Source organism: Vanessa atalanta, chromosome 18 (assembly GCF_905147765.1).
Source record: "Vanessa atalanta chromosome 18, ilVanAtal1.2, whole genome shotgun sequence".
Lineage (NCBI taxonomy): Eukaryota > Metazoa > Arthropoda > Insecta > Lepidoptera > Nymphalidae > Vanessa > Vanessa atalanta.
Window position 1 is genome coordinate 2,547,404 of NC_061888.1, and position 70,767 is coordinate 2,618,170.

General features: G+C 33.4%; 10 protein-coding genes across 10 annotated transcripts in view; 3 read left to right on the plus strand and 7 right to left on the minus strand.

Moving 5' to 3' along the window:
- The first annotated feature begins 13,574 nt into the window (after positions 1-13,574).
- Positions 13,575-14,576, plus strand: LOC125071104. The gene has a single exon (XM_047681195.1). The coding sequence runs from the start codon at positions 13,575-13,577 to the stop codon at positions 14,574-14,576; it is 1,002 nt and encodes a 333-aa protein (XP_047537151.1).
- A 7,778-nt stretch (positions 14,577-22,354) lies between these two features.
- LOC125071031 (insecticyanin-A-like) lies at positions 22,355-27,153 on the minus strand. Its single transcript, XM_047681085.1, has 4 exons — positions 27,046-27,153; positions 26,144-26,351; positions 25,461-25,559; positions 22,355-22,572 (listed from the first exon to the last, which is right to left on the minus strand). Exons 1-4 carry the CDS (start codon positions 27,151-27,153, stop codon positions 22,355-22,357), a joined length of 633 nt encoding a protein of 210 aa, XP_047537041.1.
- A 1,552-nt stretch (positions 27,154-28,705) lies between these two features.
- LOC125071105 (lopap-like) lies at positions 28,706-32,694 on the plus strand. Its single transcript, XM_047681196.1, has 4 exons — positions 28,706-28,836; positions 29,833-30,040; positions 31,611-31,709; positions 32,504-32,694. Exons 1-4 carry the CDS (start codon positions 28,711-28,713, stop codon positions 32,692-32,694), a joined length of 624 nt encoding a protein of 207 aa, XP_047537152.1. The 5' UTR covers positions 28,706-28,710.
- A 524-nt stretch (positions 32,695-33,218) lies between these two features.
- LOC125070759 (insecticyanin-A-like) lies at positions 33,219-35,521 on the minus strand. Its single transcript, XM_047680715.1, has 4 exons — positions 35,305-35,521; positions 34,737-34,968; positions 33,900-34,001; positions 33,219-33,541 (listed from the first exon to the last, which is right to left on the minus strand). The coding sequence occupies exons 1-4, from the start codon at positions 35,416-35,418 to the stop codon at positions 33,351-33,353; spliced, it is 639 nt and encodes a 212-aa protein (XP_047536671.1). The 5' UTR covers positions 35,419-35,521; the 3' UTR covers positions 33,219-33,350.
- A 1,676-nt stretch (positions 35,522-37,197) lies between these two features.
- Positions 37,198-40,719, plus strand: LOC125070758 (insecticyanin-A-like). Its single transcript, XM_047680714.1, has 4 exons — positions 37,198-37,421; positions 38,171-38,396; positions 38,998-39,102; positions 40,480-40,719. Exons 1-4 carry the CDS (start codon positions 37,305-37,307, stop codon positions 40,671-40,673), a joined length of 642 nt encoding a protein of 213 aa, XP_047536670.1. The 5' UTR covers positions 37,198-37,304; the 3' UTR covers positions 40,674-40,719.
- A 1,367-nt stretch (positions 40,720-42,086) lies between these two features.
- On the minus strand, positions 42,087-43,838 carry LOC125070762 (bilin-binding protein-like). Its single transcript, XM_047680717.1, has 4 exons — positions 43,689-43,838; positions 43,303-43,519; positions 43,062-43,169; positions 42,087-42,295 (listed from the first exon to the last, which is right to left on the minus strand). Exons 1-4 carry the CDS (start codon positions 43,794-43,796, stop codon positions 42,147-42,149), a joined length of 582 nt encoding a protein of 193 aa, XP_047536673.1. The 5' UTR covers positions 43,797-43,838; the 3' UTR covers positions 42,087-42,146.
- Positions 43,839-45,645: 1,807 nt separating this feature from the next.
- LOC125070763 (bilin-binding protein-like) lies at positions 45,646-47,192 on the minus strand. The gene is made up of 4 exons (XM_047680718.1): positions 47,060-47,192; positions 46,674-46,890; positions 46,480-46,587; positions 45,646-45,810 (listed from the first exon to the last, which is right to left on the minus strand). Exons 1-4 carry the CDS (start codon positions 47,165-47,167, stop codon positions 45,662-45,664), a joined length of 582 nt encoding a protein of 193 aa, XP_047536674.1. The 5' UTR covers positions 47,168-47,192; the 3' UTR covers positions 45,646-45,661.
- An 8,128-nt stretch (positions 47,193-55,320) lies between these two features.
- Positions 55,321-57,615, minus strand: LOC125070764 (bilin-binding protein-like). The gene is made up of 4 exons (XM_047680719.1): positions 57,484-57,615; positions 56,036-56,252; positions 55,831-55,938; positions 55,321-55,515 (listed from the first exon to the last, which is right to left on the minus strand). The coding sequence occupies exons 1-4, from the start codon at positions 57,586-57,588 to the stop codon at positions 55,367-55,369; spliced, it is 579 nt and encodes a 192-aa protein (XP_047536675.1). The 5' UTR covers positions 57,589-57,615; the 3' UTR covers positions 55,321-55,366.
- A 651-nt stretch (positions 57,616-58,266) lies between these two features.
- LOC125070760 (bilin-binding protein-like) lies at positions 58,267-60,436 on the minus strand. The gene is made up of 4 exons (XM_047680716.1): positions 60,300-60,436; positions 59,791-60,007; positions 58,735-58,842; positions 58,267-58,456 (listed from the first exon to the last, which is right to left on the minus strand). The coding sequence occupies exons 1-4, from the start codon at positions 60,405-60,407 to the stop codon at positions 58,308-58,310; spliced, it is 582 nt and encodes a 193-aa protein (XP_047536672.1). The 5' UTR covers positions 60,408-60,436; the 3' UTR covers positions 58,267-58,307.
- A 5,699-nt stretch (positions 60,437-66,135) lies between these two features.
- Positions 66,136-70,767, minus strand: part of LOC125070879 (bilin-binding protein-like) — a 5,617-nt gene continuing 985 nt past the window's right edge. The window contains exons 2-4 of the mRNA XM_047680879.1: positions 69,729-69,945; positions 68,579-68,686; positions 66,136-66,308 (exon numbers count right to left, since the gene is read on the minus strand). Coding sequence (XP_047536835.1) covers positions 66,160-66,308; positions 68,579-68,686; positions 69,729-69,945 — 474 coding nt within the window. The 3' untranslated portion in view covers positions 66,136-66,159. The remainder of the gene's footprint in view (positions 66,309-68,578; positions 68,687-69,728; positions 69,946-70,767) is intronic.

A 70,767-nucleotide genomic window follows, 5' to 3' on the forward strand; every position in this document is an offset into this window, starting at 1 on the left:
CATTGTGCATTTAATATAGATCAATATGGCTTTTTACACCGTGTAATTTAAATAAATATTTTCGAAGATATTACATATTTAAAACGCCGGGACATAGCGGTTTGTATTGTCTAATGACTGAATTTTTTTAACGTTGTAAGACATTCTGTAGTATAATTAGTATCAGCATTGCACCAACCCGTGCGATGCCGCGGTGGGTCACTAGTATTATATACATATTTTGTGAATTACAGAAGAATTTAATGAAGTTAATCGTGGTGAAAACTGAATCAAAATGCATTGTGTGATTTGGTAATAAGGCGCCTTCTTTGGCGATACATTTATTTAAAGATTGTTTAAAAATGACATCATATTTTTTAAATGTTTGTATTGGAACCTTATAAAACATATAACAGTGTACAATCTTTACATTTATTATTTGATTTAAATGTTATAAGTTAGTATATGCTGTAACTATAGCTTCCTTTAACATCGAAAAAAGAGTATATTTTCGTGTATTCTTGTTGGTACGGCTTTGTTAAAAGCCCGTCTGGGTAGGTATCATCCACTCATCCGATATTCTACCGCTATGTATTGTATAGTTGTGTTCCGGTTTGAATGGTGAGTCAGTCAGTGTAACTACAGACACGAGGACAATGACAACTTAGCCTCCATGTTTGGTGGCATTGCCTATCTAAGGAATTATTAATAATTCCAACATCGCTATATATAAAAAAAAATGATTAAATTTTGATTTTCAGTCTTAGTACATTATTCCATTAATTTTCTTTACATTTATGTTACGAATGAGCTTTTAATTACAAATACATGATTAAAACATGAAAAAGATAATTTGTTAACCGTCTTCAATTGATAGTATTCACATTTTAATTAATCATACTTTAGCGCCATTTTAATTCTTGTTCAGTATACTTCAGTATATGTTTTGTCTTCATACACATAAATAAAAACTACATCGGAATTTTGGCGACGATGTCTTTTCACAAAAAGCGTCGTAGGAAATTGTATCCAATTATTGGCCACTATGTCTTGTAAAGTTGTATGACGTTTGACGAGTATCAGACGTAGCTACTACCCACACCAAGATAACAAATATGGCTAGTCTGTTCTATTTTGCGACACTATCTAGGTATATAAATAACTGGCTGTGCCCGCGACTTCGTGCGCGTTGTTTGTATTTGGATATTGTAGCGTGATTTTATTTTTATTCTATATATAATTCTAAAATAAAAGTAGTCTAAGTTACTCCTTATTACATCCGCTATCTGCCAGTGAGCTAGTCCCCTCGAAATCGGTTCAGCCTTTCCAGAGATTAGCCGAAACAAACAGACAGACAGACAAAATTTGTAAAAAATGTTATTTTGGTATATGTACCGTATGCATTTAGTAAAAATGGGTTATTTTAATATTCATACAGACACTCCAATTTTATTATATGTATAGATAATCTAAGCCACCTTTAGAAAGTAAGTGTTACTAAGAATATAATAAAAAACAAACCGAATAACGTAATAACTTTTTATACTTCAATTATGTCACATGCAAGTACCAGGCAAACATGGCGTTCAAAGAGGTTTAAAACAAAGTACACAAACGCACCTTATTAAAATTTCACGTTTCGTCTCGATGCATGCATGGGGCTATTTTTCAGTCCCTTTGTTTAGAGCCGCCATGTTGCGTGAATGCGGGATTTTAAACCGTTAGGGTTGCCATAAAAAAAATAATCCATATTTTCCAAAAAAAATGGGTAGTTACAAAAACCTCGCACCTAATCATTGGGTACAATAATTACCCTTTACTTCTGTGTTTCGGAGAAAAATACGTTCTCAGAATTGTAAGAATACCACTGTTTACGCCTAACAATGTAAATAACGTAAGTCTCTTAGAGTCTAAGGCGTAGATTGCCTCCACTGTTGATAGGGCTGATTAATTTGTAGTTCGAAATTGCGATTCAACAGGGAAGTGCTGCTAGTACAGAAACCATTTTTATTTATATATATATAGTAGAGGCTTTAATGTTAATAATTCTTATATAAATAAGGTTATTAATTGACAAATGGCAATATGTTAAGAAAAAACAAAAAAAAAATGTAATAAAACTCTACTATCCATTCGGCCGTCTGCAGTCATTGCTATGGCAAAATGTCGAACAAGGAAAAATGTCGCAACCCTCAATTATAATCAGCTGCTCGAACACCATGGTATCTGTTTTTTATGGGCATTTGCAAGTTACATTATAATCCCTTATTACGTTGTCTCTAGCAGTCAGCTTCAAGGACCCTATGCAGGATTGGGACGAATAATTACGTACACACTTCCCGATATGTAACTTATATATGTGTCGTTTATTGTAAAAGTGAATTATCTCCATATTAATTAGTATTGAGATAATTAGCCTTTTGCAAATTAATGTATAGGAAAATAAATAAAAGTATTTAGGTAGTTTTTTCTATTTTTAATTGTTCATTACAAAGTAAAGTTTATAATAATTGTAGTAATTTAGAAAACAATACAATAACTAACTTAATAAATGCACTGACTAATGACTTACTTCACTATTATACTGACATTTTTCTATTAGTCGTAAGTAATTTCGTCGTCGGATGAACGCTCATCGGCATTTCGTGTGTTTGAACGAGTTGGCATATCCACGGGAAGGTTTTTATAGTAATGGTGGTAAATTGGTGGAATATACGGCAAAAGATCAAGCATGTCTTTCTTCTTTACGTTGGTCACTGGTCTTCGTGATGTATAAAGTGGGTCTTGTCGAATATTGTACAAGTAGGGCTGTCGTCCTTGTTTATTTTTATGCAAATTCACTTTATAAAAGGGGATGTCGGGATTCAATGTTTCTTTAAATTGAAACTCTAAAGGATTATTTTTTTCAAATCTTAGCCATCTAATATTAAGCCAGTTGAACTTGTAGCCACAAGTTGTTTTTTTTCTATTAGTAATAGCTTTTTCTAGGGCAGCAGTGCTTAAAAATCCAGGATTTTTCATTTCTGTAACAACAAAGTAAGGTTCCTTGCGTTTTGCTGTTTTTATTATTTCGATCCACTGGTTTGGGCCATAAATTTGTCCATAACGGCGGCTAGCACTTTCTATTATTCCAAATTCTCCGTCATTGGGAAGGTATGAATGTCCTGAAACCAAAAACTTGTGGTCTATCGTGTCAATATTAGTATCAGAATCTTGTACAAGTTTTAAAAGAGAAAGGGTTGTCTTGATGTTCCTATTTTGTCCTGTACAAGAATCTGAATACATTATAACGTGCTTATGTAGTGCCGCATGACTTTTTAAATGTTTAGTCAGACATACAGCAATATCTTGAGAACCTCTCCCACCTTCAACTTCATCCCAGACATTCATGTATGCTGTATTATTATTAAAACAATGTATTCCAAAATTGTATAAATAAAGATTTCTTTTATAGTATGCTACTAAGGTACTTAATTTCGGGTAGGCTAAAGCTTTCTGTAGATCAAAAGTAAGAATGTATGCTTCATCAACTTTTTTAGAATCTATCTGAAGGTTTTCTCTAGCTGATTCTGCTTTTCGTTGATGAAGTTCTATTTGAACCTTAAGCTGTTTCTTAATATTTTCATCATCGGTTCCTTGTATTTTCAAATTTAAGTCGTCACAAGTCTTGCATGTGTCTTGTCGCGGTGTTTTAAAATGGAGATTAAACTTGGTGTTAAATATTTTCATATAATATTTTAATTTCTTAGGTTCAATCATTTCAGTCTGACATTTTTCTTTATAAAGATCATACATCTTACGTATAGTTAGTCCAGGATTTAAATATTTTCTGTTGGGATTATTTTTTCGTGTATAATGGCTTTGATAAGCAGGAAAACTTTGAATATGGGCAACGATATCGGAATCATCAAGTTTTCGCGAACTAGTTGTACCACGCTTATCCTTACATTGAGAGACATCATCTTTCGAAATACAGCGATACAACCTCCCATCACTAATTTGAAACGTTTTTAGGAAATATTTCTTACACACTAACTGTGTTTTGTTACTAGACTTTAAAAAATACAGAAAGGTCACATTTTTCCCTGCACGTGATTGATCTTTTGGGCGTTTTCTGTTTACTGTAGTTTTCTGAATCAATGCATATAGATACGAATTTTGCAAAGTAAAATCTTTTAAATTCCAAAATGAGTCAAATATATTTTGCCTTTCATTTACGGTAAATAGTGTAGAACATTTTTTAGGACACCCGCAGTCAACATTTTCGAACTTCTTTTCATTTATTCTTACACCGGTTTTTGTCAAATAATGTTTTCCACTGTTACGTAGCATCTTTCTTTTATTAACTGCCCAATTTTCTATGTTAAGTGACCTTTTCCTAGATCTAGATGGCCCAGGTTCAAGTTGAAGATTTGGTTGGGTTTTTTCTTTATTAAAATTATCATTATTGTCTATATTTGTATCTAAAACAAGTGTGAAATACAAAAGTTTAGTTTAGACATGTCACGCAATACACTAATAAAATCAGAAAACAAAATAATGGAACAGGAAAAAAGAAATTAAAGTCAACAATTTTTTGTGGGTAGAAAAACAATGAATTAAAACTTACCAGATTCGGAATTACTTTCTTCGGAATTGGGCTGATATTCAGACCCAGAATCATCAAAATCATCTGTATTCATCATGATAAGCAACCAAAACAATTTTTTTGAATATTTTTTCGATATAACGTGTTACAGTAGAAGTGAATCAACGTACTTACTTCACTATTAAAGTGACATGTGATTTACTTCACTTTTGTAATGAATATTTTGCCGCCATTGTTCCCTATAAAAACAAGTAGCGCCATCTATTGCACTATGGTAGATACTATGGAGTTGTTTGACTTTTATAGTGACAGGTATTAATAAATGAGATTTAATCCAACAAAAAAATACATTTTTTTTAAATCTGGAGTTACACCACTTTTACAATGAGTGACACATATATATGTAAATTATATGTGATTTTGGTTAATTGAAATAAATTTTCTCGATCAATGAATGTCTTAACATTTATAAAATTCTGTGTTCTGTGCGGTGATTTATTAAGTTCTGATAATGATACTACACCTTGTACTTGTAGTTGAAACAAATACCACATATTTCCCTTTAGTTGGAATAAACTGATTATGTGAAATTATCTTCTGTCCCATTCTTAAAATACTAGTTTATAAGCATTCAATTCGTTCCCTTCGTACTCATAGTTATGTTTAAAATATGTTTTCGGTAAATAGTTAATTTAAAAATAGAAGAACTGTCGTGGGACACCAGGGTGGTGGTGGTGGTAGGAAGTAGATTTCGCTATATATTATAAATTAAATAATAGACACAATGAAAAAAAAATGTATTAATAATCCCGTGTGAATTAAAACAATAACAAAAAAATAATTGCAAATGAAATAAAAGAGAGCGAACATGACACTTTTTTTTACGTGCTGATATCAGCTGGTTTAGTACTATAAGGCGCGTAAAAGAACTTCGTTCCAAAAACTAGAGACAACATATTTAATCGTATACGAACAATGAAAAAGCATAACGTGCAGCGTTATTGTTTGTTAAGATTAAAAAAAAAAAGATATTTTTTTAATATAAGATTTTAAATTAACATGGTTTTTTTTATTACTACCATTATTTAAAACGGGATATTTACCGTGTTTTTTATTTTTATTTGGTGGAACTCGATATTTCGACATTATCTACGAATGTCTTGTTCACGATAATTATTTTTTTTATTTTTTATAAGTTATATTTAATATATATTCTGTTATTTATATTTTGACATAACTCTTCGCAAAAAGACCATAGCGACATGATATATTCCAACTGGTCAAGCGTCACAAAAAAAAGACCTACGCATCCCGACCATTGAATACAAAAACTATTCGTACGCATTGATTTCCCTTTGAATAGCCAACGTCATGTTTCGACTGAAATAAAAAAAAAAAAACATAGGATTTCCGTGTCGCATCCGACATGAACTCTATAAAATTATTAAAAAAATCACAATTAAAATTCAGCAAAGAAATGTAACTACGTACAAAAAATACACGATTTTTTTTTAAATCCACATGTTATGGCGGTAGCATCAGGCTTGCTTTTTCAAAATAAAACGTATAGTGCTAAAATCAATTAAATTCAATACATTATTGACAGCACAAGGCTGTACCATGAACTATCAAAGATTCTTCGCAATGAAGATTCTCCCGAGAACAACCGACAAAAATATTTTATTAACTGCCTTTGTATACATGCATGAAAATCAACCAATACTAACTTCACACTTTGTACACAAATATATAAGCGAAATACAAGATTTTTAACAAAATCTCTGAAGTTCCTTTCCGAGTTTTTTTAGGACTTTGTATAAATTGAACCCATTCGGAAACCGTCTCGTTTAAAATACTATTAATAGTCAATGGCCTTATTTATACATATATTTTAAATAAGATTAAAAAAAAAGTATACTATGCAGAAAGGATTTGGACAGAAAGGTATTGGATTTGTAAAGTTTTGCTAAAACAGAATTCAAATACGGAACAAGAAAGCAAGAAGTATTCAAAAAAGTTTTATTAACGAAATTTTTTAAATCGAAAATCCGCCCGGACTGGGCTCAGTACAGTGCGAACAAGCGTGTTTCCATGACGTCAGCCGTGCATGAAACACCATCGAAAATGTACGAGTAAATGCACAAGCTCCAGTATCAGGCCAAATTGGATCGATTTAATCCTTTTTTCTTGCCCACGTGTTTGCTGAGCGAACGTGAACAGTGGCTGAAAAAAATACAAAACACGTCGCTGTACGCCCTTACTACAGGTAGCATCGGAAACTAAACGCATTTATATTTTATGAACTAATACCAAAATCTAATCCCAATTTTTCGTTCGTATTTTTAGCAATATCAACTTACAGTAATATTTATTTCTGAATCATGCAGACTAAGCGAACGATCATACCTAACGCAGATTTTAAGAAGACTTACTTTCAGCCCTAGTGTGAATGTAGAAATAAACTGCATTTTTCGTACGCACTATGCGTAAGCTGACTGGCTGACCGACGAGAAGTTCTGATATGTGGCTTCTAATTGGCTAGTCAGCGTTCGCAACGTTATAGCGTATTTTCAGTTCAATCTGAACTAAAATGGAAATATGTATGGATTAGCAGTAAACTGCATAACGCTCCTGACAGCCTAAGGCTGACTTTACATCAGGTGTGGATGCGCGCTTAAGACATACAACATATATAACACATTAGTTCAATATAAATATGAAGAGTTTATTTGTGTTATCACGCTATTTTCAGGATCTCCAAGTCCAAATCGATTAATTTTTGTAGGTAGAATTCAAAAGAAACACATTCGCATTAATTTACATGAAAAGTACTATTTTATTGGAGTGAACTTCACTCCAAAAATTATTACACGAAAAAATGTAATTACCACAAACTATTGAGAACGCTGTCTCAATTAGCTACTTCTAACATTTTACGCATCTCTCCACAGCCGTGGAAATGTTGCGGATATTTAAATTAAACACGACACTGATTAAACATAAACCCATTAACATTGCATTACAAATCAAAATTCCTAAACGTCACGAAAGCGAATACGTCTTGTCAACATTCCTTCATATATTGTTGAAATTAACTATTACTATAAAATTTCTTAATGATACATTTAATTTATCGACAAATGCTCGATATTAAATTTCGGAAAAATTCGGTGCCCATCATTAAGCATCGACCTATTGACATAATAATATAAATACTATATATAACGAGCTTATTGTCAATGAAATCAATGGCTCAAATATTTTATGATATTATGAATTTTTGGGATGCACTCCATTAGCAAAACCAAGTTCTGGCAAACCTTGATAATTTGAGTTCTCTCGAATTGGATTGAGTATTTTTTAAGGTTCTGTGATTTAATATTTAAAACATATATATATTTCCCTAATAAGGATTACTATTGTAATAAACTCGCCATGTCATAAAGTCCCAAAATTCCATAAGTTTATTTGATTCAATATATAACATTTCTACGATAACGAGAACAATTTGTAGGAGTAGTGTGTACGAAGCCGAGAGTGCATCTCCTAATGAAAATCTCTTATTGGTACGTTCGCCTTTGTAAAGGTGTACTACGGTATGTACCAGACGGTCATATCTAGACGGATATCATCAATACAATAAACCCGTCCTCTTTTTATTCGTTTTTACGAAAGCTTAATTAAAATTAGCTTCCTTAATAGAAAAACAACTCACTAACTATTTGTAATTGTATACAAGGCGAATATTTTTTCGACTTCGTATAGATATATCGCCCTATGAGGAGGACTCCGCTGAACCACGACCGCAGCACCGCACTGGAGAGCCTACGGATATGTAATTTTGAAACGCAGCTAATCCAATCTGTGCCGAGGAAGGCCATCGCAGGGGTTTTAATGGGTATTTGTTCGGATATCCCATTTTAGTGATGAGCATTTTTTGTGTAGTGGTTGCCGAATTTAGTTTGCTTCCGTCCTATTAATTACTCTTCATGTCCAAATTGTATGCACTTCTTGTTTTTTTCTTTTCTTTTTATGGTATCAAATTCCATTTGTCTATTCTCTCTTACATCCCGTATCAAATCTATCGCTATTTCATTTGCCTTACTTATACCTCATACTTTTATCGTTGACCTTATTCTCTCTGCTCTTTTATGAACTTTAAACGTTACGCCCATTTTTATTTCCATGTTCTCAGCTTAAGTTGATTTTTCTAAAAGAATGCCCATGTTTGTCACACGTGAGACATTAAACTTTCTTTTTTTTGCGCATGTATGTGGACTGACAAATAGGCCACCTGATGGTATGTCGCTTTGCCCATAGACATATTTTAAGCATTCCTTACATTGCCACCGAAATTTTAACCTTTCCTTAAAGCGTCATCAACCTTGGGAACTAAAATGTTATGTCCTTTTTATCTGTAGTTACACCAGCTAACTCACCATTCAAACCTTAACATATTCTACTACATAGTGGTAGAATATCGAATGAGTGGGTGGTTAGGCACCACCACCTTCTGGGTAGGACCCAGAAGGGCTTGCAACAAAGCCCTACCACCAAGAATACACGAATATATACTTTTTCTTCGACGTTAAAGGAAACTAGAGCTACAGTATAATAACTTATTATATTTCAGTCAAATAACAAATTGAAAGACTGTACACTTTAATATGCTTATAAGGTTTTCAAAATAAATATTTAAAAACATGACGTCATGACACACTTTTATACAATCTTTAAAGAATGTTAATATATTTTAAAATTTAGTATTACTGTAAATGGTAGAACTCTGTGTGAACTAGTATTAGATATTTTTACACGTACCTAAGAGTATTGTAAATATTGGACAACATCACATACATTACTCTGATCCCAATGTAAGTAGCTAAAGCACTTATGTTATGGAAAATTAGAAGTAACGACGGTACCACAAACATCCAGACCCAAAACAATATAGAAAACTTATGAACTTTTTCAACATCGACGCGGCCGGGAATCGAACCCGAGAACTCGGATTGGCGAACCCATGAAAACCGGCGTACACACTCCTCGACCACGGAGGTCGTCAAAGGAGACGCCTTATTCCTTCCAAACCAAACAATAGATTTTAATTCAGTTTTCACCACAATTAACGGAAGTCTTCCCAAAGATTTTGATATAAAATAAATTAATATATAAAATTAATTACTTGCGAACTCATAAATAATTAATAGGGTTCTCTATTGAAGTCGTAAAATTTGCTTTCAGAGCGCTAATTTTACTTACCCTGATTAAACCATAAACTATGAATCGAATTAATATTCTATCTTAATAACATCTAGGCAAAAAGCACAGTAGCCATTTTTTAATTTAAAGATTTGGTTAAGTACGTATACGTTTTCTTTGATTTTATAAGAAACTTAAACTCATACCACTAACCTCTATTATTCGTCTATGATTTTATTTAACGACTTCTAAAAAAAAAGTTTATCGATTCGTTTCTATTTTTATATTTGTTACTTCAGAACTCCGCCATTATTAACTGATTTGGATTATTTTGTTTGAAAGGGTATACTTCCCGTTGGGTTTCAATTAAATTTGAAAACAAAAATCAACCCCTAAGGGTGAAATAATACGGTAAGAAATTTTTAATGGCCTCGAATTTTATTACTATTTAATTTTCTCTTCTCCTTTTTTTTAAATTTTATATTATTGGCATAAACATTATTGATTCTTATCGAAATGAAAAATCTGTCAAATATTTGAACAAACGCATGGAATAAAAACATCGAGGAAGACGTATTACTTCACGGCTGGATAGAGCAAGTGATCACTTGCTCGATTCTTATGTTTGAATTTAAATTATTTGGATATTGTAGCGTGATTTTATTTTTATTCTATATATAATTCTAAAATAAAAGAAGCCTATGTTACTCTTTATTACATTCGCTATCTGCCAGTGAAAGTTCCGTCGAAATACGTTCAGCCGTTCCAGAGATCAGCCGGAACAAACAGACAGACAGACCGACAAAAATTGTAAAAAATGTTATTGTCATATATGTACCGTGTATACATACATATGCATTTAGTAAAAATGGGTTATTTTAATATTACAAACAGACACTCCAATTTTGTTATATGTATAGATAACTAAATTGATTATCTCAATACACCATTTCAAAAGAACGTCACAAGAAAGGGCGTTGATCCCCTCATTTTTACTGTTTTTACCTCCTCTTGTATTAAGACAACAATATTTTTGAGAAAACTTCACAGACTTGTAAAAGACGACACGAGTGATGGCTGTATATAGTATATGGTACTAAAATAACTTTACACGTTGTCTGAAACTTCAAAAATCATATTTGCTAAATTCCCAACAACTAAAACTCCTAATAGGATCAGCTAGATCCCATTAGGAGTCCTGCCTGTGATCTAAACTGTTATACGTAATGTTATAACGAGGTATGTACATAATGTAAAATCTGGAAACACTGAAATCAGTTCATCTAATAATTATTATTTTTTTGCTTTTTTTATCATATGAAAACTACTTAACTATTATGACGAAACGACGCGTTTCTTTGACGGTTATTGAATATTTATATTTAGAATTCCGTTGATCCTTCCCCCTTTTTTTACCCAGCAAAGCGGTAGAGTTGCCCGGGTAACATTTATAATAAAATTAGTATATAATTATAAATATTACATTACATTTGAAGAATAAAAATCAAAGTATAGTTCAAGTAGGCTCTTGTGAGCATATTTATGAATAATTTTTTTTACACGATCAAATTATATTAAAACTACCATCTGTTCGGAATGTAAATTTTACAAATGTTAAAAAGTAAAGTACTTGATGTATTAGTGAAATATTAAAAAAAAAAAATTAAATCGAAATAATAAAGAGGATAAGTCGATACAATATATAAAATTATTATTTGTAAACATTATTATAAAATTAACGACTTTGATACATATGACACAAAGATATTCTAAATACGAAATCCTAGAACAAGCGAACTTACTTTGGACTAGTCTTGATACTTTGTTTTACCTCTAACTAGAGGAAGGAATATCAAAATGATTCTTACCATTGTCTCAGAAGTAAACACTGCGACCGTAATTGTATTCTTCACTTCACTAGCTAACATTAAGTAACATTGTAGGTCGTTTTTCGTAGACTACAAAAGGTGCCGACTAGTTAGGACGCATTAATTATCGGACTCTCTTAGAACAAACTAATTATGCTCGGAATATTCGAGAGAGAGCAAATATAATAATGAAAATGTAATTCGTTTTTTCGTTGACTTAAAAATTTAAGTTTTTAAACTTACCATAATTGATTTAAATTCATGTCATTCAAGACAATATTTATTGTTCTAAAAATCTTTTTTTTTATTTATTGATTATCTATATTAATATTATAAATGTGAAAGTAACTCTGTCTGTCTGTTTATTGCTCTTTTATGATCAAACCGTTGAATCATATTTGATGAAATTTGGCATGGAGCTAGCTTACATTAACATACATTAACAGCCTGTAAATTTCCCACTGCTGGGATAAGGCCTAATCTCCCTTTGAGGAGAAGGTTTGGAGCGTATTCCACCACGCTGCTCCAATGCAGACGATAAAAAGATTTTCACTTTTCACATTTTCACGGTGCATATTTTCCTAAAGTGAAATAGATACAGTTATATTAAATACAAAGTAAATATCTAAAAACAGAAAAAGTACAAAGCTTGGTGCTCAATCAAAACCAAATTATGTAATAAATACATCATTAGCAGCCTGTAAATTTTCCCAATGCTGGGTTAAAGGCCTCTTCTCCCTTTGAGGAGAAGGTTTGGAGCATATTCCACCACGCTGCTCCAATGCGGGTTGGCGGAATACACATGTGGCAGAATTTCGTTGAAATTAGACACATGCAGGTTTTCTCACGATGTTTACCTTCACCGCCGAGCACGAGATAAATTAATCACATGAAAATTGGTGCTTGCCTGGGTTGAACCCGAAATCATCGGTTAAGATGCACGCGTTCTAACCACTCAGCCATTATTATGCATTATTGGGCATTATTGAACATTAACTACTAAGTAACGTATGTTAAAACATTTTATGTAATTAGTATGCTCATTTCGTTCACCCATAAATTTCATTAAATGTTTGATTTCCAAGCGTATTAGCTCGGATGCGGGTAGAAAGGTGTGCGCTCTGAGTGCATCTGTACGGATTTGCTTTGTTATATTTACGAACATAATTAAAACCTACTTGTTACTAGCATGTATATTCCGTTGGCGGTCTTAACTTTAACAAGCATGCTTTTTAATGGCTTCATGACGATTCATAATTCTCGACGCGACGCCCGTGCACATTACATTACGCTCCGTAGTTTTATTGATATTAAGTGGTATAAAGTTAACTAAAAGTTTTAATTGTTACATCAGTTTTTTTCCCGAAGAAAGTGCATCCTAATTATGTAAAATATCCTACAAAACTACAAGTCCTTCTTAAGAAATCAAGGTAAACAAATTATAATTAAACCATTAACTGACAAATTTCTGACCTACGCAATAAACAACGCATCGAAGCGCGCTGCGTAATTGTGGCGCTTCAGCACTTCCCCGTTATTGGATCTAACACTAAAGCTATGAATGCAAGTACTGTCAACGCTTGATGTATTATAAAACTAACATTCCTAAGCCGAACCGTGTCTTACAACTTTGAAGCGCTGCACTGTTGGATACTGTGTCAGTCTAACAATTGGCTGTAATGCAAAAGCGCTGTACGCTTTTTGTTGTACGTTTGTATTGCACAGCTTGGTTTATGTTATTCTAATTGGATTACAAGAAATTATTTAATTTTATAGTACTTAGTTATATTATACAAAATAACTTTTTGACCACATTAAAACATCGTGAAATGGCATCTTCTACTAAAACTTGTACAGGTTGTCAGAAAAGCATTAAAGATGGTAGATTTTTACGCTGCATATTATGTTCTCAAATTTTTGATATTACATGTTCAAAAATGTCTGAGAAATCTTTTACGCATATGGAGTCTGACAAAAAGAAACAATGGAAGTGTCAAAAATGTGGGAATAAACCACCGAAAGCGGATAACATAACCCCTATAAAATCATCTCAATCTTCATATGAAGACAACGTATGTAATAATATAACTACGCGAAAAATAAACTCGAAATCTATCAACTCGGAAATTGCAACAGAGGATCTAAGTTTAATGCTTTCACCTTCCTCGACCGACAAATTAATGCCTTTACTTAGAAAAGAAATTCAAAGTGCAGTTGCCGAAGCTGTTCAAAATGCTGTATCTATTTACTTTTCAAAAGAGTTCGATTTAATAAAAAACGAGCTAATTACATTAAAAGAATTAAAATCTACGATTGAATTCATTAGCGCAGACTATGATAAAGTTAAGGTAGATCTGAAAACATGTGAGAGTAGGGTGATAGAATTGTCTCAGGATAACAAGAGACTATCCGATACTATTTTCGACCTATCTAATCGGGTTACATTATTGGAACAACATTCCCGAGAAAATAACATTGAAGTCAACGGTGTTCCCGAAAATAAAACTGAAAATTTAGTTTCAATAGTAAAGCAGCTAGCTTCTACCGTCTCCGCTCCTTTAAAAGACACGGATTTAGTACACTGTGTAAGAGTGAAAAAAATGGATGAAACAAGTAACAAGCCTCGGTCCATAATCGTAAAGCTTACTTCCACCAGAGCCAGAGACGAGGTACTAGCCGCTGTTTCTAAGTTTAATAAATCAAACAAGGAAAATAAATTACATAGCGGTCATCTTGGTTTCGGCACAAAGAAAACACCTATCTACGTTTCTGAACATCTATCTCCTCACAGTAAATATTTATACGCCCGAACAAGACAAACAGCTCGTGAAAAGGGCATTGCATACGTGTGGATTAGAAACGGACGCATATTTATTCGTAAAAATGATACATCTCCAGCTAAACAGATACGTCACATTGAAGCATTAGGAAAAATTTAAATTTTCCAATATGGGATATAAGTCCGTATATCATTATATGTAAATTCAATGTATACTATCAAAATGTCCGCGGTTTAAAAACCAAATTACAGGAATTAAGACTTGCATCTTTGAATAACAATCACGATATTATAGCTGCAACTGAAACTTGGCTGGATGACTCAATAGATGACAATGAAATATTGAATAATAATTATACGATATACAGGAGAGATCGATGCACGACTTCATTAAAAGAAAGAAAGGGTGGCGGCGTCTTATTTGCAGTATCCAATAGTCTGCACTCCAAACGAGTAAAACATCTTGAGAGTGACAATGAAGATTAATGGATTTCTGTTCGTTTAAGTGAAAGTGGTATAACCAAAAATATTTTGTTTTGTGTAGTGTACTTATCTCCACCAGTAGCGTCTAACGTACTGGATAATATCTTCAATAACATAAATGGTGTTATGGATAGCAACTTATGTGACACTATAATTATCGGTGATTTTAATTTGGGTTTCATAGACTGGAAACCTGGTCCTAGACGAGATTATTTACCTGACAATAATACCAAAAATTTAGGATATATTTTAGAAGATTTCATGGCATTAAATAATTTTTTACAATACAATAATGTTAAAAATAGCAATAACAGAACTCTAGACTTAGTTTTCGGAAATTTTCCAGGTATTACGGTTAATAATAGCCCACACATACTAACTAGGGTTGACCCGCACCATCCACCTTTGGAAATTAATTTAAAATTTTTCGAACCTTGTATGTTAACTGAAAAACCTTTTGCTACTCATAATTTTAAAAAAGCTAACTATGAGCTTGTAAATGCGAAACTCAAAGCTATTAATTGGGAATCGGAATTTCGATCAGCTGCCGACAATGTGGATGATATGGTGTCTATTTTTTACAATGTATTAAAATTAATTATCAATAATAATGTACCTAAAACTAAACTTAGAAATCGAAAATATCCTGCTTGGTACTCCTTAGCTTTATTGAAGATTATAGCCGAAAAAGAGAAAACTAGATTAAAATATAAAAAGTATGGTAATCCTAGAGACGCTTTACAACTCCAAATGTTAAATTCCCGTATTACAAGAGTATCAAGTAGTTGTTATACTAGTTATAGGGAAGGTGTTGAGGGAACCGTTACTAAAAATCCGAAAAAATTTTGGTCTTTTATTAAAACTACTCGTGGGAGCTCTTCTAATATTCCAAAAGAAATGAGGAAGTCTGAATGCAAAAATATTGCTAAAACTGGCGAAGAAATATGCAATCTTTTTAAATTAAAATTTGAATCAATTTTTACTCAAGATAAGACTATCAAAAATACCAACATATTTTCTTCACATAATACATATCCCCAATTTTCTCTAAGCTCTGTATACTTTAGTGAACGTTCCATTCATAAAATTTTAAAATCAATTGATCCTTGTAAAGGAGCTGGCCCTGATGGAATACCTTCCATATTCATTAAAAAAACTCACAACAATCTAACTTTGCCACTAAAATTAATTTTTGAAACTTCGTTTAAGACCGGGGTATTTCCGTCAATATGGAAAATAGCTAATGTTATTCCTATTTATAAAAAAGGTGATAAAGACTTAGTCGATAATTACAGACCGATATCCATACTAAATCATTTTGCTAAAGTATTTGAATTCATTATTTGTCAATCATTATCAAAATATAGCTCAAAAGTTATCTCAACAAAACAACACGGTTTCTGTAAAAATAAGTCTACTATTAGCAATCTTGTAAGTTATGTTACAGATATCTCCAATTGCGTTGATAGCGGTATTCAGGTAGACTCCATCTACACAGACTTTACTAACGCTTTTGACAAAGTTGATCACTTAATTTTGTTACGCAAGCTAAAATATTATGGAATTCACGGGGAGCTACTGCGATGGTTAGAATCTTACTTAAAAGACAGACTGCAACAAGTAGTAGTCAAAGGTTATAATTCACAGACTTATACTGCATATTCGGGCGTTCCGCAAGGTTCCCATCTTGGTCCTATACTATTTCTGTTTTTTATAAATGACATTACGGACTACATAAATCACAGTGAGTGTTTAATATTTGCTGATGATCTAAAGCTGTATAGGCCTATTGAAACTGTTAATGATACAGTACTACTGCAGCAAGATTTGAGTGCTGTGCAAACTTGGTGTATTCATAATAAAATGGTACTAAATATTAATAAATGTCAGCATATCAAATTTAGTAAAAAAAAGAAAAACTTCATACCATCAACTTACTACATAGATAATCAATTAATATCCGAAGTTGAAAAGTTACGAGATTTAGGTGTAATTATAGATAAAAGAATTCAATTAAAAGATCACATAGATACAATCGTAAAAAAATGCTTGAAAATGATAGGATTTATTAAAAGAACATGTCATGATTTTAAAAACGTAAATGCCATTCTAACTTTATATTTTTCACTAAGCCGTAGTATTATTGAATATGCTTCACCTGCATGGAATCCAACTTATAAAATTCACATTAATCGCCTTGAAAGAATTCAAAAAGGATTTACAAAGTTTTTGGCATATAAAGATAGAAGCTGTCCATATCGCGCAGACTATAATACACGACTGAAACACTTCAAACTTGCCACATTGGAGAAACGTAGATGCAATCATGACTTAATGTTTCTGCATAAATTAATCCATGGTTCAATAGACTCGCAAAAATTACTTTCACAAATCTATATAAATGTCCCAAGAACGATTCCGCGTCACCCAATACAAAACACCTTCGCTATTCCTAGATTCCGTACAAATGTAGGAAAGTTTTCGCCTATTATCCGATATATGAGTCGTTACAATAATATCACTTCTCATGAGATTGATATATTTAGCCATAACAGCAATAGTTTTAAGAAAAAATTAGACTGTTTGCTCAATTTGTGTCAAGATTTTGTATTTTTTTAGTTTTTGCTTTTATTTCTTTTAATTTGGAGTAATTTATTATTGTATTGGTTTCCTTTTTGTTACTTCATATCTTTCATATTTTTGTTGTTATTTTAAAGATTTATTAATGTAAGAGTGTAATGTTTTGTTATTTGAAGTGTAAAATGTAAACGCCTGTAGTGGTGTATCACACCGTACAAGAATGTATTTCTTACTTTTTCTTAAATATTTTGTGAATATGCCGATGGTGTTTCGAAAATTAATAAATAAATAATAAATAAATGACGCTTGGAATCGTAAGCTAATGGTAATATTATATTATTAACAAAACAAATTTACTTTTAATAAATTTATTACATGAATATAAAACAATAATTAATTAATAACAAAATACTTCAATCAATTTCTGGTTTGCTAATATTATTACAAAAACAGTTTTACAATGATACGCCTGACCGTATATCGCGCTGCTTCCCGCCAAAAAGCGAATGAATTTAAAAGACGTCTGACAGCTTGACGCGTGACTTTCGGAAAGTCACACCAAATTCTCCTTATTATTATATTACACTATAATATTAATTGCTTTATATTTTGAACCAATAATTGTTTATGAAAAAATTTGACTTATGACTCAACTTAGTATTTTATTATCGATGGAATAACGATGAGTTCTAATGAGGACTTTTACAAAACATTGGATGAGAAAAAGCCATTATAGAAATGAGTTTTTTTCATTACAGAGATCGAAGAATTGAATGTTTAGTTTGAAAAATTTTGAAGGAAGACGAAGTTTGACATATAGAGATTTTGTTGTTATTTTAAAATTATCCATTTTTATTTTTACGGTTTTATTGTTACTTTTCTAGTTAATTTAATCAATTGATCAGGACTTATCTACACATACATATAATAAAAATGGAACGTCTGTTTGTGATATTAAAATAACCACTTTATACTAAAAATTTTTACAATTTTTGTCCGTCTGTTTGTTCCAGCTAATCTCTGCTACGGCTGGACACTGAATTTTCGTGTATTTAATTTGTTTATAATTCGTTTAGTGCTCGATGGTGAAAAAAAACCATATAGAAAGGTCCATGTGTCCGATAAAAATAAATAAAACCAGCTACATATGTATCCACTGTACCCCATTGGAGGAGATTTTGAGGAAGGAGCTTCAATCATTCTCCTCCAAAGGAGAAGAAGGCCTGCTTAGAACATTAACAGGTTGTTTCTTTACTTTTAATATCGAGTCGAACCTAACTAACAGCTTATACTCGTAATATACTTACCGATTATTTTCATTTCCCAGAAAGTGTTATTACAGAATACAGACATAAAGAAGAAAGCATCTTAGATCTCATTTTTGACACGGCGGACTTGTATACGCAGATATATGTAGATTTACTTCTGCCAATATCTATAGATAGATTGAGATATGATCATGTGGCCCAAGTGGCTCATTTGTGCTTCTATTTATTTTGATAGTGTTACGAAGTATTAAGATTATTATAATAAGTTGTCCTTTTAAATTATAAAACATAAACATAACATAAGCAGCCCGTAAATGTCCCACTGCTGGGATAAAGGCCTCCTCTCCCTTTGAGGAGAAGGTTTGGAGCATATTCCACCACGCTGCTCCAATGCGGGTTGGCGGAATACACATGTGGCTGAATTTCGTTGAAATTAGACCCATGCAGGTTTCCTCACGATGTTTTCCTTCACCGCCGAGCACGAGATGAATTATAAACACAAATTAAGCACATGAAATTTCAGTGGTACCTGCCTGGGTTTGAACCCGAAATCATCGGTTAAGATGCGTTCTAACCACTGGGCCATCTCGGCTCTTTTTTTTTTAATTATATAACGATTTATCTACTTTGAGCTTAGCAACCATAAATAAAAGAAGTCCACCACACACGTTTAAAAATATTTTTACTTTTTACTGGAAAATCTTAAGATTTACCGTAGTTCGAGCTTTTACAGTAACATATATACGAATATAACAGTACAGGAAAAAGTTCTATAAATACTTAAGAGCTCATCGTAGCTCTTGGATGAAATTTCCGAAAACTGTGCCATAAAATGACAAAGTAATTTAACATGAGTGAATTTGTGTGACTAGTGTAACAAATAGTGGGGGGGAGGAAACTTTATAATTCTCAGTTATGACAAAAGTTCTTGATTTACAAGTACTAGGAGAGCAGAAACTACCTGGAGCTGACCCATTAAAAATGTTTCAATTCTGAAAATATTCCGCGCGGGAGTAGTTCCATCTCCAATTTAATGCATAGTGGCTGTTTAATTTTGTAATGCACTTAAACAACTACAGGCTTGATTCTACTTTTCAAGAAGTTCATATTTTATTTTTTTAATATAAAACTATATTGGCATAGACCTCTCTCATCACGGAGAGGAATTTGTCACAAATGTTGCTGATAATTCCATTGGTAGATGAAACTCTTGGCATTTCTATTGCCATATACAAAAACGTGTGGTTATTGCTATAACAAAAAGTTTAATATGGCACTACAATTTTGTTGTCACCATGTTATCTGCAGTGGTATTCTGTCATCAGGTGCTGAAACGGTTATTATTATTACTGCCGCAAGAACGTCTGTGGGCAGTAGTGATCATAACTTATCATAATCTTCAGATAACAAATTTTACTTTGTGTAAGTTTGTCTGGGTAAGTACGACCCACTCATAAGATATTCTACCGCTAAACATCAGTACTCAGTATTGTTGTGTTCCGGTTTGAAGGGTGAGTGAGCCAGTGTAACAACAGGCACAAGGGACATAACATCTTAGTTCCCAAGGTTGGTGGCGCATTGGCGATGTTAGGAATATTTCTTACCGAGCAATTGTCTATGGGCGGTGGTGATCACTTACCATCAGGTGGCCCATATGCACGCCCGCTAACCTATGCATTAAAAAAAAAATAAAAAATTATTCACCAATCAGTTGTTTTAAGGATGTGCCCATGATCGCTTTATTCTTATTTCGTATAACTGTAACAATCCAAGAAGTTACAAAATATAAAAGTATCTCTCTATAGACGCGGCCAACTATCTCCAACTAAACCTAGTATACGAAGAGTTAATTTGTTAGAACGCTTACCGACTTCACATATCGTCTATCCGCTCGCAAACCGCCAAAGAAAACACCCCCCACATTTTACCTTCGAACATTACTGTAATCAACTCGTCGACGAAACAAATTTAATCTCAACTCCCGCAACAACAAGTCCCGAATAACAAACCTTATTCAATTGTCATAAAGACGGATATTGTTGAATGGGTTTACGGAGTTGCAAAATAAATTTGGTGAACTTCGTTCAGACGGAATCCGAGTCGGTATTCGCGGGTGTAAAAACTGCTATAAAAGTCAACGAGAGTCTAAGTCTGGATCGTGCTAGTAAACTGTTTGGGGCGTTTTGAGTAATCATAATAAATAAACGAAGCCATGGATTGGATCGAAGTAATGATGAACATTTCAAGATCTTTTATCTGTGATCTTCGGTGGGTTTTCTCGCAATCTTGAGGTAAGAGCAAGACGCGCTCGGGTACAAGCAGTGTTCCGGCGATCATGCATGCAGAGTTTTTCTAATGAGTTTCAATTTCACCCTTATTATTTTAATGTTATATTTTTTTTGTATAAAAAATAGTATTTACGGATGAAAAAATTTAAATGTCAAATAGACTATTTACAAAGGTAATATGACTGCGGGTTTTCAAAAATACCGGGCTTTGGTTGATTAGGTTACTTACCCTGGAGCCATAGGCGGGCCGACCGTCAGAGCGTAACGGTAGCATGCGAAAGCGATCCCGTGGCGCCCGCCGAAGAGACAAAGAGGGTACCACTGGTTTTTAGTGGGTATTCCGGTGTACTTCCACGTGGGGGAAACGCGAAACGTATTTTTCCAGCGAGATAAAAAGAAATTACTTACCCTTAACATGTTATAAAACCTTGGAAAAGCAAAGATTGACATTATTTTAACTTCTTTAATCCATTATAATATCTTATGTTTTTTATAAAATAACCATGAGATTCGTTCTTAATGTATATAATTTATATAGAAATATGTAAGTATTACATATATATATATATGGTGATATACAATTCTACGATGATATATATATATATATATATATTACCGTAGAATTGTAAATACCGTTATATTGTAATCTGTTTCCCATAGTGTAAATTGGCGAAATATTGTGAACGGTCATTTAACTCAAAATAAAACGTCAAAAATTTCGATAGTTTATGTTATTTCGATTAGGTTAGGTTAGGATTTTTATAATTTAACTTTAATTAGGTTCGGTAGATTTTAATCTAAAAGTAATGCATTCATTGTAAGCAGTAACAGTATTTACAATTTTACTCATACATTCATCAGAAAAGTTATTTTCATTTTTAATACGCGTGACAAAGATTTAAATTTAGATCGTGTTCTAAAGTAATAATAAAAATTACAATGTATGATTGTAATTTTTATTATTATTGCGTAAAACTGCCATCTATGTTTTTCTACAGAAACTATGAAGACATAAGAAAATATTGTACTAACTTATTGGAACATGATTCTCATTAACGACAATAGATGGCGCTTATTACTAACACTATTAAAAACACTTTTTGAGGACAATCTAAAAATTGTACAATAAATGTATTTATATATTTTTTTATTTCGTATTTTAAAAGTTTAATAAAATCTACATAGAATCTGAAATCTTCCAAGTTCCAGATTAAGGCTGTATATCGTTAGACCTTTTTCATCTTCTTTTAAATAAATACCTACATTTAAAACAAATAGACACAATATAATTAATTTCACTACGTATCTTCTCTATACTACTAATATAACCGTCTTAACAACGTAATAGCAGCGGCCGATGTCATGACGAGCGCTGCAGGATTCAAATGGTTGCCAGAGTTTAGTTTACAAGAGTCTTCTGTGTTATTGAAGATCAAGAATGGCGTGTTTTGAAGGCTGTAGTTCCCAACTATTTGGTCCAACATGGCAGCATCTGTTTTCTTTAAATGTGGAGTGCGTGTTAGCTTCCATAGTTCATCTGAAATACAATACAAATATTCTGTATTTATAATTAGCGACCCGCCCCGGCATCGCACGGGTGCAATGCTGACACTAAATGTACTACAGAATGTCTTTATATGCAAGCGTTTACAGCTTTTTTGTTATTAGACAATACAGACCGCTATGTCCCTGCATTTTAAATCTATAGATAATATTTTCGATATGCATTTAAATTACATGCTGTAAAAATCATATTGATCTACAAAAAATGTGTTAAAAGTAACTTCATTGAAGAAGGATTCATGCTGAATTGTTTAAAATCGCTTAGTAAATAAGCCATTATTTCTCGTAAAAAGCAAAGAATAAAAAATGTTTATTAAGGGCTATCCCTAAGAGATAGACATATACTATTTGTAGACCTTCTTAAGGTGTACAATACTGTACTGCATTATTTTGATATATCTCGTAGGGTTAACCCTAACTTAATTTTAGCGCAAACAAATATTCGTTTACGACTTCATATTAGAAACCTCGAAAATTATCAGTGTTTGTGTACTATATGATGCATGTATATATATACCTTCCTATTGAATCACTCTATCTATTTAAAAAAAAAACCGCATAAAAATCCCTTGTATAATTTTAAAGATTTAAGCATACATAGGGACAGACAGACATCGGGAAGCGCCTTTTTTTTGTACTATGTTATGTTTATGACTTTATCTGACTACTCAGATGGACTTCCATCTGAGTAGTCACCCACGTCATACATTCTCCCACCAAACAGTATTACTACGTATTCTAGTTTAAAGGGTGACTGAGGCTACTACGGACTAATTAGAACTACAGGCACAAGGAACATAAAACCTGAGCTACCAATGTTGCTGGCGCAGTGGCAGATTGGTTAGTTTTTGTTGCGGCGACAATGTCTATGTGCTGAGGCGACTTATCATGAGGAGGCCTATTTCACCTAACCGTGCATCAGAAATAAAATAAGGATAAAGTTAAATACAGAGAATAATTATATAAAATTATATAATAAATGTTACAAAAGGCGGTCCTATAACTTCATGTGCCGTTATCTTCCGTTAAGTAGTAACCTTGAAGTTTAATGAAGTGATAACAATATATGAATACCTTTATCACTGCTGAGTTTGTCTATAACGGTAGACTATTTGAAATTTGGTCATTGAGCATAAAGTAACAGCCTGTATAACCTACTCCTAGGCTTAAGCCTACTCTCCTTTTGCTTGCTTTTGATGAAAGATGTGCAATATTTTCTTCCGACAAATACAAGTTTCCTCCAAACACGAACACGAATTATAAACAAAAATAAAGAACATGGAAATTCAGTGGTGCTTTTAGTTTTGAACCCGCAAACTTCGACTGAAATTAATTTGTTGTCACGCGGCCATTCCTCGTTCATTTATTATTATTACTCTTAACTTCATTTATATAAATTAACTAGCTGTGCCCGTGACTTCGCGCGCGTTTGAATTTAACAAAAAAGTTACTGTTGTAGCCTAAGTTACATCAGCTATCTGCCAGTGAATGTCCCGTCAAAATCGGTTGAGGCGTTCCAAAGATTAGCCGGAATAAACAGAATTGTTGTAAGAAATGTTATTTTAATATTACAAACAGACATTCTCATTTTATTATATGTGTAGATAAATATATAGTATAACAAAAGTAAATACAATTTAACGCAATTTGCGTTAAATATTTTTTATAGTCTCTAAATTGTTTGCTAAGTGATTAGATCGCTTTTTTGTCTGTCTGCGTGTGACCTCTGTTGAAGCGAGACTTGCTTCATTGAACTCTATTGTTTATTTAAGAGGAAGGAGGAAGGAAGAATTCCATTAATGACTTTTAGAGTTCAATGTCATTGAAATGAGGCAACTATTAGTTCCACGCAGTTCTTTTCAATTACCTACTATTTATTTATTGTTTAAAAAAAATGCAGAAACAAGTTGGCTTACTACTGCAGCTAACATGAAAACATAAAAAAATAATTTGTGAAATTCAGAATCTTGGATTATTTGGCGGCAAATAACCAATACGTAGGTAATACAGTGCGCACAAACACAGGTCCACTCTACGGAAATCCATTAACGCAGGCTGGATTTCCCAGATGAGCTCGGAGCTAGGGCCGCAAAATTTGGATAGTCAGCTTATTTAGTAGCTCCACACAACAGTTAACCCACAAGTCAACGTTTAAAAAATCAAAAACGTAATCAAAGCATATCTCAAAGAACTGCGTAATTTAATTCTTTACATTATTATTTTTTTTTGGTTTCTAGGAAGTTAGGGACAGCATCTAGGGGCGGTTAAGAAACAAGACAAATGTTCTTTACGCGCTTTCCAAGACAAGAGGGTTAAAACAATTCCAATACTAAACAACGGACTTATAGATTTTCATAGGAACAAAAATGTGTCCGTATGCAATTCACTGAAGAACTTCGATTATAAAACAAAAGACGGAGCGCATGAAACATTAAACTGGAGCAACAAAAGCTAAAACAAAATTAAAAACGAATGCCAATTCATAAATAAGCCTCCTAAACACACTTTGTATAAATAGAAGCATTACATTATCCTATTGATTTTCTACTATTTAAATAACCTACCGCCGGTTTAGAAAGAAACACCTCCTAGAAAAGGGCTGAATTCTATCATACGAGTAGTCATTAGTTTTATAATATACTTTAAAAAACAAACGTTCCTTAACGATTTTTTGGGATCCTATTGTAAAATCGTATACATTGCGCAAAATTCGTAACTAGCTTATGCTTGTTCCTAGTACTAATAGTATGTTTCATAATTTGTCGCAATGATTACGAAAGTCTCTTATATTTTTACGAACATACGTCACATTTTAAATTATACATTGAAAAGTGAGAGTCAATATTTTAAAACACAACTTACATGTACTGCTGTTGCCGTCGGGATTGTCGTAGCAGGCAAATATCAAAGCATAGTGTTCATAGTTCACATCCAATACTGAATAAGATTCAGATTTCTGATCTGTAATCATTTTTTTTTGGGTTTTCATCAGTGAATGAAAGGGATAAATGTATATAACTTGTGGTGGATAGAAAGAGAGAGGATGAGATAAAACGAAAGGTGTTAAATTATTTGTACCAAAAAAAAATTATGGATAAGCCGACCTAATTCATAAATACATTTAATATTAAAATAGTTTGTCCATAACAATGTTGTTTTAATATTTTACACTAGTGGTAGTACTAAATTAAACGGCTTTGCTCGGCAAATTTATTGATAAAGATTTTTTTTTAATAGATATAATTCATATCCTATAGCGTTTACGAATAATGTTTATTTTTGTCGATGATAAAAAAATATGTTATTGGATAGTTTTGGAGATTATCCCCTACATATAAACTAACAAATTTGACCTCATTATAATATTAGTATTTTAAACGAATGATTACAAAAATCAATCACTTTTTACAAAAAATATGACCTAAACACGTAGAGATGCAGGAGAAAAACGAATATTTTTATAATAGAGAACTTAAAATTAACGAAAAAAATAATAATTTTTTTACAGGTTATATTATAAATTGGAGTATTTATTCATTACTTACCAGTATACGTGACTAACAGTAAATCACCACCATTACTGCCAACGGTAAGTGCAACAGAACCATTGTAGTAGGTAGCGGTATTGTTGACCACCCAGCTGATAGAGACATCAGTGGCATTGTTATTCTTGTGGTTGAAGACTACCATCGCGCAGTCGCCTTGCATGTTGAGGTCTGTCGCGACTGCCGTAAGGTACCACTTGCCATCGAGCTGCAAAAGATTTAATGTTTATTTAGTAATTCCTTTTTTTTATGTTGTGGGTTGGCGAACGAGCATATATGCCACCTGACTTTAAGTGTTCACCACCACTCATAGATATTGTCGCTGTAAGAAATACTAACCATTCCTTATATCTCCAAAGGGTCACCAACCTTGGGAAATAAGATGTTATGTCCCTTGTGCCTGTCGTTACACTGGCTCACTCACCCTTCAAACCAAAACACAACAATAGTAAGTAATGCTGTTTGCCAGCAGAATACCTGATTAGTATCGACCCAGATAAGCTTCCACAAAGTCTTGTCACCTAGTAAGCTTCTAAAAAGACGTCAATTATACTGACACATACGAAAAGCCCTTAATAAAATTTCCTTAAAAGACTTATACAAACAATAAAGTTTTCCGTGGCAAAAAATATTTGATTATATCTATTATGGATTATTAACATAACTGGCGTTATACAAATTAGATAATTGTAAAAAAGTAACTCTTTAAGTATTCTACAAAGAAGAACCGTGAATAATCTACTTAGTTTGTTTAAGGTAAAGTGTTTCATCTTTTCCACCACAGAGAAGAGAAATTTTCTTAAAGGCGCACATCTATAGACATTGGCGACCACTTACTAACAGCTGGCCCATCTGCCAGTCCCTTTGGCTATTAAATATAAAAAAAAAAATGTTCGTCTTACCTCAACTAAATCCAATTCTCTAGGGCTAACATTTGGACAACTAATATTTTGCATAACACATTCAATTTGATAATTACAAAGAATAAAAACGATACAAAAACGTAACATTTTGAAACCTTGTCACAGCAGCTAACGCTGTACCGTTCTTGAACTGACTAAGGGATATCACAAAAAGTTGTGACTTTTATAACGGGTTTTTTTTGGGAGTCAATTATTTACTTCCGTAGTTAAAAAGTAAAGTAACTAACAGTAAGTAAGAATTGTTAACTATGCATCGGTTAACAATTTTAACGGAAAAAAAAAGATTTTTAAAACTGTTTTCGTATAATCACACAAATATTATGAAAAGGGTTTTTGTGATTGTTTTTTTCAAAGTCACGTAGAAGCCAATCTGATTAATATGAAACTTTCAAATTATGATAAGTTATACTTTTAGGACATATAGAAGTTATATAGAAAATTCATATGTAGTATTTGGATTGAGTCAATATACCTACAGGCATAAGGGTTAGCATAGCATAGCTTTAGTTCCCAAGGTTGGTGGTGCATTGGTGATGGAAGGAAGGGTTAATATTTCTTACAGCACCAACATCTATAAATAAATAATAAATAAATAAATATTGGACAACATCACATACATTACTCTGATCCCAATGTAAGTAGCTAAAGCACTTGTGTTATGGAAAATCAGAAGTAACGACGGTACCACATACACCCAGACCCAAGACAACATAGAAAACTAATTAACTTTTTCTACATCGACTCGGCCGGGAATCAAACCCGGGATCTCGGAGTGGCGTACCCATAAAAACCGGTGTACACACTACTCGACTCGGTCTACTCGAGGTCTTCAATCTATGGATCTCTCCTGAGTGTAGAATCGGGTCATGCTTTGTATTGTCATTGGAACTGAACTGACAAGTAAAATTTCAGATCCTTAGGATACGTTGAAGTGTATTAAATCAGCTTACAAGTTTTGACCAAAACAAACAAACACTCCAAGTTTTAATCAATGAATGAGCTATTCCACTGGACTCCCATAAATGCTTCCGTTTATTCATTCGTGTTCTTCGCCAGGTCTCAGATTTATCTAATTCGTTAAGAGGTTTAGTTGTGATGACAGTTAATTTGTATTTATAAAGTCTGTAAATTGTACTGCTGAACCACGGCCTTCTCTCCCTTTGAAGAGAAGGTTTGGAGCTTATTCCACCAGAATTTCGTTCTGATTAGTCACATGCAGTTTACCTCACGATGGTATCCTTAACCGATCATGAGATGAATTATAAACGCAAATAACGCACTAGAAAATTCAGTGGTGCTTGCCTGGATTCGAACCCACAATCATCGGTTAAGATGCACCCGTTCCAACCGCTGGACCATCTCGGCTCCATCATTATAAAATTAATACAAACAAATGTCTACGAGTTGTACAGACAAGTCTATGTGAATAAATATATCTTGAAGGTATTTTACCGTGTCCAATGACGAACACACAATTAAACAATGTCTTATCGTATACATTCAAAACTTGCCGGTGGAAATGTGTAACAAATTTACCGATACCATATCAAACGCAGATAAAAGACGCATCCGATAAGAGTTCAGCATATCAGCGCGTCTTTGAGAGAAATTTTTATCACCAGTTGGATATTTGCGGCACTGAAAATGGACAAACATTTTTTTACAATAATAACACTAATTCTAAATTCACAAATACTTTGTAATGGTCAAGTTTTGCTGTTCGGATCGTGTGCTCATGTAGAAACTATGAAATACTTCGAATTAGAGAGAGTGAGTGAGACTTCTGTTTCTTTCTTTTATTTATTGTATATGTACTTCACAAGCTACCTGTTCTTGCTTAGCACGGGCAAAATAAACGCCTGTATGAAATGTTTATATCGTAATATTACTATCACTTAACATCAGACACGCCAATATAACCCTCATAAAATCTTCAACAAACAGTGGAATACTTTGTTTTTTGTGTAGTGATTAAACTATCCCTCCGAGCAAATTAATTACAGACTTACCAAAGCTTATTGTTGGATATTTATAAATTTCTGATTCTAATTAATGTGATATACAAAGATAAGACATAGTAATCGATTTCATAATCAAAAATATACAAACATTACTTATTACTTGATATATCTACTCGTACTCTTGACATATTTGACAACAAAAACCAATCTCAAAGACCAGTCAACTAGGCTTATGATATGATATGATGGCGAACGTGCAGACAGTTGCGCTCTCTTCTCTTCTTTCACTAATATCTTCTCTTTCACTCACATTTTAATGAGATAGCAATTACGATCGCAAGGCATCCCTCGGAGGACGTTTTACTTGATTTTCGAACCATGGTAGTTAAACATCACCAAAAACTTCCTAACAACTAGTTGGATTTTTTTTAAAAACGCTATCTTTAATAAAATTACTTTGTGATAAAGCTTTGTGCAAGCCTGTCTGGTTAAGTACCACCCACTCATTAGATATTCTACCGCCAAAAAGTAATACTTAGTATTATCGTATTCCGGTTTATTGGGTGAATTAGTTAATGCAACTGCAGGCATTTGCTGGTTGGTATATTTGCCCGTCTGCCTACCTATATCAGAAAAAAATAACTTTGTTAGCCATCTTTAAGCTTAAGATCTCAACTATACGAACAATGACAAATACAACTAACTTTTTGGAATTACTATTTCTTAATACCCTGGCCTGAAATTAACTGGCAAAAATATCATCAATTATCAATCAGCATAATATAAAATTACATGTATTTGTCAGTTTCTAGGAAAGTGGAACGTGGTTGAGAGATTTCCGGTATGGTATGAGGAAAATGGGAACTGCGCGTACAAAATCATCCAGCAATGCGGTCGGAGAATCGAATTCCAACATGGTTACGTTAAAAATGGCGTTAAGTACATATTGCACGTGAACAGCACCTATGCACCTGGAGATGAAGCTATTTTCTCCATAGAGGAGAACAATATCGGTCAGTAATTATAGTACACTATCATACTCGCGACTTTGCCTGCATGACAATTATATTTTTTTTATATTTCCGTAAAGGCAGACAAGAAAATGGTCCGTCTGATCGATACATACGATACGTTATCGATCTGTACAATAGCACTGAGTCAAAATCTGTGATCTAAGGTGCTTTGTTCTTTGCACCAATAATAACAATGTCTGAGGGATCAAACTATTGATGTTTGGTGGTAGAGAAAATGTAAACGTAAATTAAACCCTATTACCGGTAAATATTTAGGGAAGACACTCAGAGATATCGAGGATATTTTTCTGTCTTAGCTAGGCGACTACCACGACTACTTTGGAATTAGGTACATCTTACAATAATAGCTAGATTTCCGCAAACAAATTCTGGGAATCCTATTCCGATGTTTTCAGTTATTTTTGCGTGATTTGCATAAATATATCAATCAATTTCTCACAATGATTAAATTTGTGCATGCAATGTCGACTCATATCTTGGGATTTTAACACTGCTCGTAGTTAAAATATCATTTGTAAGCCTCTAAACTTAATATAACTAATAAAGTTAAATAACAATACCTTGTCAAAATGTCATTAATTTCCAAAAGGGACAAGATGTTTACGGGAAACTAAAATAAAGGATTTATTTCGCTCCTTCAATTAAAAAACGAACAAAAGGCCATGGCAAAACAATAACAAACCTAGTCCTTGGCGAGTTAGGTATTACTAACCTATTGATATATATATGTATTACATTTTATTTAATTTTTTAAGATAACACAAAATAAAGTTTTATTTGATTACGATATATCTGATTAGTTATCTATTTGAGTAATAAAAATTGGATGTTAAGATTTTATTTATGTATCTTTCTTTTTTTTGTTTGATATAATTATAAACCATACTACTACAATAACTTTTCTTATTGAAATGCGACAAGACTCAGAATCAGAGAAAGTTACTCTTAACTAATTTAAATAGCATGTTTGTTCGATGTTGGATTACTTCAGAGTATTCTATCAGATCCTTTATCAGGATCTGTTAGGATGTTCCTGGAATTCTATCTAATAGCTATAAATAATGTTTAAACGAAAGGAAGAAGGGACAAAAATTTTCTATTTAATTAAAGGAATCAGAAAATAATGCGTGATATTTCGGATTATTTAATGTATCCAATAATTTGATTCGATACGCTTATCCGCCAAATCGTGTCTACACCACGAATGATTTATTGCTGTTCCTTTGCGTTTACTCTGATAGTTGAAGAAAGTCTATCCTACAAAGACTTTTCTGTCTCGCACAACCACTCTGTGGAACCAGCTTTCGCCGGCGGTTTTTCCGAACCGATACGATTTGGGAACCTTTAAGAAAAGAGTGTACTCTTTCCTGAAAGGCCGGCAACGCACCTGCAAGCCCCCCGGTGTTGCAGATGTCCATGGGCGGTGGTAGTCACTTTCCATCAGGTGAGCCTCCTGCTCGTTTGCCACCTCTGTCATAAAAAAAAAAAACAAAGTAATTTTCTATGTTTCTTTGAATAATCATTTGACTCATGATGTTTTTTCTTACAGATCCAATTGGAATCCCCTTGTCTATAATAACAACGGATTATTCAAACTATGCGATCGTGTATGGATGCAAAGTGAATGATACATTAGACCTCAAATATGGTAAGATTTTTTGTATTTCATTACATATTTTATATGCTGATGGGCAAATATAACCCTTGATAGTGTGATCTCTACCGCCTGTATTGGCTTTATATTTTATTGCACTTTAAAAATATGTTGACCATTCTGTCACAATCAATGCGAAAAACCTCTTGATAAACGATATCAAATTATTTTTACCTTTTATTCGACTGCCTCGTTAGACTAGCTGCTAGATATATCGATGGAGATCCCGGAGTAGAGCTGTTCAACAAACTACCAGATGAAATAAAACTATGTGATAGTATAGGGATGTTTAAAGTCAAACTAAAAAATCATTTAATATCCTCGTCGCGTAAATAAAGCCTTTTATATCCAACGGCCCAGATGTTAAATCTGTTTTCTTTGCAAATGTATAGAAATATTCATTGTATTTCATTTTAAGTGAATGGTAAATTCTTATGAGAAATAAAGTTCTTTATACCAAAGTCCTGGATTCCAAACCCAGCACGGCTCGATAAAAACTTATTGATTTTTCTGGAAAAAAAATCCAGAAACCGCCTATAGATTATGATGACATCATCTGCCTTATTTGACAGTCTGGTTACCTAGTTTAAATAAAACAATAAAATAAAACATATGCATCTTCGACACTTACGAAACGTTTTGTATTGGGACGTTTTTGAAATACGCCTCGTAGACATTTACAAAATCCATAATTGTTTCTCTAATATAGTAGCCAGATATTAGTCCTGTGACTGGTATCGATTAACTCTAGATTGCATTTAAATTTATTTTAATATTTTGATTTTCAGTTGTAGCCTGGATTTTATCAAGGAGTACAACACTAGGACCCGAACTAACAGAAAGAGCGCATCAAGAACTGAATTCCTTACCGTTTGGCAGCGTTGCGTATTTAGAAAAGGTGGACCAAAATGATTGCAGCTACCACTGGTCCGCACACGTTCACGCTGTTTATAATAACGACACAAATAAAAACAAATGAAATAAAATATACTACTTTCATTTATTTCAAATAAAAAAAAGTAGTAATTGTATAAAATGGAATAAAATCTATTGACTTTCTTTCGCCGGTTCTTCTCCGAGGTATTTATTTCCGAACCGGTGGTAAATCTTTATCAATCAATGAGCAAGATTAATGCTGAAAGATTTTGACTTCGACTTTCACTATAATTTGATTAAGGGATGAATTACGAAGCATAAACTTGATATATTTAAAAAGATTGCAGAATAAATTTAAAAAAAAATCATATAATATAAAAAAGTGATTTAGTCCGATCAAGATTTTCCAGAAAATCAAGGTATATTTTTATGATAGAAATTATTTGTTTCTGGGTAAGTATTATCATTTTATATATATTTATTTATATATTATAAATTAATATTATATATTTTATTTTATATATAATAGCGTTAATAGATAAATTAATTAAACATTTAACGGTCTATGAATAGGCAAAAATTGCCCACCGTGTAGGATGAATTAGAAAAAAAAACAAACAGGAAATATTACCATTACCATACCATTTTAATTACCACTTGATGGTTTAATTTCAATTTATTGAAGGCATACAGATTATAAAATATACAAAGTCACATTATAATTTTCAAAACATATTCAAATTCTATAGCTATTAAGCCTTAGATGGGCACAGGAAACCTAAATGTTGTAGGTTCCACGTGAACATCCTCATAGTACTTGGGAGTGCATTGGCTTCGGTCATCTTTAACTAGCGTGGCTGTGTCGACTCCAATTTGCTGAAGGGGTTTAATGGCTAACTCTTTAGATACGGCATTTAAAGTAGGATGCCTTGAAAGTATCCAGACGTAAACTGAAATAGAATTAGGTTCAATAGGAGAATGCGTATCTCTAACATAATGTGATTTTCATTCAATTCTTATTATTTTAATATTTTTTTCTTGAGGAAGTAAGAAAGGGACAATGTAAAGAGAGATGTTTGCCAAAAATGTGATCTGTTGTCATTAATATAAGACTTAATTTTACTAAACATTCAAATGTATTTATTTGAATATTGTCATGTCACAGAATTAACTAAAACGTAAAGCTAACCAACTTCATAGTGTTCGGTCAAATGGTGTCCAAGACTATAATTTCAAACATACTCGTACATACCAACAGCCATTTTAATAACAGTTGATCTACTCAAAATGTAAAATTATAGTACTTACTAGCATGTTTGTCGATCAGCTGACTATATTGGCAGGTGTACACGGTGGCGTAGTAATTATAATTAGTTGCCATAATACGAAATGGATATTTTCTTGTCTTCACTGAAATTAAATAACACAATTTTAAATATAGAACGTCACATATATGCACAAAACGAAAACTAACTCGAAGAGTTAAAATAAAAACTTTAAGAAGAATTACAATCTAAGCCAATCTTATGACAGTTAATTGATTTCATGAGTGATCTCACCAATGCCGCAGTTTTTATACAATTTTAAAGTAGTTCTAAATAACTTAACTTTTTGTATAATATAGGTTGGTGGAAAAGCAAATAAGCCACTTGATTGTGGTCCTCATCGCCCATAGACAATGGCGCTGTAAGAAATATTAACTGTTCCTTACATCGTCAATACGCCAACAACCTTGGGAACTAAGATGTTATTGCCCTTGTACCTGTAGTTACACTGGCTCACTCGCCCTTTAAACTGGAACACAAAAATACAGAGTACTACTGTTTGGTGGTAGAATATCAGACCAAATGGGCTTGCACAACGCCCTACCACCAAATACTTTGAGTAAACTTGCTGGGTGGGCTGTAATTTTAATACCTTGCACAGCATGCTGCACTAGTTTGATGAATTTAAAAGAAACATAAAGGAATAAAGGACATAACATTAGACCTGATGAGTGACGTATTGAAATTGTAAGGAATAATTTTTACAGAGACATTTTCAAAAGATCTTCGTCATTCTTCCTTAAAACTGGAAGAACTGTTATTCTACCAAATTGTTTTAATCTATTTAAATTTTAAGTGTCAATTTAATGGAGATACTCACATCTTCTTGGAGCATTCTTAAATACAAAAATGAGATCTAACTTCGATGCGTCTTCAATCTTAGAAGGTATGTCTAACTTTCCAATGCTAAAACGGTGGAAAAGGCCGAGGTCCACCCTGGACTGGTTGACATAAATTCCTGAAGGTCTTGTCATGAGCTCGATTGTGGAACAGTTGTTAAGTTGTTGACCATCGCTTGAATAGTGAAAGGCTTGGTACCATTTGCCGTAAAACTAAAATGAGAGTTTATTACATAAAAAGAAATATTGAGTTTTCCTTGATTTGTGTAAAACTACTTCTGATAAAAATTTTCCACGTATTGATATTAGAATTATAACAACTTTGATTGCAATTTTCCACTATAATAATGGTTTAAGAAAGGTTTATTAAAAGATAAAAAACTAAATTTCGTACAACAAACCATCATTTGTTATCACAAAACCATTATTAAAAAATCTATACAAACAAAATATTAATATTAATAATATTTCTATGATCTAAAAGATAATAAGATATATTTATATTTCAAAATAAAAAGTATCAAAACTAATCAATCTAAATATACGTACATCAGCCAATCTGAAATCTTCTTGCAATTGAACATTATCGGGGCATCTTCCAGGTATCGTAAAATATCCAAACACAGGATTGAAGGAAAAAACTAATAATATTATTTTAAACATTGTAACTGTCCACTCTCCGTTGCCTGACAGAGAATCATCAGTAGACCAAGATTGTTTGGTGTAAAGGTTATCGGTACTTGGTTAATTAAATTATCATGACACTAAGAATAAAACACTGTCGTAAAATATAATACTTTTATCCACACGCTTTATCTCTTCATTAGGTATGTGTGTTAACAGTGAAATGTTTATAAATATATTATTAATTATTAATAAAGTCGATGTATAAATATTTTCAAGGAATTTAATCTCGGTAGCTAGCTCGATAATACAAGCCATCCATTTCTATAATTGTGTAATTCTTCTGGAAAGAATTGATGATTGATAAAATTTTAGAAAACGATTCATTTCAACGATGTCCTACTAATGACATATTAGATACGATCGAGAAGAGTTCAGGCGTACAACCAAAGGCTTTACGAACTGAGGCTCGGGTGTGTAAATACTTCCAGCTTTCAGCTTTGCTACTGAAAAATTCTTAACAGATACAATAGTGTTTTTATAAATCAAACCCGACCGACAAAGATTAAAGTAGCATAAGTACATAATAATATAATGGTAACAAGAGTAGTCGCTGAATATAATCAAAATTGAAAATGGTCATAAAATTATTTTTATTGTGGCTGATCCCTTCGCCATCTCACGACGCTTCCGTTTCTTGAAAATTAAAACATTCTCTTCTTCTCGTTAGCGAAATCAGAAATATTTAGTAATGATAATATAACTATATGTATATCTAGATGTATAACAGAAAGTCGAATACGAATGCAGAATTTTCCTTATTATTTAAATATCATTGTGACATAGTTCCAGATGTTTCTTAGAAACTGTAGTCGCAATACGATATCACAATTATAAATAATTTTACGAGTAAACAAAATCTATATCGTCTTTTTCTACGAACAGCGTTTATTATTTTCACTGATTCTTATAAGTCTTTTTCCCTGCTATCCCCCAGGGGATAAACCAAAATCTATCATGCAGAAGCCATCCAGCTTAGAGATCTCTTGATAAAATTTACAGAAAAACTCTACAGTAATATATAAATAAGCAATTGCTGAAGATTTGATTGATAATGCTAAAAGAACCGAGATGGCCCACTGGTTCAACGGGTATCATCTTAACGGAAGCAAACACATTGAATTTTGATGTGCTTAATTTGTGTTTATAATTAGTCTCGCGCTTAATGGTGATGGAAAACATCGTCGGAAAACCCGCACGTGTCTAATTTTAATGAAATTCTGCCACATGTGAATTTATCATTACGCATCGGAAGAACGTGGTGGAATAAACTGAACCTAACCTTTTTATTAAAGGAAGAGGAGTCCTTAGCCAAGCCGTGGGCTTTTAATAGGCTGTCATTTGTACTTTGGAATGTCGTCCCATTGAATTTATATAAGAGTATGAATTTTCTCATGATATATTCTCATATTATAACACTTAAAGTGTTCATTAAAACTGAATCTCCAGTGCAGCTGACTCGAGACTAAGATTGGTGGATTGACCAAATCCGTTAAGAAATTCAGAAAATATAAGTTTGCTTTACTGACATGGAATAAAATCGTCAAAACATATCTTCTTAAGAATTCTAATATAAACAATTGTAAAACAACGACTGTGCATACAGTGCATATATTCATATTTACTACGTATGTATATACGTAGAGATTGTATTCCTCGTTTTATTTGTAATAACATTGCAATGAATCTTGAGTTGAATCTATAAAAAACTCGACCGGAGGACGTTTATACTAGAATCCCTTGTGTTCAATTTAGCAGCAATTTAAATGTGCCATATTACAGACGGACATCATTTAATAATTATCGCGTGGGACGCGACCCCAGCATTCGAAACGACACGTTCACTGTGATTGCTCGTTTCCACAATGCTCTCTATATTTAGTTTCTGTTGTTTTTGTATGTATTACGCTTCGGGGGCAGAGTTCACATTGCCCGGCGAATGTCCAAATGTAAAGATACAGGAAAATCTTGACTACACTAAGGTAAGTTTTTGATTATATTTAATTTAATATACTAAAAAATTGGTTGTAAGTTGATAAGTTGTACTTAATATAATTAACAAATTTAATAAAATAAAATAATTTTTGGTCAATGACAAAATAAGAGGCAATTTTCTAAAATCGATAAAAATAATTGAATACAGCAAAATAGATAAGATTATTGGACGTAACCTTTATACCAATGTGGCATTGACTACCTTAATTGTTTGAACTTGGAACTCCGACGTTACGCTGCAACGTGTACGTGTGCCTACGTTTTCTAGCAAAGACAAAGTTGAACGTCGAAGACATCTATCTGTGAAAGATTGTATTGGTTTCTAGATAACAATAAATTTCTTGGAGATGGTAAACTTTTACCGCCATTTTTATTTACAATATACGCAACTCGCATCTCCTTATTCCTGTATTTGTATGTTACATTTCATTATCCTTCGTCTCTTAGGACAGAATTTTTTTCACAGTTGTATAAGTCATTAACAATATGCTTTTATATACATCGTTTAGGAAGTCACCCTTATAACTTAAACTTAATGAAGCTTAATTTCATTCCTGAAGCATCATCACGTCTATTTTATACCAGCAACAAAGAGAAGAATTTAAGATGGATTCGAAGAGTACTAAAATATCAGAGAATCTACATCATTTTCTACCTTGATTCCTAAATTATACTGTTTATTAAATTAAATATTTATTGAAAACTATATATTTTCCCTCAAATCTTGCCTTTCCAGTTTTCAGGAATCTGGTACAACGTTGCCAGTTATGCAAGCGATGGTCGCAATATTTACGATTGCGCTTCGTTAAACTTCCAAGAAGACAATCTTGGGTATACCCTAAGGGAGACGTATGTTGACGTGGATCAAGGAAATAGAACCCAAAAATCATATTTCGCAAGAGTTGACCCAACTTTTGATGCTGGAAACAAAGCGCAGTTCATAGTTAGTCATGAGGATGGAGGTGAGTAGGATAGTACCTTTAACTGTCCCACTTATTGGAAGATCCCTATTGCTCATGCGACATTTCCAACACACACACACACACATACTTTCGACAAGAATGATAAAACATAATACTATAAGCTGAAAACTTAATCTTTTACTATTCATATATCCAACATAGATTTAAATCAAAAAGTTAGTATAAAAAAAGAAACAAACGAAAAATATAAATAACAAAAATTGGATTAAATACTACTTATACAGTATACTGCTCCAACGTAATCTTTTCAACCGCAGTTTATAATATCACAAATCTAGCCTATTAGTGTTCAAGATTTTATTTGAACTGATCTTGGTTTATTATCAAATGTCAAAAAAATATACCAAGTATAATACGACTAACAGAAGTAGATTAAATTTATTTAAATTGCTTCAAGAATGACTTTCTTAATTATTTCAGGCAAGTGAAGATAATCTTATTGTGTGTTCATCATTTAAACGGATATGTTTTATAATATATTCTGTGCCGTGTCAAATAACTTAAATATCAAAAAGCCTTATCTCCACACGGTATCGCTATAAACATCCACGAGATTTAAAATACATTTTCTGAGTTTCAGATAAGGTACTGCAATTCCCATTTTTCATATTGGCCACCGATTACGACGGATATGCTATCGCCTACACTTGTAAAACTTTAAAGAAGAAATTGAGGACACATTACGGTAAAATTAAATCTGTTTTTTTTTTTTAAATAATAATTTATGTATAATACATTATACGCGCGAGAAATAAGTGGACTGTATTAAGATGAGTAAAAAGGGGAGTTCTTACTTCAAAACCGGTCTCATACGTTCCAAGACACTTTTTTGGAGCTCTACCCTGGTCTCCATTTACTTGAAGAACACAAGCCAATATATGGGTGATGTTATTTGTAGGATAGGAGAAGGACAATAGTCCGTTACACTAGCTAACTTTTAAGCACGGCGCACTAACGATACATGCGTCGCCGCGACCCCCACGAGTAGGGAAGCACTTCATAGGTCAAAATCATTTTTACGTACATTACAGCTTGTAAATTTCCCACTGCTGGGCTAAGGCCTCCTCTCCCTTCGCGGAGAAGGTTTGGAGCATATTACACCACGCTGCTCCAATGAGGGTTTCTGGAATACATATGTTTCCTCACGATGTTTTCCTTCACCGCCGAGCACGAGATGAATTATAAACACAAATTAAGCACATAAAAGGCCCCGAAATCGTCGGTTAAGATGCACATATTCTAACCCTTGGGCCATCTCGGCTCTCAAAATCATACCATGGACAATTATCAACGTTTCAATGTATGACTCTACATATATATTTATTTCAAATGGCTCTTTGATCGAAGAGCTAGCTTACTATAATGAAGGACCAGAGATTCCGTTTTTCTGTCAAAACATTTAAAGCAAAAGCAGATAGGAGGAATTTGGTTTTGATTCACTGAATGAATGAATGACTAACTCAGGAAATATAGAATGCACCTGTGCTTGCTCTCACACTTGCGCACTATAATAACTCCAGCGAAGATGGTTAAAGTAAATGTCAAAAATCTTTATTCAATATAGAAGTGTTACACTTGCTTATTGATGATCAAAAATCCACCCCACATTAGCCTTTAAGATTGAGCACTGATCAGGCCAGAAGTTGTTAAAATAGTAACACAGTAGTACTGTATTATTGCATGTTGACTTCCAAGCAGAAGATACCAGGCAGGCATAACATACATATATAATTGTATTTAACTAACATGACTGTATTTTTAGATGTTGAAAAAGAGTAACTACTGAGTTTCTCGTCGGTTTTTCTCGGTAGAATCTACATTCCGAACCGGTGGTAGCTTTACTTTAAATAGTTTGTTAAATGACGGTTCAAAAGTGCTTGTAAAAGCCTACTTGAATAAAATACATTTTGATTTTTGATTTTTGAACGAGTAATTTGTACTAGGCTTTTAGATTTAGGTTAGTGTAAGATAGAGAAGACTCACCTTTTTAAGGCCATGCAAGAAAAAAGCCTCGAATAGAAATATCTATTTAAGTATGTGATATTAAAAAATACTCTTCTAGTTTTCACTTGGGTCCTGGCCAGAGGCAAGGAGAAGCTACAAGGCGACACACTAAAGAACGTGGAAAATGCTCTTTCAAAATATTCCGAGCTAGCGGAGCACAGACAGTCATTTGTACAAAAGGATTTCTCGGATGTCAATTGTGGTTTTACCAACAAATACGAGACTGATTTCTTTACTAGTAATTTTTGGTAAACATTTGGACGTTTGAAATAAAAATAAAAGCTATATATTTTATGAAGAATATGTTTTATTAATTGGCTACTTACATATTTAATATCCATCCATTATTATATTAGTAGATTTTTATACGTGGAGACAGTTTTTAAAAAAAGAATTATAACCAAGTACTGAAACTAATCCTTTATCACGCAGATTCCGAAACTTAAAAAAATATATTCCTATTAGTTGGCAAATTTTCATGATTTTTCCCTAGGAACAGGGGCGGGTCATACTGTTAGATGCTACGTGCTTGACAATTTTCTCCTACTTCTTATCATGAAAACAATGGTAAAGGCTGGAGCTAAGGATAAGAATCCTCTGAAGCGAACAAATGGCGCAAATATTACGCCGTTAATAGTTGAAACACCTAAGAATAATAGTGCAAATTATATACCACGCCCTCTTATTGCCTTTTTTATGTTATAGGTTGACAGACAGGCGAACGGGCCACCTGATGGTAAGTGGTCACCACCGCTCAAAACATTGACACTAAGAAATAATAACCATTAACATTACACTAATGCGCCACCAACCTTGGAACTAAGATGTTATGTCCCTTGTGCCTGAGGTTACACTGGCTCATTCACCCTACAAACCGGGACACAACAATACTAAGTATTGCTGTTTGGCGGTAGAATACAGCAATATGAGTGGGTGGTAACTACCTAGACGGGCTTGCACAAAGCCCTGCTACCAAGTAATCCTATGGTGTCATGATTGGTGAATTTTGTTATTATCGGTATCCTAGTATCCTGCCAGCATTCCTGACTCTTATTCCACGCAGTTATAACATTACAGTACAGTGGCTTTTTTCAATTACGTTTTGTAAAGTTATTTATAGCCAAGATATTTACATCGTCGATGATACTGTTCATAAAGATATAACCTGAGCCATCAACCGTTCATTGCTTTTGTTATTCTTGTTTTAAAATATATTATTAAGATATGATATTAAGTATATATATTTTTTATTTTTGTAGTATTTCCTGACTCAAATAGAGAAGATGGTTTTTTATTTCTCTCATGGTTCTGCCAGAGGCTTGGAAGGTATTGATCTCAAACATCAGATATGTAACATACATCAGTAAATAACATAAACAATTTCACACTATATGTGGCCAATACAAGCCCTTTGCATAGTAGAGCTGTTGGGAAAGAATTTGAACCGTAAATCTCCTCGATTAACGGTATTCCACATTCACATAGAAAATTATAGTTAATACTTTAATTTTGTATTTAATACATGTTTTCACATAGCAATGACCAAAAAAAAAACAATTAAAAACAAGCGCACGGCAACGCTTAGTCTGCGGAGATGTAAATAAAACGAAGGAAAATGTTTGTCAAGATTTTATTTTTATGTTTATATGTATAATAAACATAATACTATTTTAAATACAATAATATGTTATGTTGAGTAATAAAATGCATGTTTAGTGTCTGTATTTAAGCGTCAACCCTGCAATCCTCGTCGCTAAATGAAGGCCACTCGAGTTTACTAGCGTTCAGAAACTTGGACTCATTTATAAACTTGTCGATTGCAGCCTTAGTCTCTTCAGACAAAGTCTTCGACCTTGTTCCGACCCAAACAGACTCTGTAAATAAAAAATCCAATAAAGAATACTTCTTGAACCAATTTTATTTTTATTAAATTAATTTTAATAAATTAACTTTCAAGGGAAAATCATACGATATAAGCAAGTCATACTTGGCAAACACCTGCTCTATATAAAAGGGAAGGCTCAAAGCATATTCGGCCAGCACGACACCGACGTTTGTGTCAAAATTATATCCGATATATTAATTTTCTCTGTTGTTAAGCATCAGATGAATTATCAAAACAAATTTAGCACAGAAAACTCAATGGTGCCTGCCCGATTGGAATCCGCAATCTTCAGTTAGGAATTTATGCTCCATCTACTATCCATCTCATGTGGTACAGAAATATAGCAGATTTAAAAACCAGGTGTTAAGATAAATGAACAACTTTGACCTTAAATTGAAATTAAAAAAAATCCTAGATGTCTCAGTTCGTAAGAAATTGGCTGGATGGGAAAAGTTGTTATCGAATAAAATCAATGATATATTAAAAAGTTTATAGTACAGTAGGTACTATAAACTGTTAGTGAATCACATGCAATGTAAACTTAAGGTTTGATTTTGTCCTCATGCCATCGAAAATTGGTATATACTCGTATTTAAGCATAATAACAGTGAATAACAAGAAATTCTATAATTGTCATAGCACTTCCAAAACATATTCGTCCGGATTTAAACACTCAATCACCGATTGGGCCTCAATGAATTCCAAATGGAATAATCACATAATAAATTTTGTGACAGACTGATAATTCTATTTACCTCGGGAGTTCTTCTTAACTTCGTCGTATTGACAGAAGTAATCTATGAAGAAGTTGTCGTAGTCAATAGTCAGGACGCTTAGATCACTTTCGACGAGAGCGCCGTTCTCTGAAAGAATAATATCATATTAAATTCAAATAAAGAAAAAATGTTTCTCCCTTTCTTTCAATATTAACAAAAGACACCAGATGCTGCCAGATGAATAGGAGGACATACAATTGGTAACATCAAGAATAACTACCTCCAAAATGAAGTTTTTGGATCAATTTTCCGGTGGTTCCAGCATCTGGGGCGAGCCTGGCGGTACCCTCGATGGCCATAAGTTTGTTGTTGTCAACGTAGGTGTACCTCGATTTCGTAACGTCACCTTCCTGCTTGTATTCGAGGGCTCCACATTTGCCGGTCTTCACCAAGTCATCGGGATATCTCGCGACTTCGTACCAAACACCATTGCCGTACTGTTAAGATAATTAATTAATTAAATTATAATTATAAAAAGCATATGCATGAAGGGAGATTATGGTTTATGTTAAGAGTGATTTCGACCATGCCATTTTCCATCAAAGGAAATATGTGCTTTTCATCAATTAGCAGAACCTTAAGATATGTTAGTCATTTGATACTTACAGATTTAAAGTCAAAGTTGTCAACGTTTGTAACTTCAGGACACTTAGAGTCTATGATGACGTAGGCAGAGACTGATGCCACGAAGATGAGCAGAGTAAAACGATACATTTTAATAGTCCTTTGTAGCGCTTTGGTTTATCTAATTGTGTGCGGCTGACTTAGGCATATCAGATGAATACACGCATTTTATATTCATCCCAATCTTGGGGTCACAATTTTACGCACAATGTTATCGAATTGAAAAAGTATGGTCGAGTGGTGCGTAAATTTGCTGGGTTCCGTATCTTGGCGTGAAATTTTCTATGTATTCACTGCATAGTGCGAATTTCAAAGTGAAAAACAACGCTTGCTTAGGCCATCATGCCTCTTCGGCACCACTATGTACACCCTTGTGTTGCTTAGTGTGTAATATATATTTATAGCTCTTCGTTGCTTTATAAAATAATTTATTCACATTAGAATTACTATATGTAATAAAAATAGTTACTATATTAATCATTATTTTTACATTTTTGATTTTTTTCCTGTTAAATCTTTGTTCATACTTTGAGATACGGCATTCTTTAGCTGACAAGGATCCCAAATCTAAGTGATAAACGTTTACTTACTGTATTATAATTTTTAGTGTATTTTCCTTATTGACTGCTCTTAACTCTAATTTAAGAGGTTGTCGGCGGATGTTTAGACATATGTTAGTGATAAAGGTATTATTTTAAAAATTTCTAACAGCGCAGCTTACAGCAACGAGTATGAAAAGGACTTTTCCTTGTGTGTTTTTTCCTCGATTGCATCAGGCATGCAGTTTTACTAGCTCAGCTCGGGGTTGGTATTAAAATTATAAAAATATTTTTATAATTTTTTTTTAAATTATATAAAACGTCACAGAAGTGTCAATTCGCTAAAATCCGTACCGTTAACCCATTTCCCACTTCCCATATATCGGTATTGCTAGCACAATACATCATTTTGGCATTTTCTGTGAATTTAAATAGCTGTCATCCAATTTAAAGGTTAGTATTTGTATGGAAATGCCTTATAATTGGCTTTTATTAAATTAAATAATTATTCAATAATTATTTCCTTGATTTAAATATGGATATGATTCCTATTTGATTTAGGGTATTTTTGGTAGTGATTCTGGCCACACTTCCTAAACCTTTCTAAGTTTCAAGGACTTTCGATTTCGTTGTTATTGCATTTTTACATCTTCACCACATCACCACATCACCACATGCATTTGAAATATTAAGCTTGGAAGGCTGCAGTTTCCTGGTTGAGTGTGTCCAGATAGCTGCTGGTGCAACTCCTAGGATGGCATGCCTGTTCCCTTAGATATAAACAATATCCACGTGTAGCTGGAAATTTGGTGATGTTTAATTTTTTATACAAACTTAGTTACACCGGCCTGGCGAACGGTGTATTAAATAATTAAATATACAATCTTTGATTCGTCAGTGGCGCCTAAATTTTAATATTTAAAAAAAAAACATATAACTCATTGTATTTTCAAAGATTCCTTTTATCCCAAGTGACCCACGCTGAGTCTAGCTGCCATATTTTATAATTATCCATTTTACAAAAGCTGTAACTAAATTAAGTAACTTATTGTAACTGTTGATTTATACATTTTGGTTTCTAAATTAACTAGTTACATAACAAAATTGTTTTCTTAAAATCCATACCCGCAGAAAAAGGCAACAGAGTGAATTCTTAAAAAAAAAATAACGATTCCGACGAGTTAGAACTTATAAGTAATATAGAATAGTAAAATACAAATATAATTCTATGCATAATATATCTACATAGATGATGACGGTGCTCCATTAAAATTATAAAGAGAGGTAGCTGGCGAATTTTATGTTTATACCTGGTTCATTCTCATTCCAAAAAACTTTTCGTTTACTTTTTTTTTTAATATTAAATACAATGCTACTAAAAATGCTAATCAAAAACACAAAACATGTTGGCTTTATTTAAGCGTCGACCCGGCAGTCCTCATCGCTGACTGAAGGCCACTCAAATTTGCTAGCATTCAGAAACTTGGAATCCTTCACAAACTTGTCGACAATAACCTTAGCCTCTTCAGATAAGGTTTTAGATCTTGAGATGATCCAAGCAGATTCTGTAAACCAAAAAAATCAATTAAATAATATAAGCATCATTAGCGCAATGGTTTAGGGGCCGCCTAGCATTAGCATTAGCAGCCCGTAAATGTCCCACTGCTGGGATAAAGGCCTCCTCTCCCTTCGAGGAGAAGGTTTGGAGCATATTCCACCACGCTGCTCCAATGCGGGTTGGCGGAATACACATGTGGCAGAATTTCGTTGAAATTAGACACATGCAGGTTTCCTCACGATGTTTTCCTTCACCGCCGAGCACGAGATGAATTATAAACACGAATTAAGCACATGAAATTTCAGTGGTGCCTGCCTGGGTTTGAACCCGAAATCATCGGTTAAGATGCACGCGTTCTAAACCCCCGGCAGGCACTACTAAATTGTCACGTGCTTAATTTGTGTTTATAATTCATCTCGTGCTCGCTCGGCTGTTAAGTAAAACATCGTGAGGTAACCTGCATGTGTCTAATTTCAACGAAATCGTGCCACATGTGAATCCACGAACTCGCATTGGAGCACCGTAGTGAAATATGCTCCTAACCTTCTACTCAAAAGGGATAGGAGGCCATAACCCAGTGGGAAATTTTCAGACTTGATGAATGTCTAAATTTAAATATATTCGTTTTCCACAATGAACAATTGTATAATGAATTCTATGGTATATTGGTTGTTACCTCGGTAGTTTTTCTGAACCTCATCGAATTGACAATAATAGCAGATGAAGAAGTTTTCGTAGTCAATTGCCAGAACGTTCAGTTCACTGTCAATAACAGTGCCGTTAACTGAAAAAATATATATTATTAATTTCAGGTGAAAGTAGACATGTTTTTAAAAACACTTAAAATGGTAATGTTTTTTATATAACTACCTCCGTAAGGCAGGCTATGGATCAGTTTTCCGGTGGTTCCAGCATCGCTTGCGAGCGTGGCAGTACCCTCGATAGTCATAAGTCTGTTGTTGATAACGAAAGTGTACTTAATTTTCTTGACTTCACCTTCCTGCTTGTATGTGAGAGTACCACACTTTCCATTCTTCACAACGTCACCTGGGTACCTCGCGACTTCGTACCAAACACCATTGCCGTACTGTTAAGATAATTAATTAATTAAATTATAATTATAAAAAGCATATGCATGAAGGGAGATTATGGTTTATGATAAGAGTGATTTCGACCATGCCATTTTCCATCAAAGGAAATATGTGCTTTTCATCAATTAGCAGAACCTTAAGATATGTTAGTCATTTGATACTTACAGACTTAAAGTCAAAATTGTCAACGTTTGTAACTTCAGGACACTTAGAGTCTATGATGACGTAGGCAGAGACTGATGCCACGAAGACGAGAAGAGTAAAACGATACATTTTAATAGTCCTTTGTAGCGCTTTGGTTTATCTAATTGTGTACTGACTTAGGCATATCAGATGTATACACGCCCTTTATATTCATCACAATCTTGGGGTCACAATTTTTACGCCCTAGGTTATCGAATTGAAAAAGTAGGGTCGAGTTGAACACGGAACATTAAAAATGTACACAATTTAAAATGTTCCGTATCTTCAAGTTAAAATTAATAATTTATCCTAAGTTTCTGTCTATACACTGCATTTTGCGAAATTGTAACATCAAACCAAATTAAATCAAAATTATCTTTAAATTGTACACTAATAAACATATATATAAGTCACATAACGTCGTGTCAGATATTCTTAAAACAAAAAAAAGTGAAGTCTATTTATTCCAGTCCAGTCCAATGAAGTCCAGTCACATTGCTAGACTAAGATCTCCTATTCATTGAGAGAAAGCGATGTGAAACGATAAAGCCGTTATGTTTAAAGGTCATAAACCCGTGAATCTAAGCCGAAGATTGCGAGTATAATGTTTTTCTTCAAGCATAGCTGAACCTCATCAATATTCTTAATTAATTTAGTTAAAAATGTAGGGTTAAGTTAGTTTACTAAACGGTTTAACGGTTTAGTTTAACCGTCGTTAAGCGCACCGCGATTTTAGTAATATCATCAATGTCAATATATATATAAATTCTAAATTATATTAGCGTTATGTGCAGCCATTAAATGCTAATAAAGATAAATATTACAGGAATTTTATTGTATTACTTTGAGATAAGTCTCTTCTCTTCATAAGTATTTTACTACCATTGTTAGGTTTAATTAAATTATATTCGGCATCTCATGATCAGATAAAGCAAGGTAGTGTAACTGTGATTTTGCGTCTTTAATATTGCTATTAGAGAAATACTGGATAGTTTTCTAGTAAGTTTATTTATGTGTTTTATGACATTGTAGTTAATTAGTATTGTTGACAATTGTTCCGATAGTTTATTTCTAGGAAGAGTTTTATTTTTAATAACGTTAATCTTGAATAGGAGCAATACAAAAAAAAATATTTGATGAAGGTGTTCCATGTATAGTTAAAAGAATGAAATTTAGAGAGTCATCTAATACCATAGTATTCAAAATTGAGTTCATTTGGTTCTTCTTTGTTATAAAGTTCTATAAGTGGGGGGGTGAAATCATGAAAATACTTTAAAAAATTAAAACAACTCAACCGGACAGTATCGCTCAAAAACAAAAAAGGTGACACAGCTGTCAAGATTGAATTAATTGAAGGACCTCTGTAATCAAATCTAGGGGTCATGAAGATAGCCGAAGAATTGAATGGAGTCTATTTTGCTACCATTGCACAAGAAAGGCCCGATAAAGACACTCAAAAACTACCCAGCAGTGAAATTGCTAAACTGATCGCGCCAATGTTAAAGATGGAGAAATGAGAATAGTATTTTGCTCTTGAATAACGAATTTAATCTCATTAACAATAAAATTTTATATAAAAAATAATTCTTATTCTTTTTACGTCCAAGTCTCCAAGCGCAATCCTTTTTCAAACATGACGTCTCGCCGTAATTAATTTGTATATAGCAAGGAGGTTTTATTTGGCTCGAACATCCTCCCCCCGCTCGAAGTCCTCAGGATTTCGTGTAAGCTCAGGTAGTAGGCAGAGATTATGAATAGCCCGATGAACGATGCCCTTTGAAGTGATAACGTCCACTACTCTCGACACTCCGTCAGAACCCGGGTATAATTTATGAACCCGGGCCATGCGCCATTTTAAAGGAGGTGCATTGGTCTCTTTGATGACGACCAAATCTCCTTCTTTTAATCCTCGTTTGTTGATTCGCCATTTATGTTTCTGCTGTAGTTCGCTTAAATATTCATTCCTCCAACGGTCCCAGAAGTGCTGCCGCATCTTCTCCAAGCTCTGGTAGCGGTTAAGTCTGTTCGGCTTTACATCCAGCATATTATCTGACGGTAATGATGTCAGAGGTCGGCCAATCAGGAAGTGTGCGGGAGTCAAAGGATATAGATCATTTGGATCAGAGGAAATGGGAGTTAAAGGTCTGGAATTTAGGATGGCTTCAATTTGTGTAAAGAGGGTAGACAACTCTTCGAAAGTTAAATGTTTGTCACCTAATATACGAGTTAAATGGTATTTCGCGCATTTGACGCCTACTTCCCAGAGTCCCCCAAAATGTGGAGAATATGCCGGTGAAAATTTAAATTTAATGCCTTCATCGGCTGCGAAACCAGAAATACTTTCGTTATTTGATTTTAAGAACGTTCTAATCTCGTTGTTTGCGCCGACAAAATTAGTGCCATTGTCGCAATACAATTCCAACGGCTTTCCTCTACGAGATACAAAACGTCTCAGACACAACATGAACACATCAGTGGAGAGTTCGCTTGCTAACTCAAGGTGCAAGGCTTTAGTTGAGAAACATACGAATAAGCATAAGTAGCACCTTGAAATTTTACAGCCGCGTCCCTTACGATCAGTAATGTAAAATGGCCCGGCGAAGTCGACACCACTAACGTGAAATGGGAAACTTGGAGTAACTCTCATGACAGGTAAGTTTCCCATGATAGGATTTGAACCTTGTGCTTTCATGATTCTGCACAGTCTACAATTATTGACAGTACTTCTAGCTAATATTCTACCTCTTAAAGGCCAAAACTTGTCTCTTAATGTGCTAAGTAACAGCTGCGGACCTGCATGTAAAAGTGTTTTGTGATAATGTGTAAATAACAATTTGCAAAAATGATTACTTGAATCTAAAAGAATAGGATGTTTCTTCTCATAAGGTTCACTTGAATTATGAATCCGGCCTCCTACACAAATAATGCCTTCTTGGTTTATAAATGGAGTTAAGGACAAAATACGAGACTTTGGAGGTAAGATTTGTTGATTTTCGAGTAATCTAATTTCTTCTAAAAAACATAAGCTTTGATGTTGTTTTATTAATATACTTAACGATTTATTTAAATCGTTTGTTGTCAAAGGTCCTGTAAGTTTGCAGTGTTTATGTTTTGTATTATAAATAAATCGCAGAGCATAGGCGAGAGACCTTTGCAGAATTGTGAATTTTGAAAATCTTTCAAAATGTATAATTTCTAATGTATTTGACTTTGTATGTGTAATTGATTGTAATGTAGTTATTATTTTTTTATTTTTCCTTTCAGGTAAGTCATGAATAATGGTTGTGTTAATGGGTGCTGGCCAGTGGCTTGAATTTTCAGTAAGAAATGACGGACCCTCCCACCATAGCTTACTGGAGTGTAACGATTTTGGGTTTACACCTCGAGATGCTAGGTCTGCTGGATTAATGTCGCCAGGAACATGTCTCCAAACACCTACTGATGTCAGTTCTTGTATTTCACTAACGCGGTTGGCAACAAAAGTATTTAAGTCAGTAGAGTGTGATGCCAACCAACCCAGCACTATTGTTGAATCTGTCCAATGGAACACCAAATCGATCTTACAACGTAACGTCTTCAGTACCTTGTTGCTTAAGCGTGCTGACAACAGGGCACCGCATAATTCTAGACGAGGAATAGTTAAAGCTTTGACAGGGGCCACCTTAGTCTTGGCACAAAGAAGCTTCACAAGAACGTTACCCGAACTGTCACTCGATACAATGTAGATAGCTGCGGCATATGCGACCTGAGATGCATCAGAAAACGAATGTAATTGTATGGTTTCTGATTTCTGAATAATGACACATCTCGGTATTTCAACTTTTGATACAGCATTTAAACTCGACGCAAAGTTAAGCCACTCCCTTTCTAATTTGCTATCAACTGGATCATCCCAATCTAAATTTGATAACCAAAGTCTTTGAAGAATTATTTTAGGAATAATGGTACATGGACTAAGCAAACCTAGCGGATCAAATAATTTTGCCGAATGTGACAAAATTATTCTTTTCGTTATGGTTGAGTTGATATTAATGTCAACTGGAAATTGTAGGATGTCTTCAGAAGGATCCCACTTTAATCCTAAAACTCTAGATTGTGACGATGTATCTAAATCTTTAGGCAAGATGATATTTGATTTATTCTTAAAGATAGCGGGTACATTGGTTCGCCATTTTCTTAAAGGTAAGCAGGCTGAGTTGAGTTGGTTAGCTACGGAAAAGACTAATTCTTCCAGGGCCGTTTCAGTTTCAGCCCCTGAAAGAAAATCGTCTACATAGAAATCCTCTCTAATCACTTGGGATAGTTTGTCATCACCACATTCTTTTGATAGTTGTAAAAGGCACCGGGTACTCAGATAAGGCGCTGAAGCCGTACCATATGTAACGGTGTTTAATTGGAATATCTTTATAGGTAGTGATGGCTCATCTCGCCACAAAATGAGTTGCAAATTACGTTGGTTGTTGTGTATTAATATTTGGCGGTACATTTTTTCCACATCTGCTGAAACAACATATGTATGCTGTCTGTATCTAAGTAAAATAGAAAATAAGTCATCTTGCACTACAGGGCCAATGTGTTGGATATCATTAAACGATACCCCAGTAGATGTTTTCGAAGAAGCATCAAATACCACTCGCAACTTCGTTGTCTCACTATGTTCTCTTATGACTGCATGATGTGGAAGGTAGCAGCCAAATACTGGTTTATTAATCTCGGTCATGTGTCCCATGCGTTCATATTCATGAATGAAATCTAAATATTGTTGTTTTAATTGTGGCTTATTTCTTAATTTTTTTTTCAATTTGAAATAGTCGTTTTTCTGCAATGTCATATGAATCACCCAATAATTCAACCGAATTCTTCAATGGAATCTGAACACTAAATCTGCCATTTCTTTCTCTGCGAGTTGTCTGATTGAACAATATTTCGCAATAATCACTACTGATATTTTTGTTTGTTGAAGGTATGTCTTCAAGTTCCCAAAACTTTGACAGTTGCGCGCTAATGTCCTTGGAAAAGTTACACTGTATGTTAGAACTACTGTTCTTATAAAACGCACCCGAAATGGAACCAGCCACTATCCAACCTAAATATGTGTCCTGTAGTATTGGTCTTTTAGGCCCCAAATGTATTCTATCAGATCTTACTATGTCCCAGAATATATCAGCGCCCAAAAGTAAATCTATTTCTCTAGGTTGATAGAAGTTAGGATCAGCCAATTGAATATTGTTAGGAATTCCTAAATCATGTATATTCACTGCGACATGAGGCAGGTGTTCAGTTATTTTAGGTAAAACAAAGCAATTAATTTTTGTGTTAAAGGAATTATGCATGGAGCGCAAATGGATAGTGCAATGCTCCGTAACTTTTAACACAGTGTGGCCAATCCCGGAAACACAATGATGATAATTTTTATTTTTAAGTAACCCAATATCCTTTTGTGCTCTTTCGCTAATGAATGATGATTGGCTACCAGAGTCCAGTAAAGCCCTCAAAATAAATGTTTTGCCATTGCACGTTACCTTGACCAACGCTGTTGAAAGAAGAGCTTGATTGGTGGAAACGGCTGACATAGAAACTAAAGTGGAGGGTCCGGAAGTCGTGGAGTCAACTACAGCCTCAGATGAGTTAATTTCATTAGTATTTGTAGCGTGTTCATTATTAGGTTTTGTATTTGTAGTAGTTAGATGATTATTTTGAGTGGATTGTAAAGAACTTTGTTTATGTAATAATGTGTTGTGTTTTTTGTGACAGATCCTACAGCCATTCAATCTACATTGATATGATTGATGACCTCTGCGGAGACAATTACTACATAATTTCATGATGAATACTTTAGTTAAGCGTTCCTCGACAGGTAATGATTTAAATTTAAGGCATTCAAAAATTCTATGATCTTGGTTACAAAGTGGACATTTCTTCTGTTTAAGATTATATTCGACGGAGGATGAAGCAATAAATGATTTTGTATGTGGCAAGATATGTCGTCTTTCATTATTATTAAACTTACCTGCGTTAACAGTTTCTAAGACTGTAGCTCGCTGGCGAAGGAAAGAATAAAATTCTTCTAATGAGGGTGAATCCAAGTCACTTCTAAATTCTTCCCATTTACGCGCTGTTACACTGTCGAGCTTCCCCGAGGCCATATAAATTATTAAAGTGTCCCACTTATCAGTAGGTTCGCCTAAAGAATTTAAGGCGTTTAAGTTTTTGGATAAAGTATCAATTAACTCATGTATGCCGTGCTCACTTTCTTTATGTAGCTGTTGAATTGAAAACAATCCCTTAATGTGTTCATTTATTAAGAGACGCTTGTTGTCATACCGTTGGCATAAAAGATTCCATGCGATTGAATAATTACTCGAAGACACAGTAATAGACGATATGACAGAACCAGCAGAACCTTCTAAGTACGATTTTAAATAATGAAATTTGTTTATATCTTCTATAGAATCATTATTATGAATAAGTGATATATATGTATCTCTAAAGGAAAGCCATTGGTTTGAATTACCACTAAAAGGAGGTATTTTTAAAGGAGGCAACTTCATTAAGCTATTACGACCCTTATTTGTATTATTGGATGCATTTACATCTTTGTTCTTGTTTTCAATATACTCCAACAAAGACTGAGCTTTGGCAATTAAATTATAAAATAAATTCTCCGTTATATCGCGTTCCTCAAGCTGCTTTGACGTATCATCTTCTAATAATTCTATCTGTGATTGTATATCCTCAAAACAGCTTGAAAGGTCACGCAACTTGTCATATCTTAAACGAAGTTCGTTTAATTGTACCGCATTAAATTCTTTACATTCCATTAATGGTGTTAAATATTTATCAAAAAGAGTTAATCTACCTCTAATAGTTGCTCTTTGTCTAACAAGATCTTTTAACTTACTCATTTTAACGGCGAAAACAACGCACAATTAATTAACTGTTTTTTTTACAAAACAAATCTAACAATATAATTATTGAATTTGTACTTTACGTGAATCCCGTTACGAATCGGTTTCGCAGCCGGCCGGTCTCTGACAACACGCTTGCAATTGTATGTAGGAGCGAGATTCTGCGACACTCGCCACAATTTTACAACCAATTCCGGACTTATAGATGTTTATTTCTGTAATTTGTATAATAATTATTTGAATATGTGAGTTGACTAAAAAACATTATCGTCTACCGTTTTCACACAAATCGAATTAAAAGAATTTATTATGAAGGATTGAAGACGTATTTTCCTCGGATGGCTGCAGCTGGATGCTGGCGATGTCCTGGAGGGCGAATAGTCTTGGCTTCGTTTTTCGATAGGTATTACGGTAGGTGGATTGTTCGGTAAAGATCACGTCGGGGTCACCAAATGATCGCGCCAATGTTAAAGATGGAGAAATGAGAATAGTATTTTGCTCTTGAATAACGAATTTAATCTCATTAACAATAAAATTTTATATAAAAAATAATTCTTATTCTTTTTACGTCCAAGTCTCCAAGCGCAATCCTTTTTCAAACATGACGTCTCGCCGTAATTAATTTGTATATAGCAAGGAGGTTTTATTTGGCTCGAACAAAACTGTTTGAAGGAGTCGAGGGTGCAAGTATAATAAGCCATACAGTTTACAGAAATAAGATCTAGGCTTTTAAATATGGTGGTGGAGGAGAATATTGCGCATACCGTGTACAGCAAAAAGAACAAAAAATCATTTTCAACCAACTGTTTTTCAACAATCAACCAACAACCAGGCCATATGGTAAACTGGTTGTATTAGGAAAGATCGATTGCAAAACTACCACCTACCACGGTCCGACCAGATTCAACATGTAACGGAACTTAATATTCCGACTGCCCCAAGACAGGCAGAGGACAGAGCCCGAGTAAGCCAGTCAAACTCTCATTGAAGGCACTTCAGGACTTTAGTAATGAACTGCACGAAGAAGAAAAATAATATATAGTTTGAATGTGTTTGTTTGAACGCGCTAAACTCATGAGATTTTTTGCGTCAGATAGCCTGTTTATGTAATTATTATTATTACGTCACACTACGGCCTGGGCTAGAAACTAGCTTATGCTGGGATAGTAAATTATAAGGTTTTGGTTTAAAAAAATAAGAATAATAATATTCATCACTAAGAACGATATTTATTCCAAAAACTATTACTTACACTTAATTATCACTAAAACAAATTTTAATAAATAATATTTTTTTAGAAATGTCTTGTAATGAAAATTGCAAAGATACTTGTGCAAGAATATGAATTTATTAATGAATAATAAAAACATTTTGTCATTATTTAAGCGTCGACCCAGCAGTCCTCATCGTTGACTGGAAGCCACACAAATTTGCTATCATTCAGAAACTTGGATTCCTTCACATATTTGTCGACGACAGCCTTGGCTTCTTCAGATAAGGTCTTAGATCTCGAGAGTACCCAAGCGGATTCTGTAAATCCAATAATCAAACTTATTATTGGTAAAGCAATTTCATTTAAATATATTATCTCTAATAGTAAAAATACGTAGTTAGTAAGAAACAGCAAATAATATATATCATACTACTGGGCCTTCTCATTTGGAGGCTTTCCCTCCTCTAAACGAGAAGGTTTGGAGCTTGATTGGGGATAGCACACAAATGACGGAATTTTATACAACTCATGAAGGTTTTCTCACAATATAGAATAGTTAAGCTCGAGATTAATAATATTTATATGACTGAATGGATATATAATATGGAGTTTAGTGGTGCATTGGTTATTACCTCGGTAGCCTTTCTGAGCTTCATCGAATTGACAATAATAGCAGATGAAGAAGTTGTCGTAGTCAATTGCCAGAATGTTCAGTTCACTGTCAATAACAGTGCCGTTAGCTGAAAGTATATAATATTTAAATTTAATTGAAAGTATGATTTGTGAAACGAAAGATGTTTAATTAATAACACTTAAAATGTTTTAATAAATAACTACCTCCGTAAGGCAGGCTATGGATCAGTTTTCCGGTAGTTCCAGCGTCTTTTGCAAGCGTGGCATTACCTTCGATAGTCGTAAGTTTTTTGTTGCTAACGAAAGTGTATTCGATTTTTTTGACATCACCATCCTGTTTGTATTTAAGGATACCACACTTGCCGTCCTTCACAACTGCATCTGGATACCTCGCGACTTCGAACCAAACACCATCACCGTACTGTTAAAAAAAAATCGTTTTAAATTTAACCATCATGGAAATAGTGTGACGTCACCAATACTTAACTAATTAATTTAAATTTCCAAACAATTCTTTCTAATAATACGTGAATTGCAAGCCCTTTTTACGAAAATTATGAGTACCGAGCAGTGTGACATTTGGCATATGTAAAAATATTATGCGCACTATGCGTTCAATACACACACATATTTACGTTTTAAATAGGATGCATTCAAACTTTACGTTCATAGTATCAATGACAAAACATGCCTTGTCAAAGTTAAAAATTAATGTCGATGAAGAATAAATGTTTTTCTTAAGATCATGTGTATGTAATCTTTGTCACTGGTTCTCCTCCCTCCTCCTCCCTTTGAGGAGAAGGTTCGGAGCATATTCCACCACGCTGCTCCAATGCGGGTTGGCGGTAGGTATATATCAATATATTATTACACTGTCCAAATGCATTCAATTGTGTCAGCTTTAAAAACTAATTAATTATCGTCAGCAAACTACATTATATCATAAAATAATATATTTAACGTAGAAAGGTCATTAATATAAATCATAAATAGAAAAGGACCTAAAATGTGACCCTGCGAACCGCCCATTCTAATCAACCGAACCAGAAAATTTATTTCCATTAACGAAAACTTGTTATTCTTTTGGTCAATTATGAAACAATAAGATCAAGTGATTTTCCCTTAACACCGTAATGTTCAAGCTTATATAAAAGCGCTTCATGTGCTACATAATGAAATACCCCAATAGTATTATATATAGATTAGAATAGATCAGGTTCCTGGCATCATACAGACATATGTCTAAGCACTGTAGTTCCCATGTGTGTCGACATTTAGTGAAACCATATTGTTCACTGTGTAAAATATCAATGGATATAGAGTTGTTTTAAAATCAACGAAAATGAGGATCGTTACAATGGATACTAGACCAGATTCCACAGCAGAGCGTGTAATGATGTGGTGAGGATCTAGTATTAACTATTTCCATTATATGGAAAGACTCTTTTCTTCAAAAGACCTACTGACTCTCATTTCGCTTAGTACTCGTTTGGTTATTAATTGATTTCTAATTTCGTCCATACCAACCACTCTAAAGGGAGACGAACTGCGATAGATATATTATAATATATGAGACCATTTATCAATGAAGAAAGTATGTGCTTTGTAACTCTATATTACATTTAAAAGTATATAAGTCATTTGATACTCACAGCGTCAAAATTGAAGTCTTCAACGTTATTGACCTTCGGGCACGAGTCGCTGATAATGCGGGCGGAGACTGAAACCACGAGGGAAAGCAGAGCAATACGGTACATTGTGGTAGTCTTTTGTATGATTACCTGCGGGTGACTTAGCCATTTCAGATAACTACACGCTTTTATACTCATCCCAATCTGGGGTTAATTAAAACAAGAGGTTATCGGTTTCATAAAAAATAGTACATAAATTTGTGATTTTTTTTTTATTTTGCTCTTTATCTTGAGGTGAAATATGAATGTTTGTCATGGTAGTACTCCGGTTACTATCCTATAATCGATATTGAAATTATTTCAATTTAAAATGAAAATTATTTTATATTTGGTTTAAAAGAATCCACTAAAGTTTAAGTTTGACAAAAATCTCTATAGTATTTAAATACAGCTTGAGGAACTCTCAAAAAAATGTACAGTATTGCATGTGTGGTCAACTGCACAATATTTTTCCGAAAGAAAAACGATGATTTTTTTTTATGATATCCAATTAATTATTTAATTTAATTGTATTTACAATCATCAATATAACATTCATCACAAAATACTAAATTTATGTTACTTGATCATATTTATCTCCTATATAAGACCAATATTTTTAAATTTTTTGTTATCTAATTAAATTTATAAGGTGTTAGAAATAATAACATTAAAAATTTAAATAATTTATTTCACAAACTTTGTCACTTCTACAACTAGAACTGACAATGTAGTGAAGACAATGTAGAAGCCTAAATAAAATAAATATTTAGTCAAAAATTCGTAAATTTTTGTTTCGTCTGCATTTAAGCGTCGACCTTGCAGTCCTCATCACTGAATGACGGCCACACGAATTTGCTGGCATTCAGAAGAGTAGAGTCCTTCATAATCTTCTCAATCTTTGCCTTGGTTTCGTCAGACAGAGTCTTAGACCTCGAGAGAACCCAGGCAAACTCTGAAAATTAAAAATTACAATATATATATATATATATATATATTTAGAGTATAATATTACGCAACACATTCATAAATTTATTTTAATGTATGTGAAGTTCGAAATATAGACACGTAAATATCGATGAAGTACGACACCATAAGAAAAACAGAGACTATCATTGTGTCTAAATTTCAACGATTTTCAATAAATAATCTACGAGTTAAGAAAAATGGGAGGGGGCGTGTACAATAGTTTGAGTTTTGAAGTAAATATGTATCTTTATAATTCTGAATTACCTCTGCGGATCTTCTTTTCCTCGTCGAATTGACAGAAGTAAGCGATGCAGTAGTTTTCGTAGTCAATAGCCAGGATGTTCACAACACTATCAACCATAGCACCTTTAGCTGAAAAAAAAATAAGCGATATATATTAAAATTTTTGATCCCAAGATTTCTCTTTCTTGTTTGATAAAATCTCGTGCGTTTATAGCCCATTTATTGAGAAGTCTTACAAACTATACAGCATAATGAGGGCAGAAAATAGCGTTTAAAGCAGACGAACACCGGATCTATTTAGAAATCAGGAGCAGCTTGTTTTATAGAAAAAAAGAGATGTGTCGTTGGTTAGAACGAAGTTGTTTTCGCTATGTAGGTTTGAATAACAGGCACGATGGATGATGATAATTCAAAGACAAGAAATGAAATTTTGATCAGAAATCCCGTGTGAATTAAAACAATAACTTGAAATAATTGTCTATTAAATTGCATATAAGAGAAAGAGACGGAGAGAAAGAGAAGAAAAAGTCTAGAATCATAACGCTTTTACGTGAGGATATCTGCCAATTGCCTCTACTGTAAGCCGCGTAAAATAATTTTGCTTCATATAACTGGCATGATATGAATTATAATATTATAACATGACTAGACATAGAGATAACCGTAGAATGAATATACATTGCATTGACTTGGTGGTAGGGCTTTGTGCAAGCCCGTCTGGGTAGGTACCACCCATTCATCAGATATTATACCGCTAAACAGCAGTAGTCAGTATTATTGTGTTCCGGTTTGAAGGGTGAGTGAGTCAGTGTAACTACAAGCACAGGGACGTAACATCTTGGTTCCCAAGGTTGGTAGCGCATTGGTGATGTAAGGTATGTTTAATATTTCTTACAAGGCCATTGTGTATGGGCGGTGGTGACCACTTACCATCAGGCGACCCATTGCTCGTCCGCCTACCGATTTCATAAAAAAGTTGACCACAAATTATTTGGAGCGTGATCATAATAATAAATCGAAGTCAAATCGAAGAACAATCTTAGGAGAAATAAAGAATGATAATAATTCAATGCCTACCTCCGTAAGGAAGGCTGTGGATCAGTTTTCCAGTAGTACCAGCGTCAGTGGCAAGTTTGGCGGTGCCCTCGATGACCTTAAGTTTGTTGTTCCTTATGTAAGTGTTCTTCACTTTCATAACATCGCCTTCCAATTTGTATTCAGCGGAACCACATTTTCCCTTCTTCTCGGTACCATGGGGGTACCTCGCGACTTCGTACCAAACGCCATTGCCGTACTGTTGAAATAATTCATAAATAAAAATTAATTTCGATTCTCAGTAACATGGATCACGCGAGAAGTTAGGCTATCCTTACTTCTTATAACGCTTATATAAAGCAAATTCAATAAATCCTTCCTTGTGTAACTTGCCGTTTACACTTTAGAAGTCATGTGTTTAAGGTCATTGACATAACTAAGTGGAACGATTATTGATGCAAAGCTGGAGCGTAATAATTAGCTTATATTTGTGGGAAAGACAATTCAATAACTTTAATAATTCTTCTGTATTAAATTTTACGGATACTTACAGAAGCGAAGTTGAAATCGTTGACGGGTTTGACCTCAGGGCACTGAGTGTCAAGGATGACATTCGCGGAGACCGAAGCCACGAGGGCGAGGAGTGCAAAACGATACATGGTGATTTACTTCTGAATCACTGTTTCGTCCTATTGCAGGTAGCTAACTTTCGTGGATATAAGATAACCACACACCTTTTATACTCTTCGCAATCAACAGGTCAGGATATTCAACGTAAAAGGTTATCAAATCGAAAAGATTGTCTCTCGTAAACAATACGAAACAATTTTAATATTTCATATCTGTAGACGAAAAACAACTATTATGGTATGAATTGTGTGACTGGCCGTCTGTCTTCGTGTCTGTCAATATAAATAATAATTAATGTCAAAATAATAATGGTTGTTTATTTCGAAATTATTTAAGCTAAAAATTATTATCTCTCCATTATTGACGGATAGAGTAATATATATATGTTCATAAATGCATCTATATTTTTGCATATCCTAAAAAAGATATGATAATATTGATGTCAAAGCATTTTTAGCCGACACCCAAGATCGTGATCGTCGTTATGCTCGCCCCGACCCCAATGTCTCATTACTACAGGCTATACTGTAAAAGCTAATCCGTAATCATATGCGACTGAAAGAAACTAATGTATAATCCTAATAAAGCATAAAACATATACTCTATTCCAACCATAAGAGGCAAAAAGTCAAATAAACAACATTTGACAGCAAATTGACGCGATATCATTGGTCGAGAGCTTCACAAATCTATGATATTCACTATGGATTTGCGAAAAAATGCCGTTTTGAACGTCGACGAAACTTGGAATTTCGGAAGTAAAATTAAAGTGGAAATAAAAGGTTAAGTGTAATAGTGATGTATAATAAATAAAGATATATTAATCATAAACTCTAAGTAAACTATCATACATATAGCTGAGTTATTAAAAAATCACATGAAATAGGCAAATCTAAGGGTTGTTTATCTTTTTTTCTACTTCAATTGGATTTGGCTATAGGTAGTCTTTGCAAGAGAATATTTATACTGCCAACTACCGCCTGTAGTACTGTTAAGTTATTTATAATAGCACATAACCACTTCAACATTTTTTATGTGCAACAAATGAAAAATATTGTAAAGTCTTCCAGCTCTATATAGCTGTTATCCCACGATCCCGGGGGTTTGTTGCCTTATAACCCACAAGACCAACGGCAGTAGTAGAATAATAAATGTGTCACAAAGCAGTGATCATTGATTTGACACGTGACAGAAAATAAAGGGTAAAAGAAGTGTCTTTAATAAAATATTATCTTATATATTTGTTTACAAACAAAATTCTTTGAAGGTGTTCTAGAGAAAGATACGCTTAGACGTTATATTGTGCTGCAGTTTAGTGCAATGTCGAGTAAATTCGAAAAGAAAAAACACGAATCCATTTTTAAAAATCGAATTTTTTTAATCTTCAGATTTCGCTTCTGTGTGTTTGTAAGCTTATGTGTGTGGGTAACGTAACGTAAGTCGAATAGAATCTTCGAGAATAGAAATCTTCGGGTTTCTCTTATGTGTGTGTGTTTTTTATGACATCGGTAGCGACAAGCAAATGGGCCACCTGATGGTAAGTGGTCACTACCGCCCATAGACAATGGCATTGTAAGAAATATTAACCATTCCTTACATCATCAATGCGCCACCAACCTTGGTAACTAAGATGGTACGTCCCTTATGCCTGTAGCTATACTGGCTCACTCACCCTTCAAACAGGAGCACAGGACACAAGACCTTTTTAACGTCTACAGTACTGTAGTACATTTTTTTTATCTATCTCGTAGGGTTCAGCCAGCGTTTGCAACGTAAGCGCAAAAAATGTGTTTATTTACGACACCACATTACAAACCACCACATTAAAATTATCAGTTTTCCTCCACTATATTGTGTATGTATACATATAAAACTTTTTCTTGAATCACCATATCTATTAAAAAAACGCATCAAAATCCGCTGTATAATTTTTTAGATCTAATCATACACAGGGACAGACATACAGCGGTAAGCGACTTTGTTTTATACTATGTAATTGTTTTACTAAGGACGATGCCCATTTTAGTATGCAAGTTCATTCTATGTTGCGTCAAATCTTAAGTTGTTTTTTAACGTTATTTGATATAGCCAATACATTCAAGCAATTATAATTTTTTTATCAGCACCTAGTTTCTGAAGTTATCTCGGAAACTAAACATAAGGAATATCTAATTAGGAATATTTAAATTCGTGTGAGTTTTATAAATTACATAATTATATTTATTATTTTATTGTAATAATTTTTTTTAATGTACTTTAAAGTTAGTTTTAATTACGCCGAAGAAATAGAAGTACACACGCGCGTCAATACATACACGCCCCTTTTTTTCTGTAAGTATGTCTTCGATAATAGAGGTAGGGGCGACCCAAGAAACGATGGATGGATTGTGTGAAAGACGATATGGTTAGAAAGAATGTTACTTGTGAGATGACGTCCGACAGAGAAATATGGAAGAAGAAGACATGCTGCGCCGACTCCAAGTAAAATTGGGATAAGGGCAGGAGAATGATGAATGATGATGATGTCCTCGATAATTTTGGACTAATTTGTATAAATAATTATTTAAGCGCAGCCAAGAGTCTGGTTTGCTCTGTAGTTGGAAATATGTAAACTCCTGTGATTGGAAACCAAGTAAAGCCTGCGCTTTTTGTCGTTCCGTTGACTTTTGAGAGTAACGGAATAGACGGTGCACCTTTGGGCACACAATTGTACAGTATTATGTGTCCTGCGTAGTTGGCTGATCTTGAGATTATCGGCAGAAATCGATCAGAATGACGTCATATTGCACATATATATAAAAGTAGTTCATTTGATACATTCGCACACACATTCCTCACAGTAATTAACGATCTATAAATTCGTCAATGATTAATAACTGTGATAAAAAAAAAGATAAAACTTTTGACGTATTAAAAAAGACACGTCATTTCGCTCTACTGGGAATTTGATTTCGATTTTGATTTTGTATTCGCTTTTATTGCTTCAATATAATGTTTCACGCGTTCCATCTGCCTTGTAACCTATACTTTCTCTGTTTAAAGGGTGATCTGGTGACATTTATTAAACAGGCTAACTTACGCTTTATCCCAAATTTTGTAAATCTGTTTTCAGCGATAAGCCTGAGTACTTTGAATGTATGTTTAAAGTCTATTTAATCTATATAAAAAATCGTGGACTTAGTATTTATTGATATCTAGGCATATAAAAAATAATTATACATTACTGACATAATCTGTAATTAAAATGGTGGAAACTACTGCGTTTCTTGCCGGGTCTTCTCGATCTTTGGATTCAACTACTTGAATAAATAGATATAATTTTGATGATTATTTTGATATATGTTTTTTACAAATATATTTGTTCTTTTCGTAAGTTAGTACATAATTTGTAACAATAAAATATATTTACTAACGCTACACACAATACTATAAATTAATACTATTTACTAATAGGCTACCAGGTGGTAAGTGGTCACCACAGCCCATAGACATTAGGACTGTGAGAAATATTAACCATCACTTACATCGCCAATGCGCCCCTAACCTTGAGAGCTAAGATTTCTAACCGGAACGTAACAGTAAGTATTGCTGCTTTGAGGTAGAATATATGATCAGTTGGTAATACCTACCCAGATGGGCTTGCACAGAACCCTACCACCAAGTAAATGGTGCCCATCATTTTTCTCATTTCTCATTTAACAACAATATCTCCCTCATAAAATGTCTAAAACAAACTTACTTGTCATGCTAATTTGATACGTATATCCTCTAAATGTTATAATTATTACGATTAATATCGCTTATCACTTTCTAGCATAACACGTTTGTGTTCTGCGGCGAATTTCGAATTTGTCCTCACAGATTTACAATAGCAACAATTTTGAGTAACGGAATAGACGCATTGATAGCATTATCTTTATAAAATGTAGAAATATACCGACAAACGTTACTTAAAATATAGTATGATAAAAATGATTGTGACTTAAAAACAAACATGAGGTAGTAATGTTAAGTATCTTTTTTATTTAACTGAATAATAATTCATCGTGTTATTCCTGAAAGGGGAATCACCTAAAAATAAATCCAAAACATAAGCTTAGATAAATATTTGTCGAATGAGCAGTCGTTCGAGTTTTATATGTTTATTAATCACACCTAAAGTTACTAATCACATTTATGAATTAAAATTAAAAAAGTAAATCCCCCACCGCACCTTTTCCCTGAACGGATTTTCATACGATTTTTATCAATGTAGTGATTCGTGAGGAAGGTTGAAGTAGTAATTAATTACTTGTTAGTAGGGTCTGGGTAGGTACCACCCACTCATCAGATATTCTACCGGCAAACAGTAGTATTCAGTATTGTTGTGTTCCGGTTTGAAGGGTGAGTAACCCAGTGTTACTTCAGGCACAAAGGACATATAATAATAACATCTTAGTTCCCAAGGTTGGTAGCGCATTGGTGATGTAATGAATGGTTAATATTTCTTACAGTGCCATTTTCGATGGGCGGTGGCGACCACACATCATCATTGGCCTATTTATGCTCGTAAACATATACATAATATAACCAGACACACCACATAAATGTACAAACCAATTGAGTTATTTTAACGCTTTTTCTTTATTCGCTGGAAAACGCCGCTACGAATTTCATTTACCCCGCAAGAAACTTACAGGCGAGTACTGGAACCTACTAAAAGAAACACCGATACACTCTCCGTCTCTTCGAAGGACGCTAAGGGATCGAGACACAAGAGGACCCTAATGTAACCCTTATTCCGACCTTAGGTTAAAATTTCTTATCTAAATTGAAACGAGTATAATTTAACTATACCAATATTATAAAAAGTATTTATTTTTGTTTGTATATTAGGAGTAATCTCTAGAACTAATGATCCAATTCTAATAGCTATATTAAACGCTGCTATTTATAGTAATATTATAAACGCGAAAGTCGCTTTCACTGAATCGAATTGGATAAAATTTGGTATGAAACAATTTGGAGATAGTATGAAAACCCTGGAAAGACATAGGCTACCGATAATAAAAAAATTATATTATAATTATATTCTTGCACAGTTCTATACTCAAAGAAAAATACTAATTGTATTTTAAAGCAAAATAATGGCCTACATATGAAGTCAAATTGATATCTTGTATTTTTTTTTTCTTTGATAACTGAAACTATCCGAATCAATCGGATAATCTGAAATTATTTTATATCCGTAACGATATTTGTAACCGGAAAAGTATACATATGTAACCATAACGTCCCTGGACATCATGTAGCCTGTTACAACAATAGAAGTAAATAGAAATAAACTACTTTATCATTATAGATCTCGTAATAATCTTTGTTATTTATTACAGATTAGAAAAAAAAATGGCGATTGACTGTCGGCCAAGCTATATCGGAACTTTGTAAAGTATAATTTAAGTGGATATAAATAGTTTAGTAGAATAAATTTATATTGATTATTAATTGCTGTTTTAGTGCATAATATAGCCGATTAATAAACGACATATAATCTTATTTATATGTATCGTTTGATTTTCTTTACTACTTCGTCGATTTGAATTGGGTACAGATGTATAATGAGTATGTATATGGAAAGGAAAAAAGTAACCACTTTTGTGGGTATATTTAATAATATTTATTTAATGGTTTAACAATTCACTTATTATGACAAATATAATGAAATCCTTGTACACGTTTATTGTGGTAGCTCGTATTGTAAATCTCGATACTGTTCTCGTTAAAATCTAATTAAATCGATGTTTAGGCATCGACCTTGCAGGCATCTTCAGAGAAGTCTGGCCAGGTGAACTTGCTGAGGTCGAGTATCGTCGATTCCTTAACGAAGTTCTCGACGGTAGTCTTCACGGTGTCTTCGAGGGTCTTCGTTCTGGATAGAACCCAGGCGAAGTCTGCAAGCACAATAATTTAATTTGACAGTATTTCTACGAATAAATATTTTAATTGACAATCTTTAATGATAAATTTATTAAATCATAGTTTGATTATTATATATAGTTTTTCATTTATGATTTTATAGATGTAAACAAATATTATTTATCAAATATAATCGTAAAACACACAACTCTCTTGTTTTGAAGTCAGCTGATATGAATGCAATGTTCTAGATATAGCCTTATACCCGTGTCATGTTCTAGAAGTAATAAATTCCACACCTGCCATTAATCTAAGTGGCGTTAGGGTATTAAAAGTTATTTTAAATGTTTTATCAAATTTATAAATCCGATCGTAAATAATGTTGAATAATTGATAAAATCACGTTCAAACCAACGTGCTATATTATCACTTGATAATCACTTATAATTGTTTTACAAAATAATTTTAGGTAAAAACAAGACTTTGAATCGAATTCTAAGTACTTATAAGAATTCCATATACTAAGTGAGATTTGGAGGGAATTGCCGTTTAACTCTGTACTTTAGTGTATTATTTTAATAACGAGAGGGATCTTACAGCTCCTTGATAATTTTGACGATGTTTCACAAATAATTTGCCAAAATTACAATAAACATACATTGCTTATAATCCTAGTACGAATTTACACGAATTTGGTGATATTGACTTCATACGGATATCAGTCAAACATACACTTAAGAGTGTCCAATTGTAACGCACAACTCACACAAAGCAAAGCGCGAATGGACCAATCACAGAACGGTATTAAATGCAGTGCGTTCGTGTAGAAAATACGCAATACAAAATCTTACACACACTTTTGGATCATCATTACATAGAGAGGGTATCGATCGGTATCCATCCATGTAATGGATAATAAATTTAAAAGTAAATTAAGAACTAAGAATATCTAGAAAATTCCACTAACAGAGCCCATTTCTTTGAACATTTCTATGTACTTTAAAAATAATCTCTGATCTTAAAACAATGAATTATTAATAATATCAATGCACTAGAACAATTTTTTTATCTTTATTTCTTACCCATTTTTATCAAAACTCATTTAAACGAAGGTGATAAATGTTCATACAGTTATGAGTTGTCAATTGACTAAAATCAATTTTTCATAGTCCATAAAGTATGATATTAAATCAGCGAATCGATTCCAAAATTTACGTCAAATAAAATTTCCAAAGAAAGTATTATCTATCAATACGAACCGACCAGCAGAATAAAATAGTTTGAGTAACCAATCATAATCCTGGACAGTGCACTTTTATTATCATGTGAAGAAAAACTATTGGACAAAATTCATAACTTAGCATATATGCATGTCGCAGTCATCTGGTTGAATGTGCTATTTGATTGTATGACTAGCGCGTTCATTGACATTTATTTGAATGGCCGAACATTGATTGAACGAGCGTCACTCAACGTCCAACTATTTAGCGGATTGTAACATAGCCCTTTGAACAGAGCGGTCGTTAAACAGTCAGGTGATTGTAATTTAGTTCATTTTTTTCCTATTGTACATGTTAATTTTTTAACCTAACCTAACCAAACATTACAAAGTCAACTATATCCCATTCAACGGCTATGCTAAATCACGTTCAGTTAAGACGTTGAACGTTAAATGAAACAACTTGACGGTTTGTCCTTTCATACAATCAAATAGTAGATTCAACGAGATGACTGCGATATACTATAGCATACCCAGTACGCTGGTACGGAAAGAAATACTTCGGACCTTTAAAATATTAATTATTGTGTAAGACTTGATGATTATCAGCAACGGAATGCTCTTGTATGGCTCCGACATTTAATCTTTTCATTATCGTTTTTTTTTTTTTTAAATGAGTCAATAGTGCTCACCATTTCAATTTGGAATAATGTTCGATTATACTATCAGTGAACACCGAAGTACTGGATCAGATTTGGATAATTCCCCTCTATATTAATTGGATTATTTGATTAAATTTTTTAAGAATTTTTTATCGTAAAAATTTACAATTTTTATTTAACTTTGACTGAACGCCGACTTTATTTTTTTATATAGACCTAATATTTTTAATATTTTGGCAGTTTCGACTGCCTCGTTGGTCTAGTGGCCTTGATTAGGGCAAATAAAAAGTTATTACAAATTTAAGAAACTCTAGCATCTTTCTAATCGTATTGAATCAGTCGTTCTTAGATTTTTAATTTTAGCATGATATAGCCTTGAGTATATTAATAGTTCCATTATTAAATTAATTAATCATATTATTACCTTGACGGGTCTTCTTATCTTCGTCGAATTTGCAATAGTAGGCGACAGCGTAGTTCTTGTAGTCAGTTGCAAGAATATTTAAGACATTCTTAGTTTCAGCGCCGGATGCTGAAAGGTGAAATTATTTTCTGTACATAAATAGTAAATAAAAGTACATGCTTGGTGGTAGGCATTTACTTGGTGGTACACTCATCAGATATTCTACCGCCAAACAGCGATACTCAGTATTGTTGTGTTCCGGTTTGAAGGGTGAGTGAGCCAGTGTAACTACAGGCACAAGGGACGTAACATCTGAGTTTCCAAGGTTGGTGGCGCATTGGTGATGTAAGGAATGGTTAATATTTCTAACAACGCCATTGTCTATGGGCGGTAGTGACCACTTACCATCAGGTGGCCCATTCACTCGTCCGCCTACCGATATCATAAAAAAAATTGCTTCAAATAAATAATAATGCAGTTAATTTCGGTACATCAGTCACGAAACATATCACTGAAATCAATTAATGCCTACTCATATTGACCGCACCTATTTAGATAACTCTTTATCGTTCTCGTAATTTAACAATAGAAATACATTTAAACAATTAGGCGAGTGCACATTATTTGTTTCATTAATTCTATTTCATTTCGACAAGGGCTTACAACAAAATTAATTTAAGAATTATGCTTGATCTTGATGCGGATATAGAACTTGGTGTTTAATTGAAGGTATGGACTTTCTCCGAGCACGTTCTATATTTATTTATTTATTTGACAAAACCCACAAACACACAAAAGTACAAAAAAGTACAAAAAAAATACACGATAAACCAAAAGTCATCATAAGTAATTGGGTAATTGCCTACTTTTTTACAGGTGTTCTAAAATTACTTGAAAATTGAAATATGAGTCAACATTGTGAAAATTAAAAAAAAGTTAATTGATAAAATAAAAATTTATAAAATTAAAAAAAAAATACCAAATTAAAATTAAATCTAAGTACAGATTTTTTTTTTAGTACTCATCTCGTATTCTACCCCAAAATAGGGACTTGGTTTGAAATGACATAACATATTAGATACAGAGTATGGTGGTGCGTTGATTATGAAAGGTTAATATTTTTCTTACAGTTCATAAAAAAGGTTAAATGAAGGATATTATTTAGCCTTACGTCCATAGGGCAGGGTGAAGAGAAGTTTGCCAGTGCTTTCAGCGTCGTCAGCGAGCTTCGCGGTACCTTCGATAGTAGCGAGCTTATTGTTGGCAATGTGTACGTTCTTTACTTTGAAGAAATCGCCTTCTAATTCGTACTCAGCACGACCGCACTTGCCCGACTTCTCAGCGTTATTGGGGTACCTGCCCACTTCGTACCACGTTCCTTGGCCAAACTATATAAAAAAAAAAATTTGATATACTTGTTAATATATTATGTTGACTTTCTTGAAAGATATTTCAGTGTCTACATTAGACAGGTAACTACAGATTGGTATTACATATATATAGTATAGAAAAGTCTTCGGTACGTGTGTATGTTACAGATTTCCTCTTAGTAAAAGTAAGTAATTTAGGTAAAAGTACCAAAAATATTTATAAAATTGCCTAATAGGATAAAAATATAATGTTTTTTTATTTTACAAAATAGTTTCTAAATTACTTAGAACTCATTAATGTGTAAGATAAGAAGAAGTCGCCTGGAAGCATAATCCTTGCGTGTCGATTTTTGATAGTTCACTCTACTGGAAAACGCGTCAAAGAACCCCATTCCAAAAAAACTAAATTTACTTAAAATTACTTTAGCAGAAAACGTTCGAAAAACATTTCCGCGAACAAGAATGGGACTTATAACGTAACAGCTTTGTATAAAGGACACATCCGTTCATTATAGCGGCCATTACATAGAATTCTTATGTATAAATAGGTTTATGGTAAATTGGATTTCCAAGGTCATATCACTATTCGTATTATATAGGTACTCTGTAATGAATTATGTAGGCATAAAAGAGGTTTTATATTTACAATAAAGCACAAATTTTTACTAATTCAAGTAACTATCAAAATAGGAACAATAACGAGTACATCCGATTGGAACAAAGTTGCTTTCGGTATATTATGTATTAAATAAGACGCAATGAAATTTATTAACAACGTTTGAGAATATATTAATGACAAGAAATTAAAAAAAAAGATATTAGCAATGCCCCAAATCAATT

Excerpts from the sequence above, each read along its gene's own strand:
- LOC125071104 (XM_047681195.1), top strand. The coding sequence starts at position 13,575 with ATGTCTGAGAAATCTTTTACGCATATGGAGTCTGACAAAAAGAAACAA.
- LOC125071031 (XM_047681085.1), bottom strand. The coding sequence starts at position 27,153 with ATGTTACGTTTTTGTATCGTTTTTATTCTTTGTAATTATCAAATTGAA. Across the intron at positions 25,560-26,143 it reads ACTGTTAGTCACGTATACTG|ATCAGAAATCTGAATCTTAT; the intron begins GTAAGTAATGAA and ends AAATGATTACAG. Across the intron at positions 22,573-25,460 it reads CGACGGCAACAGCAGTACAT|ATGAACTATGGAAGCTAACA; the intron begins GTAAGTTGTGTT and ends ATTGTATTTCAG.
- LOC125071105 (XM_047681196.1), top strand. The coding sequence starts at position 28,711 with ATGGACAAACATTTTTTTACAATAATAACACTAATTCTAAATTCACAA. Across the intron at positions 28,837-29,832 it reads AATACTTCGAATTAGAGAGA|TTTCTAGGAAAGTGGAACGT; the intron begins GTGAGTGAGACT and ends TGTATTTGTCAG. Across the intron at positions 30,041-31,610 it reads CATAGAGGAGAACAATATCG|ATCCAATTGGAATCCCCTTG; the intron begins GTCAGTAATTAT and ends TTTTTCTTACAG.
- LOC125070759 (XM_047680715.1), bottom strand. The coding sequence starts at position 35,418 with ATGTTTAAAATAATATTATTAGTTTTTTCCTTCAATCCTGTGTTTGGA. Across the intron at positions 34,002-34,736 it reads TAAGAATGCTCCAAGAAGAT|TGAAGACAAGAAAATATCCA; the intron begins GTGAGTATCTCC and ends ATTTAATTTCAG. Across the intron at positions 33,542-33,899 it reads GCTGATCGACAAACATGCTA|TTTACGTCTGGATACTTTCA; the intron begins GTAAGTACTATA and ends ATTCTATTTCAG.
- LOC125070758 (XM_047680714.1), top strand. The coding sequence starts at position 37,305 with ATGCTCTCTATATTTAGTTTCTGTTGTTTTTGTATGTATTACGCTTCG. Across the intron at positions 37,422-38,170 it reads AAAATCTTGACTACACTAAG|TTTTCAGGAATCTGGTACAA; the intron begins GTAAGTTTTTGA and ends TTGCCTTTCCAG. Across the intron at positions 39,103-40,479 it reads GAAATTGAGGACACATTACG|TTTTCACTTGGGTCCTGGCC; the intron begins GTAAAATTAAAT and ends ATACTCTTCTAG.
- LOC125070762 (XM_047680717.1), bottom strand. The coding sequence starts at position 43,796 with ATGTATCGTTTTACTCTGCTCATCTTCGTGGCATCAGTCTCTGCCTAC. Across the intron at positions 43,520-43,688 it reads ACAACTTTGACTTTAAATCT|TACGGCAATGGTGTTTGGTA; the intron begins GTAAGTATCAAA and ends TTATCTTAACAG. Across the intron at positions 42,296-43,061 it reads AGTTAAGAAGAACTCCCGAG|AGTCTGTTTGGGTCGGAACA; the intron begins GTAAATAGAATT and ends TTTTATTTACAG.
- LOC125070763 (XM_047680718.1), bottom strand. The coding sequence starts at position 47,167 with ATGTATCGTTTTACTCTTCTCGTCTTCGTGGCATCAGTCTCTGCCTAC. Across the intron at positions 46,891-47,059 it reads ACAATTTTGACTTTAAGTCT|TACGGCAATGGTGTTTGGTA; the intron begins GTAAGTATCAAA and ends TTATCTTAACAG. Across the intron at positions 46,588-46,673 it reads CCATAGCCTGCCTTACGGAG|TTAACGGCACTGTTATTGAC; the intron begins GTAGTTATATAA and ends ATATTTTTTCAG.
- LOC125070764 (XM_047680719.1), bottom strand. The coding sequence starts at position 57,588 with ATGTACCGTATTGCTCTGCTTTCCCTCGTGGTTTCAGTCTCCGCCCGC. Across the intron at positions 56,253-57,483 it reads AAGACTTCAATTTTGACGCT|TACGGTGATGGTGTTTGGTT; the intron begins GTGAGTATCAAA and ends TTTTTTTAACAG. Across the intron at positions 55,516-55,830 it reads AGCTCAGAAAGGCTACCGAG|AATCCGCTTGGGTACTCTCG; the intron begins GTAATAACCAAT and ends TTGGATTTACAG.
- LOC125070760 (XM_047680716.1), bottom strand. The coding sequence starts at position 60,407 with ATGTATCGTTTTGCACTCCTCGCCCTCGTGGCTTCGGTCTCCGCGAAT. Across the intron at positions 60,008-60,299 it reads ACGATTTCAACTTCGCTTCT|TACGGCAATGGCGTTTGGTA; the intron begins GTAAGTATCCGT and ends TTATTTCAACAG. Across the intron at positions 58,843-59,790 it reads CCACAGCCTTCCTTACGGAG|CTAAAGGTGCTATGGTTGAT; the intron begins GTAGGCATTGAA and ends TTTTTTTTTCAG.